The sequence below is a fragment of the Ovis aries genome, chromosome X, assembly GCF_016772045.2.
Source record: "Ovis aries strain OAR_USU_Benz2616 breed Rambouillet chromosome X, ARS-UI_Ramb_v3.0, whole genome shotgun sequence".
Lineage (NCBI taxonomy): Eukaryota > Metazoa > Chordata > Mammalia > Artiodactyla > Bovidae > Ovis > Ovis aries.
The window spans coordinates 80,868,982-80,940,871 of record NC_056080.1 but is presented as its reverse complement, the minus strand read 5'-3'; the positions used below and the strand labels follow the sequence as shown (position 1 = coordinate 80,940,871).

Below are 71,890 nucleotides of genomic sequence, written 5' to 3'. Positions count from 1 at the left end.
AGAGTGCTGGGCTCCACTCTAGAAGTATTGAAGAGGAAACTTTAAAACTTACACCCAGCTAGACATAACTAAATACTCCTTCTGCTCCTGTAACTCAGCTTGCTCTTTGCAACTCAGCTTGCTCCTTGCAAAGTCATGTAAGTTACGACTGTTTGGGAAAATGGAAACTTAAAACAATGCCAGGAGCTGCCTGCTTAACCATGTTTGTTTGCATAAAAGTCAGGCACCCCCCTCCCCCACCGTGTCCTAACAGCTGTTCCCACTTGCACGAAACCCCTGCTTTAAACTAGCCTAGTAACAGTCAGCACTGCCACTATAGTCTGATGTCATGCACTGTCTATGAAACCTTTGTAATGTTTTTGTTCAGTGCTCAGAGCTGTAAGTGTTAACTCCTCTGGACCCATCGGTGTAATAAACGTTAGTTCTCCAACTCTCTTGAGTGTGGTGCTTGGTTTCTCGACCATCAGACTTCTTCAACAGTATGGGGCCTGAGGATTTGCATTTCTGAAACTTTCCAAGGATGCTGATGTTTTGCTTCCTAGCCCTCTACCGCCTCTCACAGCGCCCCCCTCAGCACTGGAGCAGCAGTGCTCTCAATACTGGAGACCTAGTCCCGCCTCCATGCTTTCAGACACTCCCTTCGCCCCATCTAGAATGTTTCCTTCCAGGGTCACCTTAGAAAAATTCTCCAGGTCCACCCATAGAAGACTGCTTTCTCTGATCTGTTCTCTATCTGCAACAGTCCACTCCACTCCCACGTTCTGTTGCTACTCCTTGTAACAATGACCTCATGGTTTTGTGTGTTATACGTAAGTTTGTCTTTATCTGTCCCCCATGCTGAGTTCTTAATTTTCCAAGGGAATGGCCTTGTCCTGTTTATCTTTTTATGCCCAGCTGCAAGTAGAAGCTTACAGAAATGCTTGTTCACAAACCCATGCCTCCACACTGCTAACTTTCAGGTCCCTCCATAGCCCTGGCCTAACCATTGTTTCATTCTGATCTTTTGCCGTTCCTTTGACTCCCCAGTGCTGCTCCAGATTGCTTTCCACCCAGTAACAGCATCAGATAGGACAGGGGGAATGACTGCATCCACAAATGTAAAGTATGATTAATTATAACAATGACCAGCTTCAGTGTAATTAATAAATACGTTTTCAGGACCCAAGAAGTACGAAGTAACACTGGAGTTCTCAAAGCAGAGTCCAGGGAACCCTGGGAGTCCTTGAGACCCTATCAGCTGGAATCTACAGGATCAAATCTCTCTTCATCATGCTGCTAAGATGTTTTTGCTTTTTGCACTTTTTCCCAAGGGTAAGGTGGAATTTTCCAGAGGCAACCAAAGTGTGATATTGTGGCAGGCTAAAGTCAGAAACAGACATGATTTCCCAGCTCTCTCACATTAAGCCATACATCGAAGAGGGTTACAAAAATGTAAAGCAATGCCATTCTTTCCACTAACTTTCATCTGTTTTGTATAGATTTTTTCATAGAATATGTTATTCATGTTAACATGCAGTAGTTTTATCACTGTCATCTTTAAATGAATAAATAATATTTTTAATTTCTTATTTTCAATTTTAATACAGTAAATATTGATATTTATAACCCACATAAACAATAACTCTTTGAGGTTCTCGATAAATTTTAGGAATGCAAAGGGTCCTGAGAACAAAAAGTTTAAAGACTGATTTAATTTGATGCTCCACAATGGAATGGAGTAAAACATTTCTCAATGTATCTTAGGTTATTGGGGTGGCAGTCTTCACTCTTTTAACAATGATTTTATGTTTTTTTCCTCTTAATGATAGGACAGGTACCACAGAATTCAAATTTAGGCAGGCAAGCACAGAAGATTTTTGTAATCCATGCAAAACATCAGAGGTTTGCACTGTTTCTATGATGTAACTTTAAAATTTTTCTTTGTTTTCTCTTTATGTGGGAAAGGTATACATTAATAAATAAAATATGTGTGTGTGTGTCAGTCCCTCAGACATGTCCAACTCTTTGCAACCCCATGGACTGTAGCCCACCAGGCTCCTCTGTCTATGGGATTTCCCAGGCAAGAATACTGGAGTGAGTTGCCATTGCCTCCTCCAGGGGATCTTCCCCACCCAGAGGTCAAACCCAGATCTCCCGTATTGGCAAGCTGGTTCTTTACCACTGAGCCACCAAGGATGATACCAACATATCCTTCAGGGGAGCTCAAGTCAACCTAGCACAATAGACAATGGCACATGTTAGAGAAATTATACAGAAAAGAAGTATGACTTAAAATCATGAAGCTCAAATCAAAGAAGCTAATTCTGTATTTCAGTCTATGATAAGAAAGAGCTGAGGAGGTTATCAGCCCAAAATCTTAACTTCCTTTATTGTATTGTTGCTCTTTGTCACCATGTACTTGGAAATATGACTTAAGAAACTGGGTCTTCTGCTCTTAAGTTTCTTGTTCGACCTCACAGAGGCCAGGAGTGCCCGCTCGGCTGGGGGAGCCAGTTCACATTCTTTAAGTCAGTCCATTCTTGCTTAGATGATGCAGGTGGGGAACATGATGTGGACCTACAAGTTTTCGAACCAATCCTGATACTGTTGTGCCAAAACTCTTGGATAGGAGGAGGGATACAGAGGGAAAGAAAGAAGAAAAGTGGAGTCTTCTGAAATTCTAAGCCCTTCTAACCTTGGGACGTCGAGGCCATTTAATGATGCAGCTTGCAGTGATGACAAGCGTTGCTAAGAATGAAATGAGTTTGGTCAGTGAACTTAAGGAAGGAGATCTTGTAAAGAAAAGACAAACAAGGGCAAAACCACTGCCAAATTGTTGTGGTGAGTTGAGCCAGGAAAACTGTTGGAAGTTGACCAAAGAGAGCCCAAAGACTGAGGATGGCTGAGCCCAGCATCCACCACTGCAAGCGGCTTCACTGATAAGAAAGCCACACCCATGGGCCAGAGCTGCACTTTCTTCATCCAGCCTCATGTACCCTATAGGTACATAGAACTTTCACTGTGGCTCAGCTGGTAAAGAATCCGCCTACAAGGGGGGAAGCCTGAGTTCGATTCTTGTGTTGGGAAGATCCCCTAGAGAAGGGAACAGCTACCCACTCCACTATTCTGGCCTGAAGAATTCCATGGACTGTATAGCCCATGGTGTCGCAAAGAGTCAGACACAGCAGAGTGACTTTCACTTTCATCCCATAGATACACATTTAGAAGCTTAAAATAGTGCCCTTTTATTATGCACAGCTGTCCAGACCTGGCCTAGCTTCCAAGGCTGCACGGAGAGTGTCGACTGGCTGGGGTCTTCCAAATTGCTTTGTTGCCAGTCTTGACATGTAATCTCAGCAGTTCCCTTTGCAAACAGTGCAGTTAGCTGCCTCCCTCTTGGTGCAGATCACCTTATGCATTTTTCACGGAACACACCTCCATAGCAGATATCAAAAGAGCTGTCTTCCAATTAAGTAAGACTTCATTGCCAGTCCCTGTTTGCCTCTCCAGCCTCTTTTGGTGTGCCAGGAACTCCCAGCACATGTGCAGCATGGCCCACATGGATCTCCTCTCTGACAGACTGGCAACACTTTCTCCCCTGGTGTCCCACCCTTTAACCCTGACTGGGCCTTGAAGACCAAGCTCAGAACACTTCTTGTCCAGAGAGTCCCCGTGGATTTTCCCCAGACTGAGTCCCATGTCATCAAAGTTGATCTTCCTCAGGCCTACGCACACACTCCATGGCAAGCACCCTCAGGCCCAAATGCTCTGTGCTGTTTGAACACAGGACACCAATGCCTGAGAGTCCTAAGGAGGTGCCCAGCCCTTAGTGTTCAACAAGGGCAGTTGTGTCCCTGCCACAACCATGTATATCAGAATGCCTCTCCTCCAGCACTGACCCTTTCTCTCTGTGTGCCCAGATGGTAGCTCTGGTGCTGGCCCTGCCAAACAGAGCAGGTACCCCAAGCTGTGAGTAAACAGGCCAGCAACAAACAGCCCCCATCTTTTAGAAGGAATGCACTGAATATGAAGCCCCTTGCTGGTAAACAAGGAAAGAAAAGTACCCCCATTGTGTGTGGCTCAGTTGTTTCCCCACCTGCTCCCAGGCATGCCTCCTTCCAGGATCTCCCGGAATCCACTTGGGCCACTCTACCTGTCAGCCATCAATCACCCTCTGGTCCCTCTAAATCAACGGATTGGCCTGGCATGGTTTGCAGAGAGACAACCAAGGTAGGGGGAGGGAGAGTAATGCACACCTCCCACCCCTCTCAGGGACCCTTTCCCACATGGCCAGGCTAATTCCTCATCGATTCCCAGAGCAACTCCTCTGGGAGGAGTCAGGACTCAACCCTGGGCCAACTCCTTGTCAATCAGACAGCAGGGGTGCAGAAACACAAATGGATACACACATGTTCCAGCTTGTGTCCACCACGGCAGGGGTCTGGTGAGAGAATGGAGTGACTGGACAATCCTGCCCTTCCTCCAGTGCCATCTCAACTCCAGGGCAACTCTCCATCTGAGAACATGCCTGCCGAATTGCCCAGAACATTTGCACAATGGTCCTCAGAGTGGGGTGGTGGATGGCAAAAGCAGGAGGGCTGAACAAGACCAGGCAACAGGGGACTTCTGGGAGTTTGCTCCAGCTGCTACTGTCATATGGTAACATGCAATGATTAGGTGAGAAAGCGGTCCAGAGTGACCTCACTGTGCTCTTGTCTTTGTTAGTAGAGGGAACTCAGGGTGCTGCATGCGGCCTTTCCCCTGTGACCTCGAGTACTGGCCCTGAGTGGTGCCCCCAAACCCTGCACAGATGTGACGAGAGGATGCGCACAAGGAAGGGCTCTTTGGCACATGTGAAGGGTGAGTAGGGAGAAGCGGTGACCACCAATGCAGCTCACAACCGCTTCTGTGTACACCGTTGCATGCTGACTCAGGAGCTGTGGTGGCCTCCAGCATAAAGAAATCACCTGTTTTTAAATCTCATTCCATGCATGTCACTCTTTTGAAGTGGACACCTCAGTGGCATTTAGCACATTCCCAGTGTTGTGTAGCCTCCCTCTGTCCAGCTACAGGATATTCTCCTCCCCTCAAACAAGACCTCATCAGCATTAGGCAATTCCCCTACAATTCCTGCCAGGCCCTGCCAACCACTACTCTTTCATGCTCTGTAGATTTATTTGTTCTGAACATTTCACATTAATGGAATCAAACAACATGCTGCATATTTCACCTGGCGTCTTTCATAATGTTTTCAAGGTTCATCCATTTTGTAGCATGTATTGGTACTTTTTAAATTCTTTCTGGTTGAATAAAATTCTGTTGTGTGGATAAACTATATTTTATTTATCCTTTCAGCAGTTACTGAATATTTGGACTGTTTACAGGTTTCATCTCTTGTGCATAATGTTGCTATGAATGCCTTTCTGCAAGTCTTTGTGTCAACATATATTTTCATATATATGTCATATATATATGTGTGTTGACATATATATTTGTGTCAATATATATTTTTGTAAGTACCCTTGCGTAAGTACCTAGGAGTGGAATTGCTGGGTCCTACTAAACTCTATGTTTAACTTTTTGAAGAGCTACCAGACTGTTTTCCAAAATGGCTGACCATTTTATGCTCCTACCAGACGTGTATGAAGGGTCCAACTTCATTGCATACTCAACAGTACATTTATTTTTCATCTTTTTATTCTGGACATCCTGGAGGGCTATCTCACTGTGGTTTTAATTTTTGTCTCCCTAAAAACAAAGGATGTTGAGCCACTTTAATCTTTAATCCATTCAGTCAGACACAACATAGCAACTGAACAGCAACATTTAATGTAATTCCTGATAGCACAGGATTATATCTGCCTTTCTTTTATGTCTTACTTAAAGTTGCTCAATCGTGTCCAAATCGTTGCGACCACATAGACTATACAGTCCTTGGGATTCTCCAGGCCAAAATACTGGAGTGGATAGCCTTTCTCTTCTCCAGGGGATCTTCCCAACCCAGGGGTTGAACCCAGGTCTCCCGCATTGCAGGCAGATTCTTTACCAGCTGAGATACAAGGGAAGCCGTTCTCTACATCTTATGTCATTTTTATTCCACTGTTCCTTCATTATGCCTTCTTTTGTGTTAAATATATCATTTCTATTGTACTATATTAAACTTTCTCATTTTTTGGTTTTGTTTTTTGTAAATATTTTATTTATTTTAATTGGAGGCTAATTACTTTACAATATTGTAGTGATTTTTGCCATACATTGACATGAATCAGCCATGAGTGTTCACGTGTTCCACCCTGATCCCCCCTCCCACCTCCCTCCCCATCCCACCCCTCTGGGTCATCCAAGTGCACCAGCCCTGAGCACTCTGTCTCATGCATCAAACCTGGACTGGCAATCTATTTCACATATGGTAATATACCTGTTTCAATGTTATTCTATCAAATCATCCCACCCTCTGCTTCTCCCGCAGAGTCCAAAAGTCTGTTCTTTACATCTGTGTCTCTTTTGCTGTCTCGCATATAGGGTCATTGTTACCATCTTTCTAAATTCCATCTATATGTGTTATTATCCTGTATTGGTATTATACTTTCTGACTTATTTCATTCTGTATAATAGGCTCCAGTTTCATCCACCTCATTGGAACTGATTCAAATGCATTCTTTTTAATAGCTGAATAATATTCAATTGTGTATATGTACTACAGCTTTCTTATCCATTTGTCTGCCAATGGACATCTAGGTTGCTTCCATGTCCTAGCTATTGTGAACATGCTGTGATGAACATTGGGGTACACGTGTCTCTTTCAATTTTGGTTTCTTTGGAGTGTATGCCCAGCAGTGGGATTTCTGGGTTATATGGCACTTCTATTTCCAATTTTTAAGGAATTTTCACCCTGTTCTCCATAGTGGTTGTACTAGTTTGCATTCCCACCAACAGTGTAAGAGTGTTCCCTTTCTCCACACCCTCTCCAGCATTTACTGTTTGTAGACTTTTGGATAGTTCTATGAAGACCTGCAAGACCTTCCAGAACTAACACCCAAAAAAGATGTCCTTTTCATTATAAGGGACTGGAATACAAAAGTAGGAAGTCAAGAAACACCTGGAGTAACAGGAAAATTTGGCCTTGGAATACGGAATGAAGCAGGGCAAAGACTAATAGAGTTTTGCCAACAGAATGCACTGGTCGTGGCAAACACCCTCTTCCAAAACACAAGAGAAGACTCTACACATGGACATCACCAGATGGTCAACACCAAAATCAGATTGATTATATTCATTGCAACCAAAGATGGAGAAGCTCTATACAGTCAGCAAAAATAAGACCAGGAGTTGACTGTGGCTCAGATCATGAACTCCTTATTGCCAAATTCAGACTTAAATTGAAGAAAGTAGGAAAACCACTAGACCATTCAGGTATGACCTAAATCAAATCCCTTATGATTCTACAGTGGAAGTGACAAATAGACTTAAGGGACTAGATCTGATAGATAGAGTGCCTGATGAACTATGAACGGAGGTTCGTGACATTGTACAGGAGACAGGGATCAAGATCATCCCCATGGAAAAGAAATGAAAAAGGCAAAATGGTTGTCTGGAGAGGCCTTACAAAGAGCTCTGAAAAGAAGAGAAGTGAAAAGCAAAGGAGAAAAGGAAAGATTTACCCATTTGAGTGCAGAGTTCCAAAGAATAGCAAGAAGAGATAAGAAAGCCTTCCTCAGCGATCAATGCAAATAAATAGAGGAAAACAACAGAATGAGAAAGACTAGAGATCTCTTCAAGAAAATTAGAGATACTAGGGAACATTTCATGCAAAGGTGGGCTCAAGAAAGGACAGAAATGGTATGGACCTAACAGAAGCAGAAGATATTAAGAAGAGGTGGCAAGAATACACAGAAGAACAGTACAAAAAGGATCCTCACGACCAAGATAATCAGGATGGTGTGATCACTCACCTAGAACCAGACATCCTGGAATGTGAAGTCAAGTGGGCCTTAGAAAGCATCACAATGAACAAAGCTAGTGGAGGTGATGGAATTCCAGTTGAGCTATTTCAAGTCCTGAAAGATGATGCTGTGAAAGTGCTGCACTCAATATGCCAGCAAATTTGGAAAACTCAGCAGTGGCCACAGGACTGGAAAGGTCAGTTTTCATTCCAATCCCAAAGAAATACAATGTCAAAGAATGCTCAAACTACTGCATAATTGCACTCATCTCACACACTAGTAAAGTAATGCTCCAAATTCTCCAAGCCAGGCTTCAGCAATATGTGAACCGTGAACTCCCTGACATTCAAGCTGGTTTTAGAAAAGGCAGAGGAACCAGAGATCAAATTGCCAACATCTGCTGGACCATTGAAAAAGCAAGAGAGTTCCAGAAAAAACATCTATTTCTGCTTTATTGACTGTGCCAAAGCCTTTGACTGTGTGGGTCACAATAAACTGTGGAAAATTCTGAAAGAGATGGGAATACCAGACCACCTGACCTGCCTCTTGAGAAACCTATATGCAACTGTTAGAACTGGACATGGAACAACAGACTGGTTCCAAATCGGGAAAGGAGTGTGTCAAGGCTGTATATTGTCACCCTGCTTATTTAACTCATATGCAGAGTACATCATGAGAAACCCTGGGCTGGATGAAGCACAAGCTGGAATCAAGATTTCTGTGAGAAATATCAATAACCTCAGATATGCAAATGTCACCACCCTTGTGGCAGAAAGTGAAGAGGAACTAAAAAGCCTCTTGATGAAAGTGAAAGAGGAGAGTGAAAAAGTTAGCTTAAGGCTCAACATTCAGAAAACTAAGATCATGGCATCCGGTCCCATCACTTCATGGGAAACAGATGGGGAAACAATGGAAACAGTGTCAGACTTTATTTTTCTGGGCTCCAAGATCACTGCAGATGGTGATTGCAGCCGTGAAATTAAAAGATGCTTATTCCTTGGAAGGAGGGTTATGACCAACCTAGATAGCATATTCAAAAGCAGAGACACTATTTTGCCAACAAAGGTCCATCTAGTCAAGGCTATGGTTTTTCTTTTTTTCTTTCTCTCTCTCTTTTTAATTTATGTATTCTTTTATTTTACTTTACAATACTGTATTGGTTTTGCCATACATTGACATGAATTCGCCACAGGTGTACATGAGTTCCCAATCCTGAACCCCACCCCCTTACCTCTCTCCCCATATCATCTCTCTGGGTTATCCCAGTGCACCAGCCCAAGGCATCCTGTATCCTGTATCGAACCTAGACTGGCGATACATTTCTTACATGATAGTATAAATGTTTCAATGCCATTCTCCCAAATCATCCCACCCTCTCCCTCTTCACAGAGTCCAAAAGTCTCTTCTATACATCTGTGTCTCTTTTGCTGTCTCGCATACAGGGTTATCATTACCATCTTTCTAAATTCCATATATATGTGTTAGTATACTGTATTGGTGTTTTTCTTTCTGGCTTACTTCACTCTGTATAATCGGCTCCAGTTTCATCCAACTCATTAGAACGGATTCAAATGTATTCTTTTTAATGGCTGCGTAATACTCCATTGTGTATATGTACCACAGCTTTCTTATCCATTCATCTGCTGATGGATATCTAGGTTGCTTCCATGTCCTGGCTATTATAAACAGTGCTGTGATGAACATTGGGGTACATGTGTCTCTTTCAATTCTTGTTTCCTTGGTGTGTATGCCAAGCAGTGGGATTGCTGGGTCATAAGGCAGCTCTATTTCCAGTTTTTTAAGGAATCTCCACACTGTTCTCCATAGTGGCTGTACTAGTTTGCATTCCCACCAACAGTGTAAGAGGGTTCCCTTTCTCCACACCCTCTCCAGCATTTCTTGCTTGTAAACTTTTTTTTTTTTAATTTTAGTTTTTATTTTTAAATTTTAAAATCTTTAATTCTTACATGCATTCCCAAACATGAACCCCCCTCCCACCTCACTCCCCATAACAACTTTCTGGGTCATCCCCATGCACCAGCCCCAAGCATGCTGCATCCTGCGTCAGACATAGACTGGCGATTCAATTCACATGATAGTATACATGTTAGAATGTCATTCTCCCAAACCATCCCACCCTCTCCCTCTCCCTCTGAGTCCAAAAGTCCGTTATACACATCTGTGTCTCTTTCCCTGTCTTGCATACAGGGTCGTCATTGCCATCTTCCTAAATTCCATATATATGTGTTAGTATACTGTATTGGTGTTTTTCTTTCTGGCTTGTAAACTTTTGGATCGCAGCCATTCTGACTGGCGTGAAATGGTATCTCATTGTGGTCTTGATTTGCATTTCTCTGATAATGAGTGATGTTGAGCATCTTTTCGTGTGTTTGTTAGCCATCTGTATGTCTTCTTTGGAGAAATGTCTATTTAGTTCTTTGGCCCATTTTTTGATTGGGCCATTTATTTTTCTGGAACTGAGCTGCAGGAGTTGCTTGTATATTTTTGAGATTAGTTGTTTGTCAGTTGCTTCATTTGCTATAACTTTCTCCCATTCTGAAGGTTGTCTTTTCACTTTGCTTATAGTTTCCTTTGTTGTGCAGAAGTTTTTAATTTTAATTAGATCCCATTTGTTTATTTTTGCTTTTATTTCTAATATCCTGGGAGGTGGATCATAGAGGATCCTGCTGTGATTTATGTCGGAGAGTGTTTTGCCTATGTTCTCCTCTAGGAGTTTTATAGTCTCTGGTCTTACATTTAGATCTTTAATCCATTTTGAGTTTATTTTTCTGTATGGTGTTAGAAAGTGTTCTAGTTTCATTCTTTTACAAGTGGTTGACCAGATTTCCCAGCACCACTTGTTAAAGAGATTTTCTTTTCTCCATTGTATATTCTTGCCTCGTTGGTTAAAGATAAGGTGTCCATAGGTGTGTGGGTTTATCTCTGGGCTTTCTATTTTGTTCCACTGATCTATATTTCTGTCTTTGTGCCAGTACCATACTGTCTTGATGACTGTGGCTTTGTAGTAGAGCCTGAAGTCAGGCAGGTTGATTCCTCCAGTTCCATTCTTCTTTCTCAAGATTGCTTTGGCTATTCGAGGTTTTTTGTATTTCCATACAAATTGTGAAATTATTTGTTCTAGCTCTGTGAAAAATACCACTGGTAGCTTGATAGGGATTGCATTGAAACTATAGATGCTCTGGGTAGTATACTCATTCTCACTATATTAATTCTTCCGATCCATGAACATGGTATATTTCTCCACCTATTAGTGTCCTCTGATTTCTTTCACCAGTGTTTTATAGTTTTCTATATATAAGTATGTAGTTTCTTTAGGTAGATATATTCCTAAGTATTTTATTCTTTTCGTTGCAATGGTGAATGGAGTTGTTTCCTTAACTTCTTTTTCCTTAACTACTTTCTCATTATTAGTGTATAGGAATGCAAGCGATTTCTGGGTGTTGATTTTATATCCTGAAACTTTACTATATTCATTGATTAGTTCTAGTAGTTTTCTGGTGGAGTCTTTAGGGTTTTCTATGTAGAGGATCATGTCATCGGCAAGCAGTGAGAGTTTTACTTCTTCTTTTCCAATTTTGATTCCTTTTATTTCTTTTTCTGCTCTGATTGCTGTGGCCAAAACTTCCAGAACTATGTTGAATAGTAGCGGTGAAAGTGGGCACCCTTGTCTTGTTCCTGACTTTAGGTGAAATGCTTTTGATTTTTCTCCATTGAGGATAATGTTTGCTGTGGGGTTGTCATATATAGCTTTTATTATGTTGAGGTATGTTCCTTCTATTCCTGCTTTCTGGAGAGTTTTTATCATAAATGGATGTTGAATTTTGTCAAAGGCTTTCTCTGCATCTATTGAGATAATCATATGGCTTTTATTTTTTAATTTGTTAATGTAGTGTGATACATTGATTAATTTGTGGATGTTGAAGAATCCTTGCATCCCTGGGATAAAGCCCACTTGGTCATGGTGTATGATCTTTTTAATGTGTTTTGAATTCTGATTGCTAGAATTTTGTTAAGGATTTTTGCATCTACGTTCATCAGTGATATTGGCCTGTAATTTTCTTTTGTGTGTGTGTGTGTGTGTGTGTGACATCTTTGTCAGGTTTTGGTATTAGGGTGATGGTGGCCTCATAGAATGAGTTTGGAAGTTTACCTTCCTCTTCAATTTTCTGGAAGAGTTTGAGTACGATAGGTGTTAGCTCTTCTCTAAATTTTTGGTAGAATTCAGCTGTGAAGCTGTCTGGACCTGGGCTTTTGTTTGCTGGAAGATTTCTGATTACAGTTTCAATTTCCGTGCTAGTGATGGGTCTGTTAAGATTTTCTATTTCTTCCTGGTTCAGTTTTGCAAATTGTACTTGTCTAAGAATTTGTCCATTTCTTCCACGTTGTCCATTTTATTGGCATATAGTTGCTGATAGTAGTCTCTTAGGATCCTTTGTATTTCTGTGTTGTCTGTTGTGATCTCTCCATTTTCATTTCTAATTTTATTGATTTGATTTTTCTCCCTTTGTTTCTTGATGAGTCTGGGTAATGGTTTGTCAATTTTATTTAGCCTTTCAAAGAACCAGCTTTTGGCTTTGTTGATTTTTGCTATGGTCACTTTTGTTTCTTTTGCATTTATTTCTGCCCTAATTTTTAGGATTTCTTTCCCTCTGCTAACCCTGGGGTTCTCCATTTCTTCCTTTTCTAGTTGCTTTAGGTGTAGAGTTAGGTTATTTATTTGACTTTTTTCTTGTTTCTTGAGGTATGCCTGTATTGCTATGAATTTTCCCCTTAGCACTGCTTTTATAGTATCCCACAGGTTTTGGGTTGTTGTGTTTTCATTTTTATTTGTTTCTATGCATATTTTGATTTCTTTTTTGATTTCTCCTGTGATTTGTTGGTTATTCAGAAGTGTGTTGCTCAGCCTCCATATGTTGGAGCTTTTAATAGTTTTTCTCCTGTAATTGAGATCTAATCTTAATGCATTATGGTCAGAAAAGATGCTTGGAATGATTTCAGTTTTTTGAATTTATCAAGGCTATATTTATGGCCCAGGATATGATCTATCCTGGAGTAGGTTCCGTGAGCACTTGAGAAAAAAGTGAAATTCATTGTTTTGGGTTGAAATGTCCTATAGATATCAATTAGGTCTAACTGGTCTATTGTATCATTTAAAGTTTGTGTTTCTTTGTTAATTTTCTGTTTAGTTGATCTGTCCATAGGTGTGAGTGGGGTATTAAAGTCTCCCACTGTTACTGTGTTATTGTTAATTTCCCCTTTCATACTTGTTAGCATTTGTCTTACATATTCCGGTGCTCCTATGTTGGGTGCATATATATTTATAATTGTTATATCTTCTTCTTGGATTGATCCTTTGATCATTATGTAGTGGCCTTCTTTGTCTCTTTTCACAGCCTTAAGCTGTGGTACATATACACAATGGAGTATTACTCAGCTGTTAAAAAGAATTCATTTGAATCAGTTCTGATGAGATGGATGAATCTGGAGCCGATTATACAGAGTGAAGTAAGCCAGAAAGAAAAACACCAGTACAGTATACTAACACATATATATGGAATTTAGGAAGATGGCAATGACGACCCTGTATGCAAGACAGGGAAAGAGACACAGATGTGTATAACGGACTTTTGGACTCAGAGGGAGAGGGAGAGGGTGGGATGATTTGGGAGAATGACATTCTAACATGTATACTATCATGTGAATTGAATCGCCAGTCTATGTCTGACGCAGGATGCAGCATGCTTGGGGCTGGTGCATGGGGATGACCCAGAAAGATGTTATGGGGAGGGAGGTGGGAGGGGGGGTTCATGTTTGGGAATGCATGTAAGAATTAAAGATTTTAAAATTTAAAAAATAAAAAACTAAAAATTAAAAAAAAAAAACATTCCACAAACGTAATTTACTAAAATATATATTAGACATAAATGGAACATAAATTGCTTGGCTACAAGTGAAACTAAAACAAATAAGCATTCCATTGTCATGTAAACCTAATTAATATAAAGCAAATTTACATTTCTCTCAAAAAAAAAATAAAGTCTATTTTATCTGATATGAGTATTGCTACTCCTGCTTTCTTTTGGTCTCTATTTGCAGGGAATATCTTTTTCCAGCCCTTCACTTTCAGTCTGTATGTGTCCCTTGTTTTGAGGTGGGTCTCTTGTAGACAACATATAGGGGTCTTGTTTTTGTACCCATTCAGCCAGTCTTTATCTTTTGGTAGGGCCATTCAACCCATTTACATTTAAGGGAATTATTGATAAGTATGATCCCATTGCCATTTACTTTATTGTTTTGGGTTCGGGTTTATACACCGTTTTTGTGTTTCCTGTCTAGAGAATATTCTTTAGCGTTTGTTGGAGAGTTGGTTTGGTGGTGCTGAATTCTCTCAGCTTTTGCTTGTCTGTAAAGCTTTTTATTTCTCCTTCATATTTGAATGAGATCCTTGCTGGGTACAGTAATCTGGGCTGTAGGTCATTTTCTTTCATCACTTTAAGTATGTCTTGCCATTTCCTCCTGGCCTGAAGAGTTTCTATTGAAAGATCAGCTGTTATCCTTATGGGAATCCCCTTGTGTGTTATTTGTTGTTTTTCCCTTGCTGCTTTTAATATTTGTTCTTTGTGTTTGGTCTTTGTTAATTTGATTACTATGTGTTTTGGGGTGTTTTGCCTTGGGTTTATCCTGTTTGGGACTCTCTAGGTTTCTTGGGCTTGGGTGGCTATTTCCTTCCCCATTTTAGGGAAGTTTTCAACTATTATCTCCTCAAGTATTTTCTCATGGTCTTTCTTTCTGTCTTCTTCTTCTGGGACTCCTATAATTCGAATGTTGGAGCATTTCATATTGTCCTGGAGGTCTCTGAGATTGTCCTCATTTCTTTTAATTCTTTCTTTTTCTTTTTTCCTCTCTGATTCATTTGTTTCTACCATTCTATCTTCTATTTCACTAATCCTATCTTCTGCCTCCAATATTCTACTATTTGTTGCCTCCAGAGTGTTTCTGATCTCATTTATTGCACTATTCATTATATATTGACTCTTTTTTATTTCTTCTAGGTCCTTGTTAAACCTTTCTTGCATCTTCTCAATCTTTGTCTCCAGGCTATTTATCTGTGATTCCATTTTGATTTCAAGATTTTGGATCATTTTCACTATCAATATTCAGAATTCTTTATCAGGTAGTTTCCCTATCTCTTCCCCTTTTGTTTTGTTTGGTGGGCATTTCTCCTGTTCCTTTACCTGCTGGGTATTCCTCTGTCTCTTCATCTTGGTTATATTGCTGCGTTTGGGGTGGCCTTTCTGTATTCTGGTAATTTGTGGAGTTCTCTTTATTATGGAGTTTCCTCGCTGTGGGTGGGGTTGTATCAGTGGCTTGTCAAGGTTTCTTGGTTAGGGAAGCTTGTGTCGGAGTTCTGGTGGGTGGAGCTGGATTTCTTCTCTCTGGAGTGCAATGAAGTGACCAGTAATGAGTTATGAGATGTCAATGGTTTTGGAGTAACTTGACCTGCCTGTATATTGAAGCTCAGGGGTGTGTTTCTGTGTTGCTGAAGAATTTGCATGATATGACTTGCTCTGGAACTTTTTGACCTTTGGGTGGTGCTTGGTTTCAGTGTAGGTATGGAGGCGTTTGATGAGCTCCTATCAATTAATGTTACCTGGAGTCAGGAGTTCTCTGATGTTCTCAGGATTTGGACTTAAGCCTCCTGCTTCTGGTTTTCAGTCTTATTTTTACAGTAGCCTCAAGACTTCTCCATCTATGCAGCACCAATGATAAAACATCTAGGTTAAAGATGAAAAGTTTCTCCACAGTGAGGGACACCCAGAGAGGTTCACAGAGTTGGGTGGAGAAGAGAAGAGGGAGGGGGTAGTTGGAGGTGACTGGAATGAGATGAGGTTGGATCAAAAGAGGAGAGAGCAAGCTAGCCAGTAACCACTTCCTTAAGTGCACTCCACAGTCTGAACCGCTCAGAGATGTTCACGGAGTTATACAAAGAAGAGGAGAGGGAGGAAGGAGACAGAGGTAGCCAGGAGGATAAAAGAGGGAAATGAAAAGGAGAGAAACAGATCCAGTCAGTAACCAGTTCCCTAAGTGTTCTCCACTGTCTGGAACACAGAGATTCACAGAGTTGGGTAGAGAAGAGAAGGGGGAGGGAGAAGACAGAGGCAACCTGGTGGAGAAAAAGAGTCCAAAGGAGGAGAGAGTAGTCAAGCCAGTAATCTTGCTCTCAAGTAAAAATGGGTACTGAAGAATGGGTTTTTAAAGGTACAAAATTGACAACAAATACCAAAAAGCAAAGATTAAAAATCTAGAGAAGAGGTTGGATTTTTTAAAATAAAATGTTAAAGAAAAAAAGAAGAAGAAAAACAAAGTCACAAGAATTATTAAAAACAACAACAACCACAAAAATATATACATGGTGTTTGCTTTAAAAATAGGGTCTTTTTTTTTAAAGTAATAGGTTATAAAAATAAAAATTAAAGGAGAAATAGAGGACTTAAAAATTAAAAAATGTTAAAAAAAAAGAAGGAAAAAAAGAAGAATGATCGTAAAAATAGTAAAGATTTATCTGGGACTTTCTCTGGTTTTGTTGTGGGCAGTGTGGGGTCAGTTCATTTTCGGATAGTTCCTTGGTCCCGCTTATATTTCTCAAGATCTATAGGCCCCTTCCTATGTAGTCGGTACTAACGACAGGGTTTTAATCTATTGCACCTGTCACTTCCAAGGCAGTTCCCTCTGTTTTAGCTTCTTCTGTTTGCTGGTCTCTTCGGTGTCTGATTTTCGCCCTGACACCAGGGGGCGGTGGTGGACACTTTTTTTAGTCTCATTTGTTCAGTCACACTGTGGGGAGGGAGGGACGCTGCAAACAAATAACAATGGCATGTGCTCGCAGTATCTCAGCCACGTTGGACCTGCCCCTGCTCATGGCGCACACCGCTCAGGCTCTAGGTTGCTCTGCCGGGAACCGTCTGAGGCCAGCCCTGGGCTGCATGCACCTCCCCGGTCTAAGCCGCTCAGGCTCAGGCACTCAGGTAGTCCTCAGAGGCACAGACTCGGTTGGGCCTGAGTTTTGTGCCCTTCCCAGGTCCGAGTAGCTCAGGTGTTTGGCGAGTACAGTCACTGCGACTTATCACCTTTCCCATCCCTGCTGCTCAGTTTTCTGGGAGTACAACTGGCACCCCTTCTCCGGCGGATGGTGACTGTCCAGAACCCCAAGAAGTCTTAGTTAGCAAAGAAGCCTGTTTGCAGTTTGGTACTTAATGTCTCTCTGGGGCTGTGATTACCCCCTTCCAGCCCTTCTGGCTCTGGCTGCCTGTCACCGGAGGGAGATGGTCTGCGGCTGGCTAATTCTGTTCCGTCCTTTCTTCTGTGTGTGGACCTGGCGGTGTCTCATGTTAGAGCTTTTCGCGTGGTAGCTATTCCACAGTCTGGTTTGCTAGCCCAAGTTAGTTCGCTCTGGTTACGCTTGGGGCATTCTGGCCTGGTTCTTAAAAAGCATTGCAGCCCGCGCCTCCCTGCCCAGCCCCCGCTTGCTAGTGGTGGATGCAGGTGTCTGCGCTGCTTCTCCACTGGAGGAGCTACCATTGGGCTCGTAATCTGTTGATTTTAATTATTGATTTATTTTTCCTCCTTGTTATGTCGCCCTCTGTGCTTCCAAGGCTCGCCACAGACGCGGCAGTGAGAGTGTTTCCTGGTGTTTGGAAACCTCTCTTTTTAAGACTCCCTTCATGGGACGGAGATCCCTCCCTACCTCTTTTGTCTCTTTTTTCATCTTTTATATTTTTTCCTGCTTGTTTGTGAAGACAATGATCTGCTTTTCTGGGTGCCTGATGTCCTCTGCCAGCATTCAGAAGTTGTTTTGTTAAATTTACTCAGCACTGAAATGTTCTTTTGATGAATTTGTGAGGGAAAAAGTGGTCTCCCCATCCTATTCCTCCACCATCTTAGGACCGTCCCCAAGGCTATGGTTTTTCCACTAGTCATGTATGGATGTGAGAGTTGGACTGTGAAGAAAGCTGAGTGCCGAAGAAGTGATGCTTTTGAACTGTGATGTTGGAGAAGACCCATGAGAGTTCCTTGGACTGCAAGGAGATCCAACCAGTCCATTTAAAAGGAGACCAGTCCTAGGTGTTCTTTGGAAGGAATGATGTTAAACCTTAAACTCCAGTACTTTAGCCACCTCATGCGAAGAGTTGACTCATTGGAAAAGACTCTGATGCTGGGAGGGATTGGGGCAGGAGGAGAAGGGGACAACAGAGGATGAGATGGCTGGATGGCATCACCGACTCGATGGACGTGAGTTTGAGTGAACTCTGGGAGTTGGTGATGGACAAGGAGGCCTGGCGTGCTGCAATTCATGGGGTCGCAAAGAGTCGGACACGACTAAACAACTGAACTGAATTGAACTGAGACTTTTGGATAGCAGCCATTCTGACTGGTGTGAAATGCTCCTCATTATGGTTTTGATTTGCATTTCTCTGATAATGAGTGATGTTGAGCATCTTTTCATGTATTTGTTAGCCATCTGTATGTCTTCTTTGGAGAAATGTCTGTTTAGTTCTTTGGCCCATTTTTTGATTGGGTCTTTTGTTTTTCTGGAATTGAGCTGCAGGAGTTGCTTGTATTTTTTTGAGACTAATTCTTTGTCAGTTGCTTCATTTGCTATTATTTTCTCCCATTCTGAAGGCTGTCTCTTCACCTTGCTTATAGTTTCCTTTGTTGTGCAAAAGCTTTTAAGTTTAATTAGGTCCCATTTGTTTATTTTTGCTTTTATTTCCATTACTCCGGGAGGTGGGTCATAGAGGATCCTGCTGTGATTTATGTCAGAGAGTGTTTTGCTTATGTTTTCCTCTAGGAGTTTTATAGGTTCTGGTCTCACACTTAGATCTTTAATCCATTTTGAGTTTATTTTTGTGTATGGTGTTAGAAAGTGTTCGAGTTTCGTTCTGTTACAAGTGGTTGACCAAGTTTTCCCAACACCACTTGTTAAAGAGATTGTCTTTTCTCCATTGTATATTCTTGCCTCCTTTGTCAAAGATAAGGTGTCCATAGGTGCATGGATTTATCTCTGGGCTTTCTAATTTGTTCCATTGATCTACATTTCTGTCTTTGTGCCAGTACCATACTGTCTTGATGCTGTAGCTTTGTAGTATAGTCTGAAGTCAGGCAGGTTGATTCCTCCAGTTCCATTCTTCTTTCTCAAGATTGCTTTGGCTATTCAAGGTTTTTTTTTTTTTTAAATTTCCATACAAATTGTAAAATTATTTGCTCTAGTTCTGTGAAAAATACCATTGGTAGCTTGATAGGGATTGCATAGAATCTATAGATTGCTTTAGGTTGTCTACTCATTTTCACTATATTCTTCTAATCCATGGCCATGGTATATTTCTCCATCTATTTGTGTCATTTTTTCTTTCTTTCATCAGTGTTTTATAGTTTTCTATGTATAGGTCTCTTGTTTCTTTAGGTAGATTTATTCTTAAGTATTTTATTCTTTTCGTTGCAATAGTGAATGGAATTGTTTCCTTAATTTCTCTTTCCAGAGTGGTGATTAAGACGCACTGCTCACATGGGGCAGTACACTCACCAAGCACCTGGTCACCTGAGCTTCTCGTCTCTTTCACTATATTTTTGAGTTATTTTCTTAGTGATTGTGCTGGGAAATACAGTTCAAGCCCTCTGCCTTCCCTCTGTAGTATCTCCTTCCTTGCCCCACCCCAGCCCCAGGTCATGAGTCGTGGGTGGGAGTCACTGCATCTGAGGCTACAGCAAAGGCAGAGAGTGTGGGTGAAGGGACAGGATTGGGTCCTGCTTGCAGAGCAAGGATCCTGGAGGAAGGGGTGTGTCCCACAGGGTGGAGAGAAAGAAGTAGAGAAAGAGGAATGTGGTCTATATGGGGAAGGATGGAGGGCCCTTCCAAGGAGTGACAAGGGCTGCCTGGAGGATGCCCCTGGGCCTAGCTCTCTTCTCTGTGACCTTAGGGATAGACCCTGCCCTCCTGCACCCCTGAGCCCTGTACCCAGCTTAGAGATGCACCCCTTGGAGACCTAGGAGATGGAAGAATTGTCATGAGCCACGGAGATGCACATGAGAAGCTTGAGTGGTGGGGGCGGGAAGTGCCCCGGAGGCTGTGCCCAACAATGCTGAGGGCCTCCAGGGACAGGGTATGTGCTTGGCTCTGGGTCCAGGAGGCACAGTTCTAGGAACATCAAGTACCGCTGAGGGGGACAGGAGCAACTTATTTCAAACCACATGGGTGCTGCAGCTGAGGGCAGCCACCCATAGCATGGCAGGGTCATGGGGTCTGGAAGGCACGTGTGGGCAGTGTTTAGGCCCTGTTCACCCTGAGGCCCTGCTGTCAGTCGGAGCCTTCCCCAGGCCTCCCCCCAGGACCAGTCCTGCCCTGGGAAGGGCCCCACAGGACCCAGGATGTTGTGGTCAGAAGCATCCCCTCAGTCAAGCTCAGCCCAGCAGGGGGAACTCTCACCCCCTCCCCCACCTCCACTGCCTTCTTGCAGAGCTTCACCCTACCCCATCCCCACTGGTCCCAGGCCCCCTCCAACTACAAGACTATGCCAGGCCCCTTCTTGGCCCCTTCGTTGGCCTCTACTGTGGAGCCTGACTCCCGAGATGGGTGGGGTGCAGGTGGGGTCTCAAGTCTTCCCTGCCTGCTGTGCAGGGCATACCTGCATCACCTCACCCTGGGCCCCCACAGAGCCCAGGCACTGGTCACTACATCCTGCGGCCTGAGGGCAGCTTCAGCCTGAGATAGCAAGCCAGGGAGGCCACAGGACCCTCAAGGTCAGGATCGGGGTCGCAGCCCATATCTAGAGGCCCCCAGCTGACATGCACTGTGCTGTCCAGAGCAGGGGCTCAGGTAGGTGAACTGAATGCCTGTCTCAGCTCCACCTGAGCCCTCTGCTGCTCTTTTTCCTTCCCATTTTCCATATTCTGCAGCACCTGGCCTTCCTTGCTTGTCCTCACAGTTGCATGGGGCATTCTTGTGTGAAACAAGCTCAGCCTGCCTGAGATCCATCCAAGCCATGTGCACAGAGCACAGGGAGACAAACAACAGGGTTCTGAGGATGGGAGGGTGAGAGCCCAGGGGATTCTGGAGAGACACGTCAACACCTGCCCCAGAAGAGGCAGCAGCAAGACTGGCTGGAGGCATGTGGCTGGCCACAACAGGGCCTTGCCTGGGAGCAGGCAGGAGCAGAAGGCCAGGGACACCACCCTCTTATCACCACTAACAATGTGCCTCACAGCCCTCAACTGCATTTCTGGATTGTTACTTCGAGCCACATGCCTCCAGCCAGTCCTGTGGCTGTGTTTCCAGGGCCTGGGCCATGCGATATGTGGCCCTGGCCTGGAATCCTTGTGCCTCCGAGGAGAAGCTGGGGCACTTTGGACAAGTCTCTAAACCCTCCTGTCCTCAACAGGAGCAGAATGGTCCTAACAGTGCCCACCTTCCCCAGGGCTCCTCTGAGGACTCAAACAGTGAGTGTGGGCCCAAGGGTCAGCCCATGGCCTGTCAGTCAGTGCTCAGAGATGCAAGCTCTTGGGTGTGGGGCTGACTCTTCTCCCAGGCTCTAAATCCTTCAGCACTTAAGTAGTGGTGCAGGGCCATTAGTACCGGGTTTCTGCCATCCCTTATTTGACCAAATGGGATCATGGCTCTCAGGCTGCCTTGTGGGAATGCCAAGGAAGGCACTGTGATGAGCAATGCACAGAAGCACAGTGTGGTGGGCATACAGAGAGGGGATCACCCTATTAAAAGGCCCAGGTGGGCTTGCAGTAGGACACTTGGATCTGGCCTCAGGGACAGGGTCAGTATCCAGTCCTCAGCAGCACAATGTGTCCTGGGACAGAGCCCCAGGTCACAGGGTTCTCAGTGGTAATCTGGGCTGGCTTGCAGCTGTGATGAGAGAAATTGGTCCCAGTCATACACACTCTGGCATAGGGAAGCAACCTAAGGGCTAATCTTCCATCTTTGTGATAGGGACCAGGTGCTGGGGGATAGGGAGATATGGCTTTCTATTGTGAGAATGGGAGCCGTGAGTTTGAGCCCAGGTGGGTAGCTGGGGAAGAAACAGGGCACCTGAGGTATTACCGGGCCAAGTACTCATGGGAAGGACTCCCAACCAAGCCCAGGGGTAGCAGGCTCAGAATCTGGAGACAGGCCCTGCCCCAGCTCAAGGAGGAGGAGATAGGCTCTGGAGCAGAATGGTATCCTTGAGAAGAGATGCACCCCCAAATGGGGAAAATCTGATAGCAGAGCCAGCTCCCGGTGCAGGGCCACGTCCTGCCCAGGGGGGAATGTCAGGTGCACAACTCTGGGGGCCCCATCAGCCAGGAGGTGTGGGTCCCTCTGCCAGGCCTGGGGAAGTGTTTCTAGATTATCTGCTTTTGAACCTTGCCTACCGGCCCTAGGCAAAGGAGCCAGTGGGTACAGGGGGTGGGGGTGGGGGGGTGCGGAGGATGGGCCCTGGGGTAGGGAAGGGGTGGTCCCACTGAACAGGCAAAGGAAAAAGAAGAGCCAGTGGAGGGAAAGTGCACGTTCCTCTTTTCAAATTCTCCCCCAACCAGGAAAAGGCTGGGAGGGAGTGGTCCCCACGGAGCTGCCAGTGATCCCAGAGCCTGGTGTCCTACCTGCTGACCCTGCCCTCCCCCCACATCTAACCCACTTATTCCTGGGGGCTCCCCAAGGTTTCTGGGGACCCAACCAGCCACAGTCCCTGCCCTCAAGTCTCTGTCACTCAGCTCTCATCCATCCCCTCCTTCCCACTGGTTCCTGGGAGTGGGTTGGGGTGTCTCTGCACCACGGTGGAGGGGGGGGCGCTGCTCAGAGAAGAACACACACACATCTCCAGGAGACTAAGCAGAACTTGGCCTAAATCTTCACTGAGGAAGCACATGCTGAGCTGAGGACCCAGGACCACAGCGGGGGAACTCAGACCTGCTGAGCCCATTGACCCGACAAGAACCCTGGCGGGGGGGGGGGTCATCTCCACAGCCCCATCCTCATTTCCAGGCTCTTATGAAATGGACTTGAGCCCCTCCTTGGGGGCTGGTCTCTCCCCCTCTTCACCCTGCTGGTCTCCTGCCTCGGGGAGACCCTCTGGCTCCCAGCCAGGACTTCCTGGGACCACCGGGGAAGCCCTTCGTGTCCAGGCAGTGGCAGGACCCAAGGGACTCTGTACCCCCTGCCTCACCTGTACCTCCTGCCTCACCTGTGGGCCCTTTCTCTGCAGCTTCTACTTCATGTGCACCTTCTTCCTCACCTGGGGCTCCAGCTCACCTGACCCCTCAGCCACTGCTCCTCTCTGGGTCTGTGCAGGGAATTTGGGCCTATCCTGTGACCCAGCATCAGGGGTCTGGTGCAGGCAGACAACATCCCAGCCCCGCACCTTGCCTTCTTTCTCACCTGGGGCTCCTGTGACTTATTTCACCTTCAGCCCCCACTGCCTGTTGAGGAAGAGATCCAGCCCCTGCCCAGGTTGCCTGTGGTAATTCTGGGGTCAGGTCGCCTGCCCACTTTTTCAAATTCTGGGGTCACTGCCTGTGGGATGTGGAGCACACTCCAGAGGCTACCTTGGAGCCCTGGTTGGAGCCTCAGGGATGCACAGTCCAGGGATGTCCCAGGTCCTCTGTGCTAAGGCCACCGTGTACTTCCCAGTGCCCCAGGAGAGCCCAGGCGAATGAGGACAAAGGCCTTGGGGTCTCTGTGCAGGGCCAATAGCTGGATCGGGAGAGCATTTGAGGTGTCAGTCAGTGTTGCTGCCAGGGGACCTGCTTAGGAGAGCTTGAGGTGGCAAGGCTTGGAGCCTCCAAAAGCAACAGGTACACCCACTGGCCCTCCAGAGCAAAGTGGCCTCCATCGGTAACTGTCCCAATTGTAAGGGGTGGGGTGCTGGAAAGAGGACCCTAATAACAGGCCCCACCCTACACTCATATTCTGCCCTCAAGAAGCCTGGAGTCTCTTAACCAGACACAAGTTGGCTGTTTCCAAGCCAAGAGCCCCATTACACCTCCTTACACTTGAAAGCCTGACCCAAGGCAGTCGCTGCATTAGAAATGTGTAGGCTTTGGGTTCAGTTCAGTTCAGTTCAGTCGCTCAGTCATGTCCAACTCTTTGCGACCCCATGGACTGCAGCTTGCCAGGCCTTCCTGTCCATTACCAACTCCAAGAGTTTACTCAAACTCATGTCCATTGACTCAGTGATGCCATCCAACCATCTCATCCTCTGTCATCCCCTACTCCTCTCGCCTTCAATCTATCCCAGCATCAGGGTCTTTTCAAATGAGTCAGCTCTTTGCATCAGGTGGCCAAAGTATTGGAGTTTCAGCTTCAATGTCAGTCCCTCCGATGAACACTCAGGACTGATTTCCTTTAGGATGGACTGGTTGGATCTCCTTGCAGTCCAAGGGACTCCCAAGAGTCTTTTCCAACATCGCAGTTCAAAAGCATCAATTCTGTGCTCAGCTTTCTTTGTAGTCCAACTCTCACATCCATACGTGACCACTGGAAAAACCATAGCATTGACTAGACGGACCTTTGATAGCAAAGTAATGTCTCTGCTTTTTAATATGCTATCTAGGTTGGTCATAACTTTCCTTCCAAGGAATAAGTGTCCTTTAATTTCATGGCTGCAATCACCATCTGCAGTGATCTTGGAGCCCAGAAAAATAAAGTCAGCCACTGCTTCCACTATTTTCCCATCCATTTGCCATGAAGTGATGGGACTGGATGCCATGATCTTCGTTTTCTGAATGTTGAGCTATAAGCTAACTTTTTCACTCTCCTCTTTCACTTTCATCAAGAGGCCCTTTAGTTCTTCTTCACTTTCTGCCATAAGGGTGGTGTCATCTGCATATCTGAGGTTATTGATATTTCTCCTGGCAATCTTGATTCCAGCTTGTGCTTCTTCCAGTCCAGTGTTTCTCATGATGTACTCCGCACATAAGTTAAATAAGCAGGGTGACAATATACAGCCTTGACATACTCCTTTTCCTATTTGGAACCAGTCTGTTGTTCCATGTCCAGTTCTAACTGTTGCTTCCTGACCTGCAAACAGGTTTCTCAAGAGGCAGATCAGGTGGACTGGTATTCCCATCTCTTTCAGAATTTTCCACAGTTTATTGTGATCCACACAGTCAAAGGCTTTGGCATAGTCAATAAAGCAGAAATAGATGTTTTTCTGGAACTCTCTTGCTTTTTCAATGGTCCAGCAGATATTGGCAATTTGATCTCTTGTTCCCTGCTTTTTCTAAAACCAGCGTGAACATCTGGAATTTCACAGTTCACATATTGCTGAAGCCTGGCTTGGAGAATTTTAAGCATCACTTTAGTAGCATGTGAGATGAGTGCAACTGTGCAGTAGTTTGAGCATCCTTTGGAATTACCTTTCTTTGGGATTGGAATGAAAACTGACCTTTTCCAGTCCTGTGGCCACTGCTGAGTTTTCCAAATTTGCTGGCATATTGAGTGCAGCACTTTCACAGCATCATCTTTCAGGATTTGAAATAGTTCAACTGGAATTCCATCACCTCCACTAGCTTTGTTCGTTGTGATGCTTCCTATGGCCAACTTGACTTCACATTCCAGGATGTCTGGCTCTAGGTGAGTAATCACACCATCATGATTATCTGGGTCATGAAGATCTTTTTTGTACCCAAAATCACTGCAGATGGTGATTGCAGCCATGAAATTAAAAGACACTTACTCCTTGGAAGAAAAGTTATGACCAACCTAGACAGCATATTCGAAAGCAGAGACATTACTTTGCCGACTAAGGTCCGTCTAGTCAAGGCTATGGTTTTTCCTGTGGTCATGTATGGATGTGAGAGTTGGATTGTGAAGAAGGCTTAGTGCTGAAGAATTGATGCTTTTGAACTGTGGTGTTGGAGAAGACTCTTGGGAGTCCCTTGGACTGCAAAGAGATCCAATCAGTCCATTCTGAAGATCAGTCCTGGGATTTCTTTGGAAGGAATGATGCTAAAGCTGAAACTCTAGTACTTTGGCCACCTCATGTGGAGAATTGACTCATTGGAAAAGACTCTGATGCTGGGAGGGATTGGGGCAGGAGGAGAAGGGGATGACAGAGGATGAGATGGCTGGATGGCATCACTGACTCGATGGACGTGAGTCTGAGTGAACTCCGGGAGTTGGTGATGGACAGGGAGGCTTTGCATGCCGAGATTCATGGGGTCGCCAAGAGTCGGACACGACTGAACGACTGAACTGAACTGAACTCTGTGTATTCTTGCCTCCTCTTCTTAATATCTTCTGCTTCTTTTATGTCCCTACCATTTCTCTCCTTTATTGAGCCCATCTTTGCATGAAACATTCCCTTGGTATCTCTAATTTTCTTGAAGAGATCTCTAGTCTTTCCCATTCTGTTCTTTTCCTCTATTTCTTTGCACTGATTGAGGAGGAAGGCTTTCTTATTCTCCTTGCTATTCTTTGGAACTCTGCATTCAAATGGGTATATCTTTCTTTTCTCCTTTGCTTTTGCTTCTCTTCTTTTCACAGCTGTTTGTAAGGCCTCCCCAAACAGCCGTTTTGCTTTTTGCATTTCTTTTCCATGGGTATGGTCTTGATCCCTGTCTCCTGTACAATGTCACGAACCTCCATCCATAGTTCATCAGGCACTCTGTTTATCAGATCTAGTCCCGTAAATCTATTTCTCACTTCCACTGTATAGTCATAAGTGATTTGATTTAGGTCATACCTGCATAGTCTAGTGGTTTTCTCCACTTTCTTCAATTTCAATCTGAATTTTGCAATAAGGAGTTCACGATCTGAGCCACAGTCAGCTCCCAGTCTTGTTTTTGCTGACTGTATAGATCTTCTCCATCTTTGGCTGCAAAGAGTATCATCAATCTGATTTCGGTGTTGACCATCTGGTGATGTCCATGCGTAGAGTATTCCCTTGTGTTGTTGGAAACCGGTGTTTGCTATGACCAGTGCGTTCTCTTGACAGAACTCTATTAGCCTTTACCCTGCTTCATTCTGCATTCCAAGCCCAAATTTGCCTGTTACTCCAGGTGTTTCTTGACTTCCTACTTTTGCATTCCAGTCCCCTATAATGAAAAGGACATCTTTTTGGGTGTTAGTTCTGGAAGGTCTTGTAGGTCTTCAGAGAACTATTCAACTTCAGCTTCTTCAGCATTACTGGTTGGAGCATAGACTTGGATTACTGTGACACTGAATGGTTTGCCTTGGAAAGGAACAGAGATCATTCTGTCGTTTTTGAGATTGCATCCAAGTACTGCATTTCGGACTCTTTTGTTGACTGATGGCTACTCCATTTCTTCCAAGGGATTCCTGCTCACAGTAGTAGATATAATGCTCATCTGAGTTAAATTCACCCATTCCAGTCCATTTTAGTTTGCTGATTCCTAGAATGTCGATGTTCACTCTTGCCATCTCCTGTTTGACCACTTCCAATTTGCCTTGATTCATGGACCTAACATTCCAGGTTCCTATGCAATATTGCTCTTTACCACATCAAACCTTGTTTCTATCACCAGTCCCATCCACAACTGGGTGTTGTTTTTACTTTGGCTCCATCCCTTCATTCTTTTTGGAGTTATTTCTCCACTGATCTCCAGTAGCATATTGGGCACCTACCGACCTGGGGAGTTCATCTTTCAGTGTCCTATCTTTTGCCTTTTCATACTGTTCATGGGGTTCTCAAGGCAAGAACACTTCAGTGGTTTGCCATTCCCTTCTCCACTGGACCACATTCTATCAGACCTCTCCACCATGACCCACCCATCTTGGGTGGCCCCACAGGGCATGGCTTAGTTTCATTGAGTTAGACAAGGCTGTGGTCCATGTGATCAGATTGGCTAGCTGTCTGATTGTGGTTTCAGTCTGTCTGTCCTCTGATGCCCTCTCTCAGTGCCTACCGTCTTACTTGGGTTTCTCTTACCTTGGATGCAGGGTATCTCTTCACGGCTGCTCCAGCAAAGCACAGCTGCTGCTCCTTACCTTGGACATGGGTACCATTTATTATACAATTCCATTTACATAAAACTCTAGAAAATGCAAACTACCTTACAGTGACAGAAAGCAGATCAGTGGTTGCTTAGGACAAGTGAAGCAAGAAGAGAAAGACAAAAAGGACTACAAAGGGACGTGAGGAATCTTTGAGAGTAATAGATATCTTTATTACCTTGATTGTAGAGATGGTTTCATGAATACATATATATATATATATATATATATATATATATATATATATATGTCAAACCTTATCAGATAGTGCAGTTTGAACATTTCCAGGTTATTATTTGCCAAATATACCTCAAAGGGGCTTTAAAAAAAACCTACAAGTAAGTAATAAAGAGACAAACTACCCATAAATGTGAGCAAGTTATTGAACCAACACTTTACAAAGTAAGATACAGAAGTGGCCAGTAAGCACATAAAGACATCACACGCAACATAATTAGTCATCAAGGAGATCATAATTAAAATCACAATGAATTACCACTTCATACCCACTTAAATGGCTAAAAATAAAGGCTGACAACCCCAAATGCAGAGGAGGATTGAAAAGGAATTCTCATACACATCTGGTGGGAACATAAATTGTACAACCACTTCAGAGAATATTCTGGCAGTTTCTTATAAAACAATTCTCCTTTGTGGCAGTTCCCTTTCTAGGTAGTTATCCAACTAAATGAAAGCATATGTCTACACAAGGTTGTACACAAGTGTTCATGGTAGTTTTATTTATAACACTCCAAAATGGAAACAGCTCAGATCATAAACTGGTGAATGAATAAAAATCAACTCAAATATATTCAGACAATGGGATACTGCTGTTGTTCAGTCACTAAGTCATGTCTGACTCTTAGTGACCCCATGGACTGCAGCACGCCAGGCTCCCCTGAACTTCACTATCTCCTGGAATTTGCTCAGATTCATGTTCACTGAGTCAGTGATGCAATCCAACCATCTCATCCTGTCATCCCCTTCTCCTCTGCCCTCAGTCATTCCCAGGATCAATGCCTTTTCCAATGAATCGGCTCTTTGCATCAGGTGGCCGAAGGATTGGAGCTTCAGCATCAGCCCTTCCAATAAATATTCAAGGTTGATTTCCTTTAAGATTGACTGGCTTGTGTTCCTTGCTGCCAAGGGACTCTCAAGAGTCTTCTCTGGCACCACAATTCAAAGACATCAATTCATCAGTGTTCAGCATTCTTTATGGTCTGACTCTCATATCTGTACATGACTACTGGAAAAACCATAGCTTTGACTATGTGGACCTTTGTCTGCAAAGTGATATCTCTGCTTTTTAATAAGCCATCTAGGTTTATCATAGCTTTCCTTCCAAGGAGCAAGCATCTTTTCATTTCATGGCTTCAGTCAAAGTCCACAATGATTTTGGAGCCTAAGAAAATAAAATATGCCCCTGTTGCCACTTTTCCCCCTTTTATTTGCCATGAAGTGATGGGACTGGATGCCATGATCTTAGGTTTTTGAATGATGAGTTTCAAGTCAGCTTTTTCACTCTCCTCTTTCACCATCATCAAGAGGCTCTTTAGTTCCTCTCCACTCTCTGCCATTAGAGTGGTATCATCTGCATACCTGAGGTTGTTGATATTTCTCAGTCTTGATTCCAGCTTGTGATTCATCCAGCCTGGCATTTCACAAGATGGAATACTACTCAATAATTAAAGGAAAGAAGCAACACTTTAAACAACATAAATAAATCATCATACTGAATGAAGGAAACCAGACACTGTTGGCTCAGATGGTAAAGAATCTGCCTGCAATGCAAGAGAACTGAGTTCAATTCCTGGGTTGGGAAGATCCCCTGGAGAAGGGAATGGCTACCACTCCAGTATTCTTGCCTGGAAAATTCCATGAACAGAGGGGCTTCGTGGGCTACAGTCCATGGGGTCACAAAGAGGCAAACATGACAGACACAAAATAGTACATACCATGTGATTCCATTTATATGAAGTTCTCAAATTGGTGAAAGTAATCTAAGATGGAAAAACTTTAGAACACCAGTTGCCCCTATGTTGAATTGTGGTGGGAACTGACGGTGAATGAAGTGCTTCCCAGGTGGCTCAGTGGTAAAGAATCGGCCTGCCAATGCAGAAGACACAGATGTGGATTTGATCCGTGGGTCAAGAAGATCCGCTGGAGGAAGAAATGGCAATCCACTCCAGTATTCTTGCCTGGAAAATCCAATGGGCAAAGCAACCTGGTGGGTTACAGTCCATGGCATCCCACAGAGTCAGACATGACTTAGCAACTGATGACACACACATGCTGACTGGGAATGGGCACAGGGAAATTTCTAGGATGTTGATAATGTTCAGTATCCTGACAAGAGTTTAGAGTATGTTTATCAAAACTCACTGCATGGGGCACTTAAAATTTGGGCATTTCGCTGTATGTAAAATTTACCTCAAAAAAACAGAAAATAACAGTAAACAGGTATGCTAGGTAATGCTAGGTAGAGCCTCTTGATGAAAGTAAAAGAGGAGAGTGAAAAAGTTGGCTTAAAGCTTAATATTTAGAAAACTAAGATCATGGCATCCGGTCCCATCACTTCATGGGAAATAGATGGAGGAACAGTGGAAACAGTGGCTGAATTTATTTTTAGAGGCTCCAAGATCACTGCAGATGGTGATTGCAGCCATGAAATTAAAGGACACTTATTCCTTGGAAGGAAAGTTATGACCAACCTAGATAGCATATTAAAAAGCAGAGACATCACTTTGTCAACAAAAGTCGGTCTAGTCAAGGCTATGGTTTTTCCAATAGTCATGTATGGATGTGAGAGTTGGACTATAAAGAAAGCTGAGCACAGAATTGATGCTTTTGAACTGTGATGTTGGAGAAGACTCTTGGGAGTCCCTTGGACTGCAAGGAGATACAACCAGTCCATCCTATGGGAGATCAGTCCTGGGTGTTCATTGGAAGGACTGATGTTGGAGCTGAAACTCCAGTGCTTTGGCCACCTGATACGTAAAGCTGACTCATTTGAAAAGACCTTGATGCTGGGAAAGTTTGAGGTTAGGAGGAGAAGGGGACAACAGAGGATGAGATGGTTGGATGGCATCACTGACTCAATGGACATGGGTTTGGGTAGATTCTGGCAGTTGGTGATGGACAGGGAGGCCTGGTATGCTGCAGTTTGTGGGGTCGAAACGAGTCGGACATGACTGAGTGACTGAACTGAGGTAATGCTATGCAGTAAACAGGTATGCTAGGTAATGCTATGCAGCTCTAGGTAATGCTATGCAGGCTGGAGTGTTAAGGTGTGAAATGTGCTTGTATGTCTGCAACTTACTTTGAAATGGATTGGTAATATAAGGATGACTATGCAATTATGCCAGCAATTATGGCATAATGCTAATTGTACAATATTGGTGGTTGGTACATGGGTACACATCTTTCAGTTGATCTGTATGTTGCAAAGCTTTCATAATAAAATGCGGTAGGTAAATAAGAAAGGCAGCATGTAGTTAATAAAATTGCTACAAGAATATTTAAGAAGTTGTTTATAATTATCACTAATAAAATAAATGTATATTAATAAAAATGAAAAGTTAGACTGTGTCCTTCAAACTCAGTTTCAGTGCCCAGCTTCATCCTTTCAGTGTGGCTCTTTTCCCTTGGCTTACTCCAACATTTTTCTTTTGATACTAGAATATGCCTAATTGGTTCCTATCACAGGGAATTTGCACTTGCTGTTCCTTTGACGCTCTTCCTATCAACAACCTTCACGCTGAGTTCTTCTTGTAATTCAAGTCTCATATCAGCCATAGCCTCACTGAAGTTTCCCTCCCACCACTCCCAAACACCACCCTAAATGATGTTCTTCACAGTTCTTATTCTTATGCATTGTTGACCCTTGTTTATTATTGTTTTATGACCTTTATGAAACAGGAATCTTCAAGAAAGCATGGATGGGCTTAGAACACTGCAGAGCACTGCAGCTTCTTAGATCTTTGTTGACTGGCAGATATTCATCTGGAAGCAGCTGTCAATACTTGCAGCACCCCTGATCCAAGAATCCTGTTCTTTTCATAGTATGACCTGCTATTTTGAAATTTACTCAAATGTGTTTCCCTTCCATCTTTACTCAAGCACGTGAGCATGCACGTATACACACACACACACACACACACACACACACACATTCACAGGAGCCCTTGGGAGCCGAATGCACGCCCCCCCTGATAGCAAGGATGTAGCCTGGTTTTGCTCACAGTTGCATTCTCAGTATCTGGCACTGCTAGGGCTCACAAAACCTTGCATGAATGAGTGAGGCACTTTGATCCCTCCAGTGAAGGCTGGCTTTGCTCTGCCTCGCCTCCTTTCTCATCCCCCCCCACCCATATTCCCGTTCTAAAGGCGCCCAAGAGGGAGGGGCCCTGTCCATTTCTTCGTTCCCTCCTTCGTAGGCTTGTCAGTTCATTCGCTAGTTCACTCATTCATTCACTCATTAGTACTCTCATTCCACGCCTCCGGCCTCCACCGAAGCTCCTGGCCTGCGCTCGCTGCTCCCCCAGGGTCTGACCTGACCCTCCCAAAACCCGGGCTTAGCCACGCCCCCTTCCCGTCCCGCCCCCTCTCTGGGCCAATCGGGACCGGCGGGCCGGGCAGGGCCGGAGTCGGGGCGGGGCCTCGCCCTCCCACTACCCACGGCGGCGCCCGCGGCTCCGGAAACGCGCCGCTGGGCTGCTGGGCTCAGCAGTACGCTAGCTGCTCCGTGGCGCTTCCTGCCACGCGAGGCCTGGGCCTCGCCAGCGCTGCTCCATCAAGGGCTGTGCGTCGGCCGCCGCCAGGCTAGGGTGAGCGTGCGGGCCATAAGAGGATGTGCGCGGGGCCCGGGAGGGTGCGCGAGGCCAAGATGAGCGTGCGGGCCGCAAGAGGATGTGCTGGGGACCGCGGATGAATGTGCGGGGCCCGGGTGATCGTTTGGGCCGCGGGAGGATGTGCAGGGGGCGGCCCAGGAGAGTGTGCAGAACTGGGGTGAGTGTTCCAGAAAGTGTGCGGGGGAGGGAGGGCAGAAGGCGGCCAAGCTTTGTTGGGGAGGAGCGTTTGTGTTCCAGCGGGAAGCTACTCTGCCCTGGGGCCAGCTGGAGAGGGGCACGGGTCCGAGATGGCGGGTATGGGGAGGCCGAAGGCCTTCCCGCGGCGGGCAAGGGGCGATGGTTAGGGGCGGGAATCGCTGGACGTGCCGAGGCCTACGCTGCTTTGGGGGTGACACTAAGGGATGGGAACCGGCCACTATGAAAAGAGGGAGATCTCCCGCCCCAAGCGCGGAGAAGGCCGACTGGAAGAGGGCGTTGTGTCGGGGAGTGTGTGTTAAAGGGCTTTTCCCCCCATCTGGGGGAGGGGCTGAGACGCTGTGCTGGGGACAGTTACTGCTGTACTGGGGATGGTTCTTGCAGGCGGAGTCCCTCTTTTCCTTTTAGGAAGGGGTCGAGCCTCGGCTTGGCAGGGAGGAATGAGGGGGTAGCCTAGAGCCCAAGGGCTGTGAGGGAGGGGGAGGGGCAGCCCTTGCTGGGTGAAAAAACGAGCCCAAGGCCCGGGATCTGAACAGAGGTTTTTCTGTCGCCCTTCTCGGGCTACATCTCCCTCTCCAGTGCCCACCACCAAACTCCTTTGCTGCCTGATGCTGGGAGGGATTGGGGGCAGGAGGAGAAGGAGACGACAGAGGATGAGATGGCTGGATGGACGTGAGTTTGAGTGAACTCCGGGAGTTGGTGATGGACAAGGAGGCCTGGCGTGCTGTGATTCATGGGGTTGCAAAGAGTCGGGCACGACTGAGCGACTGAACTGAACTGAACTGAACTAGTCTATATTTGGTTGATTAATTACATGTCTTTTTTCATCCTCCCCCACAACACAGTCGCCTGCGGCAGAAAGCCCGTGGTACCTTTCACCACCCCCCCCCCCCCCCCCCGCCCCCCCGCCCCCCCGCCCCCCCCCCCGCCACTGGCCCTCTTCCCAGAGGTCCCACTCTGTTCCAACTGACACCCGCCAACCAGCGTTGGCCCAGCTGGGGGCCATCAGCCCCCTCTAGACTCCTTGGTCAGTGAAATATTTCCTCTTCAACCTCAGACGTGACATTTTTCTTTTACCAAAGGATTTCAGATGGGCTTGCTAGAATAGCACCCCCTCTAGGTACTAATGCTGCCTCACTCCATCCCCCATCCTCCCTCCCCCTCTGGGCCTTTAAGTCGAAGCAGCTTGCACAGTACCTGGCACAGTCCCATCCATTCTCTCAAAATGTCTTAGGATCTGCATTTAGAATTCTATTGAACACTGATTTTCAGCCTTCTTTGGGTCAGAGACCCCTTAGCAAATCACTGCTGCTGCTGCTAAGTCGCTTCAGTCATGTCTGACTCTGCGACCCCATAGACGGCAGCCCACCAGGCTCCCCTATCCCTGGGATTCTCCACGCAAGAACACTGGAGTGGGTTGCCATTTCCTTATCCAATGCATGAAAGTGAAAAGTGAAAGTGAAGTTGCTCAGTTGTTTCTGACTCTTAGCGACCCCATGGTCTGCAGCCTACCAGGCTCCTGCGTCCATGGAATTTTCCAGGAAAGAGTACTGGAGTGGAGTGCCATTGCCTTCTCCTAGAAAATCACTAGAAAGTGTGAATTCCCTGCCCAGAAATCTGACAGTCAGCAGAGAGTGGCATCCCATTCAAGAGGCTCATGGGCCAGAAACCTGTCTGCTGAGCGCTGGAGGTGAGGAAGCCTCCAGATTCTAGATGGGCCCAGTGTTAACAAGGCACAACTCTGCATCCCAGTCTCCTGAGTGCTGGTTGAAAATGCAGATTTCTCATCCCCACCTACACCTGCTACTCTGCCCCTTAAGTCGTTAGCACACCCCAAGCCAGGGGTCTAATGCACCCGTCTAGCTCTGGCCCTAATTTGCCTGGGCTCCACAACTGGCCCAGGGCCCCTTGGTATTTGCACAGCATCCCCCATTCCCATTTAGAGTCATTCATATCCAGGACAGTGTAACTTAAATGAAGCTATACATACAATTTATTTTCATTTTCAGTAAGATAGCATGCATCTTCTTGGGGAAATGGGAACATAAACCTTCTCTCAATTAAGTACAACAAACACCACAAAATCCCCTTCTGGTCTACCTTCTGGCTTTTTATAGAAGGCAAAGAAAATGGAAACGTAAACAGAGAGGGGCAGGTGCCCAGGCAGAGTAAGAGAGGAAAACTAGGGAAGACAGAGACAGATGCCTCCCACCCACGCACACAGAAAAAGGCACACACAGACACAAACATCCCAAGAGAAACAGACTTTCCTGGTGAGACACCCTCTCTGTTGGCCCTTTAGGATTCATTTCTAGTAGCAGTGCATGTGCACATTACAGGGTGAGCCCAAATGGGTGTTGTGGCCACATCCTGGCCGGACGGGTTGAGAGCTCAGGCCCTTGGCATCCCAGAATTGCCTGACTTGGGTAGATTGGTGTCTCAACAGTGTATTCAGTCTCACAGCCTGTCCTTTGAACACTTGTGACCCAAAAAGACATGTTCCCGGAAGGTGTGCCCAAGTTCTGTCTTCCCAAATTATTTTAGTCCAACAGGTAGGACTTTACCTGCCTGAGCAATCACTCAGAATTGTTCTGAGATATGATGCCATCTCTGTATGTCTCTTTTGGGTAAGTCTGGATGTTTATAGACCAGGTCTGCTGGCCTTAAAGCTGGCCATGCTGTTAGAAGACCCCATGGGGATGCAAGGTGGTGAGAAGTATTATTGTGATTCTGGAAGCATATTTTTATATATGCCAGTGCTGTTGGACCATCTTTGTCCAGATATAGTTCTATTGATCTGAGAGCACAACTCAAGGGAGAACAGACATCCAATAAGAAGAATTGGGAATGCAAGTGATTAATAGGATGATTTAGGGTTAGGGTTAGTGATGGGAGAGGGAGCTGAAGGCACCTATCTGAATTAGATGATAGAAAGTGCAGTCTCTCGTGTGATCTATAAAGATTCCCTCCAGGGCATTTTTGCTGTGGCCCAGAACTGAATTGAATACCGTGAGCCACCTGTTATCTTCTAGGGTCTGGGGACATTCTGCTTCAGTCCTTATCTAGATGTTCCAAGGAGACCAGGTGCTTCTGGCACCCCTTCGAAGTTTCTGGAAGCTGCCAGTTCTAGTTTGTGTGGCTTTGCTCCCTCTCCCCTGCGCCCATTGCCCAGGGAAGGCTGGCACCTGCTGAGGAGGTAGCCTGGCCACTTGTGCCATGAAATCAGTCTACTGCTGATCTCTTAGGCTCAGAAGTGACCTTTCCTAGTAACGAGACACCCTCAATAGGGGTCCCGAGCTCCAAAGTGACCAGAAGACACTGAAGTGTTCCCTGCTTTTGTGACAAATGTTGGCTTTTGGCTCTATTAAATTCAGCTGTTAATTTCTGTTCTTTCAAATCAGGGTGAAATGATTGTTTTGGTTTTCAGTGTTTCTGATTGGATACAGAAAATTGGATTTAAATAAGTTGGTTAAAATTTACATTGCCATCTAAAGCACATATCAGGAACCTTTATTCACTGACATGAACTCTCAGGTTTTAGGAAGCATGATGTTTCAGAAATGTGTCTGTGAAGCAGCTGCAGAGTCTGTGGCACTTGGCTAGCTCCAGGGTGGAATCCACAGTCAACCTGATAGAGTCTTTATTCTCTGGGAGCATAGAGTTGTTAGACTACACTAAAGATCCTGCTTAAAGAAGAAAGATAATATTGTTTATATTAAGAGGCCAAGATTTGTTTTCCCAAAGTCTTTCTGCCGACTTCTCTTTCCTGGTTGGGCAAAGGAGTGCACTTACAAGATTTGGGTATGCTTGTCCATGGTGAGTGAAAGTGCCTCATGTTCAAGGTCAGGATCTCCCTGTGTATCCATCAAGTACACGACAATGGTTTTCATATTGTACCTAGAATCGATTTGATCTTGATTTCATAAGGTTCACCTTTAGAAGGCAGTAGACAGACATCTGTATGTGTCACTTTTGTCATGGAGTCCAGCTTCTTTTCCAGATTAGTTCCACCATTTTAAAGTGGAGTGGTTGGATGACATAGCTTCTGAATTACCAGATTGTTTTCAGGATTGATGATGATTTTATTTTTAACTGCTATGGATCATTTTTAAATGATCTTCCTTTGTGTCTCATAAAGGTTTTCCCCAATATACCTGATTCATTATGCAGAGTTTAGCTTCCTTTTGTGGATTCAGGGCTCACTTTTCCCCTCCCATTTTTATGGACACCTTTGAAATGGCCTCTGTCTATCATGGTCTCCATGTGTCCACAGTCTCTTGTCACTGTGGGTGGTGATCTGAAGTGCAGTTGGGTTAAGTCCCCTGGGCAAGCCTGGCACAGGAAGGGCCAGTCCTGTTGCTACACTGGAGAAGATAATTAACAATTCACTTGGGGGTTGTGTCTCCAAGACTTCATGCCAATTAAGTGAATACACTTTGGTAGGATCTGCTCAATTAAATGGGAACTTTTCAGGAGGACATGTTCAATTAAGCATCGGTGGCTTGGAAAATCATGAATGAAAGAATGACGTGTGTATCTGTTGTGCATGGGACTGAAAGCAAGTCCCCTAAACCTATACATACCATTAGGCTTCGATGACACAGTAGCCTGGCCTTTCAGTAAGGCCCAGTGTTGGGTATTACTTTGTGGCATATTACTTCTCTCTCTTCTCTGGTATGGCTCAAAATGCCTCAAATCTTGGGAGCTAGACCTTAGGCAATTTAGTTCACCCCTCAGATGTTTCTTCCTTCTCGGTAAAATGGAGGCAGTCACTCAGTTGTGTCCGACTCTTTGCACATTTAAAGGAAAAGTATCTACATGCTCAGTCACTTCAGTCATGTCCAATTCTTTGTGACCCCACGGACTGTAGCCCGCCAGGCTCCTCTGTCCATGGGATTCTCCAGGCAAGAATACTGGAGTGGGTTGCCCTTTCCTCCTCCAGGGGAATCTTCCCAACCCAGGGATTGAACCTGCGTCTCATGCATTGACAGGTGCATTCTTTACCAGTGTACCACTAGGGAAGCCTGTGAAGGGAGAAGCACAGTGCCAAATGCATAGTAGGTGCTCTGTTAATGAAAGTTATGTAATTCACCCCTCCCTCACAGGGTGTCACATGTCCACTGAGTGCTAAGAGCTACTGCCCCCGAATGCTGGGGATTCAGGGGTGGCCAAGAAAGAGAAGGGCCCTATCCTGTGAGAGGTGACATTTTCCCCAGGGAGAATCAGGTAAAAACAAGCAATTTCAGAGGGTAAGTTTTAGGTAGTGAAAAGTGTTATAAGTATGTGATGGAGCTGGAGAGTGAAGACATTTGGAGGAGGTGGCACTTGAGTGAGGCCCAAATTCTTCGAAGGAGCCACCTGAGGCAGGTTCAGAGGCTCTCGGGATTATTCCCTTGGTATATTTAGGACGGGATGAAAGCTGAGTGTCTGGAAGGACTGACTGAGACATATGGGTCTGGTGGGCTCAGCCAGGGCCTTGGAGTGGGTTAAAGCCTTAGGTCTCTGGCCTGAGGGTAGTGAGGCGAGGCTTGTAACAGACCATGTTGCTCAGAAGGTGAAGGTGAGATGTTCTCCTCTTCATTCCATTTGGCAACAAAACCTCAATGTCAATCAGAAGTGAATTTTTTAGAATGAACTATGTAAATAATCGATGACCAGTTCATTTTGTATTGGAAGCCAAGGTCAAACCAAATACCAAATGTATGCCAGAAAGAAGGAAGCCCTGCCCAGGGAACAGTGGGTTACAGAAGGCTTGGCTGCTGGGCACCTAGGGCTTCCCTCACACACTGGGGAGTCCCTTAAAGATGGAAGTAAAGTTTCTGTGGACTTTGGGGCCAAATGAAGCCTTCCCTCACAGCTGTCATATTGCTTATATCTTGGGGGGATGATCCCAGGAATTCACAATCCCATGGACCTGCCTCTAAGCTTTCTGGGACTGCCCACGCATTCCTGCCAGCCCTGCTCTGTTGTGGCTTGCCTGTGTGGGCACCTCAGGACATTGCCCAGCTTCAAGGACTATTCCCTCTTGTCTTCTTGGCTTCGGCCCTGTCTTCTCGCATGCTGAGCATCTTTCTTATCCAAAGTCTATTGAAATCTTTTAAAAATGTTATTCCTTTCCAGTTACTAAAGAAATGCAGCTTGGTTACTAAACATTCATGACAGAAACAGAAAGCTGAAGACCTTTCTAGACCTGGACTCTACCCCAGGGTGGTGCACATTGCAGTCTCAATGTGCTCATTAGCTGTGAGTCACTCTGTTTATTCCTTTTTTTCTTTAAAACTCAAATATATACTGTTCTTTCCCCTTCCTCTACAATCTGTGATTTTTTAATAAACAGTTACTGTCTGTCTATAATCTTGTTTGACGGAGGATTCAAAGTTTTGTAATCTGTGTATCATGCTGTATTGGCCACCTGTTGATTTTTTTTTCCTTTTCATTTACTTATTTATCTTTTGTCCTATGTTTTTTTTTTTCTTGTCCCTTACAACCTATTGATTTTGTGCTTGAGCTCTCCAGTTTTCTTCATGCTCTGAGTTCTAGGATTCTTCAGGAAGGTCTCCCTCTTGTTTTTATAACATTAGGATTACTGACACTCTTCATGTTGGTTATACTGTATTGTTTTCCATCCTTTTGCTTTTTTTTTAATTTTTATTTTTACTTTATTTTACTTTACAATACTGTATTGGTTTTGCCATACATTGACATGAATCCACCACAGGTGTACATGTGTTCCCAAACGTGAACCCCCCTCCCACCTCCCTCCCCATAACATCTCTCTGGGTCATCCCTGTGCACCATTACAGGATGATTTTTTATAAAACCTCAGAGCTGAAATTTATCTTTATAGATACTGTAAAAATTCCAAAATATCTTCTAGACTTCCCTTTTCTTAGTCTTACATATGTATTTATGAGTTTCAACTTTTATTTGACATATATTTTACTTGATTATTATACTGATACCTAATAAAGGAGTTTGTATTTTTATTTAATTTTAGTAATATTTTTTTAAAAAAATTAAAGAACAGGTTACTTTTAACCTATCTCTCTCTTTACATTTAAAGTCTTTAACTTTAAAATTGCTTGTAGACGTCTAGCACATACTTGAGTTTCTTTTTAAAAAAAAATACAATCTGATAATCTCTGCAAATTAATTGGTGTGTTTAGTCCATTTATATTTAACTTAACTATCCATATGGTTGTGTTTACATTTGCCTCTTGCTATTTGTTTCTGCTTGTCTTAACTGTTCTGTTTTCATTTGTTTTTTTAACCTACTTGAATTATTTTTTTAGAATTGTATTTTATCTCCACTACTGCCAGGCATCAGAGGCTTGGAGGGCTTCCTAAAGCACAGTCTTACATTTTATTTCTATATATGTTATAAACCCCAATTGTTGGTTTTGTTTAGTTGCTGAGTTGTGTCCCAACTCTTTTGCAACCCCATAGATTGTAGCCCGCCAGGCTCCTCTGTCCATGGGATTTCCCAGGCAAGAATACTAGGGTGGATTACCATTTCCTTCCCCAGGGGAATCCTCCCAACCCAGGGATCCTCCCAACCCAAGGATCGAACCTGCGTCTCCTGCTTTAGCAGGTGGATTGTTTACGACTGAGCCACCAGGGAAGCCCTATAAACCCCATACTACCTTACTATTTTTTTCTCTAAATGTTCAGCTTTCTCTTAAAGATGTAAAAGTGTTCTATATTTCAGCACATATTTACATTCCTGGTGTTCTTCATTCCTTTGTGATCCAAGTTTCCATCTGGTACCATTTCCCTTCACCTGAAGAATTTTCTTAAATATGTCTTACTGTGTGGATCTGCTGGTGACAGATTCTTTCAACTTTTCTTTGTCTAAAAAGTTTGTTTTTTGCCTTCACTTTTGAAGGCTACTTTCTCTAAATATCAAATTCTTGGTTGACATGTGTTTTTTTTTTTTCCCTTTAGCACTTTAAAAATGTCATGAAGTTTTTTTCTGACTTGCACATTTTCTGATAAGATGTCAGCAGTTATTATCTTTGCTCCTTTGTATACAACATCTTTTATTCTCTGGCTTCTTTAAGATTTTTTTCTTTATCACTAGTTTTCAGCGATATGATTATGATGTGTCTTAGTGTACATGTGTGGGGTTTTTTCTGGTTTTGTTTTTTGGGTGTTTGTTTAGTCTTGCTAGGGGATGATTAGGCTTCTTGGATCTAGGTTTTATCCAATTTAGAAAATAATAAATTTTAACCATTATTTCTTCAATTATACTTTTATCACCCCCTGCTTTTCCTCATCTTGTCAGATTCCAATTATATGTGTGTTAGACCACTTTTTGCTATCCCCAAGTCGGTGAAACACTGTTGAATTTTTTTCTTTCTGATCTTCATTTGGGATAATTTTTATTGCTAGGTCTTCAGATTTTCTAATCTTTGGGGGCAGGGGGGAGAAGGCTGTATCTAATCTGCTGTTAAGCACATCCAGTGAAATTTTCATTTTAAATGTTACAATTTTCACCTCAGTAAGTCCCATTCAGTTTTTGTTTTTATCATCCATTTCTTTCATTATGTTCCTGTTTTTCTTTAAATAGTTATACATTGTTAAACTAGCTGTTTTCCTTGTCTGTCAGCAATCATTTCTGGGTGTTTCTATTTTCCTTTCCATGAGTCACATTTTTTCCCTGCTTCTTGGCATTTACTTAATTATTTATTGGATGTTGAACATTGTAGAGATTATGTTGTTGAATGTCTGAATTTTGTTGTTTCACTGTGAAAAGTTAGACTTTGTTTTTGGAGGCAGTTGCTTGTGGAATAGTTTCATCCCTTCAAGCCCTATTTTTATGTTTTTCTAGAGCAGATCCAAGGTCACTCTGGCTCCAGGGATAAATCAGTCCTACTACTAAAGCATGGCCTCTCTGATTCTCCACTGAATACCCCAGATGATCACTGAGAACTCTATACTCTGGTTGGCTGGACCCTGAATATCTCCCTACCTTTGTGTGTCTTAGGAATTATTCAACTTACAACTTCCTGGTCATTGTTTTCCTAGTCTTTGTGAGTTTAATTGTATGCATGCATGGCTTAGTGGTTAAGAAAGACTCAAGGGGAATCTTGTGCAGATTTTTTTGAGCTCTTTTTTTCTGCATAGCTCCTTCCTTTCTGGAACTATGCTTTGCCTCAGCTTCCCTGAATGCTGGTCTGTGTTGATAATAAAGCCACCAAGCTCTCTTTGGTCCCCCTTTCCCTGTAATCTAAATCTGGAAATTGCCTCCAGAAGATATCTGGGACACTGATAAAGCTTATATTATTTGTTTCTCTTCTCTCAAGGATCATCATCCTGTGCTGCCTGCTGTCCAATACTTAAAACTGTTGATTCACATCTATTTTGTCCAGTTTTGTATTTATTTATGATAAGACATTAAATCTGTTCTTTGTTATTCCATCATGGCCAAAAGTGGAAGTCTCTGTCCATCCGTTTTAATATAACATCTAATTTTATGAAAAACTATTTCTGGAGTGCCTGGATTCTGTAGTCCTTGAGCTAGTGTAAAAATGCTTTCTTTTCATTTACCTATGAACCAAATTGACTTGATAGCAGAACAGAAACTGGGTTCCTGTTTCTGTGAACTCACTGAAGTGGGCGGTCTGTGATGCAGACATACCTGTGGTGGGCTCTGAAAGAAAAAGGCAACTTGCACATGTGGTTCAGATGTTTTATTTAGCAACTTAGTCTTTGAAGATCTTTTTTTTTTTTTTTGAGGTGTCTTTTTCCAGCTATTGTTCAGCTTTTCATTTTGTCAAATATATCACAGAAACGTTCTTCTCTGCAAGCTGTCACCTGATGAATTGTTTCGGTGTGGTAGAGTATGGACTTTTGAGGGCCTTACTGCTAGTCAGGAAGCCCTTGCTCCTGTTCCCTTCCCTTTAGTAGCCCAGTCTGTTTTTTTGTTGCCCCTACAAAGTTGAAAAAGATCTCTCACTTCCCACTTATTTTTTCTGATGTTCTTTTGGGGAACACTGCCTTCCTGTGCAGTGTGAGCATGAAACTCTCCAAGGCCTACTGCTAGGAGGCCTATGGCCTACCTGTCTCTGAGAGCCAGTATTCCTGCCACTGGCTTTCAGTCTGAGTTTGTCTTCTCTCTGTGCCTGGGCTAACATTCATTTGTCTTGTCTGGATTCTCTCTGGGCTGCCTGTATCAGTTCTCTGCCAGCCCAGTTTCCCCACTGTTTGGGATATGTTTTCTTAGGTATGTCCATGTTCTAGTTTGTCAGTCAACCTCTGTGCAAGAGAAGACTCAAGAAGATTTAAAACAAGTGAAAAGGAAATCACCAGTCTCATCCCACGGGACCCAGAGGCAGGGCTGCTGTCACTCGTGGCTCTTTCCACTTTCATTAGCTCCCCCTGATCCCCAGGGTCTGGCCCTTACCCAAGAAGTCAAGTCCTGTCCAAGTCCTTACCATTCCTGGGAAACCAAGTCCTGGCAGTGCCCCCTTGGAGTGCTTGAGGCTCAGATGAGCTGTGCCTCCCTCAGCCTAGCTTGGGAATCTGTCACTGCTTCCTGATTCTAGTATTGGTCTCTGCCTCTTGCCCCAGCATAACACACAACAGGGCCTGAACCCCAGCTGCTATCTTTCCTCCCTCTTTCTGCTTCTCTCCCCAGAGTCTGCCAAGGAATTGATTACCTACTGGGTTTATAATTTCCATCATCCCAATTGGGGAGCTGAGTTTCAGTACAGGAAAGTGATTGAGCTAACGTCCCTTGGGAAGACAGTGGGAGCCAGGGCCACAGCCCAGGTCTCCTGGCACATGGTCAGGCTCTCTTTCTAGGACTTCTTGAGGCTTATACTTAGATTTCCATGTTCGCATGTATACTTATTCTAGACTCTCACCTCTCATCCCTGGGAATTCTTTCAGGATTCGGTGACGTTTGGTAACATGGCACAATACCTCATCAAAGGGAGTGATTGAGGCTGGACCCTGAGCAGAGGACCTCAGCATATTGAAGAAACGTGGTATCTGGGTGAGTATGACCCCAGCCCTTCCACAAGATTTGCCACCAGCTTCATGGTCCTATGGAGCTGGGAGTGGGATAAGGAGGCACCTAACATAGTCCCACACAAGCCCAACTTCCAGCTTATGCTCCCTGGGAATGGGCTGTAAGGAAATACAGAGGGTCTGCTACACATGACCTGTCAAAGTAGCAGGTGTCCCTCCCAACTCATAATGGCTTAGAAATAAGTTAGAACAAACTGGCCACCATAATGAAATACTTTTTTAACCCACAAATTATGTAAGTTGTATGGGAACTTTATTGTAGTTTACTGTTGAGAGAGGCTTACATGGCAAGCTCCTTTGCACCACAAGGGGCTGCATGTGTGAGGTGGGGAGGCTCCTTAAGAGGAGAGACTGCCAGGGGTCAGCTTTGATAGTTATGGAAGGACCCCAAGTTCAGTGTGCAGACCTTAAGGAGAGTGGACAGGGGAAAGGGAGGATCCACTCCTCAGGAAGACGACCTGGTGCTCTATGTAGATAGACCCAGAGCTTGCTTCATCCAGCCCCTGGAAGGAGCTGACCATTGGGAAAGGCATTTGATATTAATGGATGACTTGCCTAAGGGAACAGCCACTCCAGCCTTTGAGGATTGAAAGCTTCCCCTTCAAAGGCCCCAACCTGATGTCATCTCTGGCTGCTGCTACTGCCTGTTTCTTTTTCCACAAGAAGGAGTTCCTGTTTTGACCCTCACCTTGGTCTCTCACCTGGAGCAAGTCAGAGCCATCCCCTAACGTGGATTGAGCTAAACATTCAGGTGAGTAAAAAATAAATTTGAAGAAATGTCAGGGCATCATGAGGGAGGCCCAGCTGAACCTTTGGAGAGGAAGCCACATGTTTTGGGTGTTGGTTGATCCTCAGTCACCTTGAGAGGGAGCTTCCAGCAACCAGGCCCTTATGCCCTTTATGTCTACTATCCTTATTTCTGGTTGGTAACCTCCTGCCAAGTGGTCAGCAGCTGTCTTAGGAGCAAAGTGATTGTTGACACACTCATTTTGCTGTGATTGTTCCTTCCTCCTCTTGAGACTGCAGTGTCTTGTGGTTTTCATTTCAGAAAGCATCTGGGCAACCCAACAGCCAATGATGGATGAAAATGCACAGTCACAGGAGATGGCTTCCACAAGCTCCCCGAGGGCCAGTGAGCCCAGCCCTGAGGTCAAACAGAACAGGGACTCAGTGGGGGAGGGAGGAAGCCCCCAGAATTTGCCTGTAGAGCATCACTTTGCATGTAAAGAGTGTGGGGATACCTTTCGGCTTAAGGTCCTCCTGGTGCAGCACCAGCGAATTCACAGTGAGAAGAAGGGCTGGGAGTGCGGCGATTGCGGGCAGGTCTTTCGCGGGGTGGCTGAGTTAAATGAGCACAGGAAGAGCCATGTGGCTGCGGAGCCCCAGCCGGGCCCCAGCTGGGTCCTCAACGGGGCCGTGGAGAAGAGGGAGCAAATGGAAAAGGAGGCGAAACCCTTCGAGTGTGAAGAATGCGGGAAAAGGTTCAAGAAGAACGCGGGCCTCAGTCAGCATCTGCGCGTCCACAGCCGAGAGAAGCCCTTTGACTGTGAGGAATGCGGCCGCTCCTTCAAGGTCAATACCCACCTCTTCCGCCATCAGAAGCTGCACACTTCGGAGAAGCCCTTCGCCTGTAAGACGTGTAGCAGGGATTTCCTGGATCGCCAGGAACTTCTCAAGCACCAGCGGATACACACCGGCCACCTGCCCTTCGACTGCGACGACTGCGGCAAGTCCTTCCGAGGAGTCAATGGCCTGGCAGAGCACCAGCGCATCCACAGTGGAGCGAAGCCATACGTCTGCCCCCACTGTGGCAAGCTCTTCCGGAGGAGCTCAGAGCTGACCAAGCATCGGCGGATCCACACTGGCGAGAAGCCATACGAGTGCAGCCAGTGCGGCAAGGCCTTCAGGCAGAGCTCCAGCCTCCTAGAGCACCAGCGCATCCACACCGGGGAGCGGCCCTATGCCTGCGGCGACTGCGGCAAGGCCTTCCGGGGGCCTTCCGACCTGATCAAACACCGGCGCATCCACAGCGGACTGAAACCCTATGAATGCGACAAATGCGGGAAGGCCTTCCGCCGGAGCTCCGGCTTGAGTCGCCATCGGAGGACCCACAGTGGAGCAAGACGCTGCGAGTGCAGCGAGTGTGGCCGCGTGTTCAAGAGGCGGTCGGCGCTGCAGAAGCATCAGCCAACCCACCACGAGTAGGCGAGGCTCGCGGCCCCATGGCTGGCAGCGGATTCCCGCCAGGGCCAGGTCCCTAGAGGGGGAGGGCAGAGTCAAAGGAAATGAACAGTTTTGTAATGCTTATATATTTTCTCTTCAGAAAGGTTGAAATCAATTTATACTACCACCAGCAATTTATAAAGTATCTGTGTTTCCCATTTTGCCTATCGAGAGTAGCTTTTACCATTTTGATTGATTTTGGCTGGTTTGGCCTCGAGTACCTTCAAGGTATTTAAACCCACAGGCCTTGAATCGGAGAATGAGAGAAGAGAAATCTGGATGTGGGAGGTGGAGCTGGATGGAGATGCTTGTTTTCCTCCAAGCTCCCCCTTCAGGGAAAGGGAGACCCAGAGCTATTCAACGACAGCATCTGTAGATTGTGAATCCCGACTTTCCCTAACAGAGCGATCACCCCAAAGTTTTTGGCCTACTTGAATTTATAAATTTTTAGGGTTGTAAATAGAATAATCAAATGTCTTATAATATTTAATTTATTAATTTAGTTATGCATACCTATTATAAATCACATGTTATATATAATAATATATTAATTTAGAAAGTATTCCTTTTTTGCCTGACTCTGCTCCATGAGATTATTTTATTCTAATTCTTCCTATGCATTTCTAACCACACTGTCTTCACCAACCTCAGAGCCCCTTTGGAGTCATCATTTTCAAAGCCCATCCAGTGGCTTCCATCTATATGAGCTGTGTGCCACGTAGCACTGTGACAATCCCTGCACAAGGCTCTCACTAGAAATCACCTCCCACAAGCCATAAGTACCTGTTCATGTAACATTAGAATGATGGTTGTCCTTTTTTAATTTGTCCTATAGCTCTACAATGCATCCACTTAAGGTGTTCCTTTTTTAAATGACCTCTAAAAGGCTTTTTTAAAAGCATTAAAAACTTGTCATCGTGAGCTCATACTCTTAAGAAGAAGCACTGAATATGAGTTACATTTCTTTTGTGTCCTTTTTTCTTAAACCAATTCAACCTGGTGACTTCCATGCATATCCAAAACTAGCATCGACTGGAATTTATTTCAGGCTAATGGGTCTCATCCTCAAGCAGGACTATTCAAAATCAAGTATTTGAGAGAAGATCAACATGGTAACAATAACGTCCCAAGGACTTAAGCATAAGGTGATGCCTCCTTTTGGGGAACAATAGCCTCTTTTGATATGGGGCCTAGATGGTACTTCTCTAATCCTCCATTTCCACCTCTGTAAAACGAGGATGATCACAGGACTACCTCCTAAGGTTATAGCAAGGACCGTGATGCCTCACCTGGCACAGAGGTACACACTCAGTAAAGTCATCTGCCATCACCTCCATGGTTATTGCTGTTGTTCTGTGACTCACTGGTATCTGAACTGGGAATGGACCCAGGGCTCCTGACTCCTAGTCTCATCTTCTTTCTCTCACATGATGGCTTAAAATACTGTTTCTGTTTGCTCGCATGCAGATCGTACGTGCATCTCCTTTGACCAGTTATCAAGTTACCTTTGAATATATTGACTTTATACAGCAGTTTTTTCTATATCAATTGTGATACTCTCTTTGCCAGTTTTATTGCTTTGCTCTTTGTAGCAGTTTTATTACATTTTTGTTGTGCAAGCTTTTGATTTTTACATATCCAAGCGTTCATTGTTGTCAGTTAAATCATGACTTCCATTGCTTCAGTAGTTAGAGATGATGACATTTTCTTCTAGATATTGAATTACAAATGAAAAGTTGAAAGTCCTGCCCCACCAGAAGGTGGATGTCCAGGTGGGCAGGCTGGATGGAAATGGGCCGGAGATGCAGGCTCACTCCTCATCCAAGATGAAGACTCTGCACAGCTGTGGGCAGTACTTGACTATCCAGCCTGGCCACCCAGGCACTCAAGAGGAATTTCCATCTTGGATTGGCCAGAACACTCTTGACTGTTCCTCAGCACAGCCCTGGCCTTCAGCAGTGGGGCGGGACCTCACTTATGGGTCAGGATCAATGGGACAGTCCAAAGTTGGTCTTGGCAGCAGCTGGCCAACCTTCCAACTCCTGGGAGCCTTGGCCATGGCTCAGCATGGATTCAGTGCCTGAGCAGCAGATCCACCCAACAGACATCTCAAACACGAAGACTCAACTGACTGATGGCTGTCACGTGGATGGTATCCTCTTCCTAGAGAGTGATTCTGGAACTAGAAAGAGGTCAGCAGTTTGGTGGCTTCCACTTTTGGTGACTAGGAGGAAATTCAACTGTGTGTTCTGCTGTCACCTCCTGCATCCACATCTGTGAGGGGGTGACAGAACAAAGGCTTGGAGACAACCCTGCCCCTCTGATGGCCACACCAGGCCTGGGCTGTGACTTGCCACAGCCTTGCCCAAGAAGGGCAGTTAAAACAAGGGTTCAGAGGGCAATGATGCCCTTCTGACAACAGCCCGTGTGGCATAGAAATAGAAATTGGTCATCCTGGAACTGAGCTCTCACTTTCAGCAGCCTCCCCCAGGAGGAACAGCAGCAAGGGCTAGCCAAGAACCTGGCCCCTGTAGCGTGACTTCTCAGCAGCTGTGCCTGAGATAGAGGGGGAGCTTGAGAGCCTGCCAAGGAAGGACACCCTTCTGACAGGCCCACTGGGGCTGGGAAGCAGGGTCCCACAGTGACCTTGTGACCTTAGCCAGAGGTACTCTGGAATGGCCCCCCCAGGTCACACCAGTGGCTCTCTGTGACATCTCCATCCTGACCCCCAGGCTGGAGAGAAGCTGACAGCTCTTGTTACATAGCAATTCTTTCTGCTAGGGGGCCTCAGTTCTTGCAGTAGGTGTAAATCTGTCTGAAATCACTACTTCCTGTCTCATCAGTTTTCTCTTTTCAAGCTGTTTATGACGTATTTGCTGCAACTGTCATTTGGTAACGAATGTTGGCGTCCATGGGGGCAAGTCTGGCATCGCAACCTGGAAGTAGCCTGCCATGTGTTGCCTAGGTTTTAGGAAGGATCTAGATGCAGTATTAACTCAGAACTTAGCATCGTCGACACCACTCCACTTGTCCCCAGCCAGGACCCAGCACCTTGGCACCTTGTCATGCCCTCCTTTCCTTTGTTCCACTCTCAGTTCTATGATTTTTCTGTCGAACAGACCGTCCGCCAGAGTGAACACATCTTTTCTGTCACTGTGTTTGCAGGTGAAGTCCATGCTCTTATCTGTGGCTTTAACGTGTGTCCTGTAGTTGCACCGAGTTCAGTGTTTGCCTCGGGTCCCTGGGGGAGGGGGTGGATTTCCTTGGACTCTCTAGGTCTACTGCTACATCAGATGCAAAATGTGATCAGACTTGCTGTCGTGTGTGCTTGTCTATGCATTTATGTATCTACCTCATTTCATTTTTCTTTCTAATCACATGTATTCCTTTTGCAAGGCAAATGGAGAGCAGGTTGGTTATGTAGAATGCCAGCTGTCCTTCAAAATGGGTCCTTTTCTTATATTCTGAAAAAAAAACCTTCCATCATTTTTATTAAAGTTTTGAATACTTGCTGAAATTTTCAGAAGAAAGTAACTGTTTACCACTTCTGTTGCTTAATAAGATGAACTGTGTGGATTAGTTGTGTCATACCCACTCTCCAGTTTCCAAAATGAGCCCCACCCTGTCCTGGTGGGCATCTCTGTTGCCTGGGGTTGCATTGCGCATGCCCAGGGCTGTGCCCTGTTGTCTGCTATGTGACCCCCACCTCATCAAGATCATGTTCATTCAACCAGAACTGAACACTTGACTCACGGGCAGTAACTGGTCAACAGAGCTGGAGACATGGACCAGATCTTTAGGGTTCTCTGTGAAGTGTAAATAAGAAAACAGAGAAGTTTCTAGTTTGTGCTGGAAGGAAGAGGGAGCCACCTGGGATTTAGTGGAGTTGCCCTGGTGGGCAGCACCAGCTTGAAGATCTATGGACTCCTGCTGGGCACCCTCAGAGAGGCCTTGACCCCAGCACTGCAAGGGAGACTGGCAGTTCCCTTCTGGGATCTCTGGCGACTGCCCTGGTCCACTTGTGTCCCTGCCGTAGACCCGCTTGACCTGAGCAGCTTGAGTAGGCCTCTGCTTTTACAGTCTGTCAAGAGCAATTGCATTTCCCTATTTGTCCACTTCCTGAGAAGAATCACATGGTTGGCTTTCCTCATGTCCTACCCAGCCCTTGTCCCCAGACCAAGCCCCACCTGACTGTTCTAAACACCTCTTTTCAATGTGGTATTCTGTTTGCTAACATGGATATAAATCTATGCCTCCCAGTCTCAGTGAGTTTGACCAATGATTTTTCTGTCTGGGCATTGTTCCTTTCCTGACCCCATGTTTGCCCCAGGAAATGAGTTAAGTCACTGCTCACCCTATTCTTGATTTTGGAAGTGGCTAGTTACTTCCCGCTACTTCCCAACTGTCATATCGGGAAACTGATAACTTCTGGGTAACTAGTATACTTACAATGTATAGTTCTCATTGCATCTATTCAGGTGGTTATTTTCTAAAGTAGAAATGGTCTCTTTAAACAAACATGGCCTTCAGTGTCACTTGCAGATCTGAGAACAGTTATGCCCTGCCCCAGTTCATGTTTTGGTTGTTGGCTCTCTTTGCTCATTCCTCCCCAGTCTCCTTAACTTGTCTGTTTTATGGCAGTTACTATAATCAGCCTTGCACTAGCGCTTTGCTCTCCCCACCCTCCCCAACCTGTTAGATTGTGAGCTCTTAGAAGACAGGGGTGGCCCTTCTTGTCTGATTCCCCTTCCAGATCTAGCACAGTGCCTTGCATCAAGTAGATTTCAATAAATATATGTTAAATGGCATTGGTTGTCCTTGACTTATTTCGTCAAAGCTTGGCTTATCAGTTCTTCCGTTTTTTCTCCACATTCTGGACTTCCAGCCCCTGTCTTGCCTCCCCCCATGCCCTGCAACTGCCTGCTGGATGCCTAGAGGAGAAGGGGGGATCCCTGGAGACAGAGAGTTGGTCTTCCTGGAAGTTCGAGCTGTCCCTTGGCAGAAGGGGCCTGTCATTTAGCCAGGTGCCTCCTTTCACCACAGCTGAGGCTCTCCCCTAGGTCTAAATTCCAGGTGGAAGCAGAAGACCAGCTTTCCCCTTATCTTCTCCCTCTAGGAATCAGAAGTGAGGCGACAGAAGGGGCTTTTGAGACTTAAGAATTATCCAGCCTCTGTGACCTGCATAGGAACAGGAGGGGGGAGGTCAGTCTTCTTGGTGCTCAGTGACTGGCCCCCTCTATAGTGTCCATTGCCTCAGAAAAGGCAGGCGACAAGGACAGGCTGCTGGTTCCCTGACCGTCTGAAATGCAAACAGAGCTTGGCCTTGGAGTCAGCTGCCCCATTCTGGAAGGCCAAGTGAAAAATGGGCTCCAGGAAGTGCGTGGGTTGGCCCCTTCTGGGCCACAATATGCCCCAATAGGAGAGAGCTGCATTTTGGAAAGGAGCATGACTCCACCTACCAACCTGGTCTCCCTGGAGGTGCACAGGCAAGGCCTATGTCTTCTTTCCCCCAGGTCCTCTCAATTACTCTACCCAAATGCAACTTCCAGGCAGGTGGTGTGATACTGCCTCACCCAACTGAGAGCCCAGCCATCTCTGCTTAAACCACTCATTTGCTTTGCTGGTATCATGATGTGCTTGCCACCAAGAATTTTACCTCTTTTTCCTTCAAACATGTGCAAGCTCTGTTCGGGCAAGCTGCCTTGTGCAAAAGTCAAGGTCACAGGTCCACTTGTTAAAAATGGGTCCAGGGAGAGGGGACAGGCTGGGGCTTTTATCTTGGTGTCTTGTGGGCCTCCAGTAGGAGATGGGGAGTGTTCATCTCTGCTCCTCTCTTAGTGCCTCTGCCTTCCCGAGCCCTGGAGCTTCTCTCAACACCACCCTCCTCTGAGTCCTCCCAGAAGTCTTACCTGAGAGTTCACTGACCCCAGACCCCCACCTCATGGGCCAGCATCCGAGCCTCCCTCATTGCTAAGGAGGCTCCCACCCACGGCCCTCTGTCTCAGTTCACTTCTGCCCAGCTCACATACCACCTGAGAGGGGCCACTGGCATTGTCTTAGTCCATTCAGGCTGCTGTAATAAAAATACCGTGAACTAGGTGGCTTCTCAACAGACGTTGATTGCTCACAGTTCCGGAGCATGGGAAGTCCAAATCATGGCTGGCAGAGCTAGTATCCAGTGAGGACCTGCTTCCTCGTGCATATGTGGCTGTGTCCTCCTGTGTTGGAAACAGTGGGGGAGCTTTCTGGGGTCTCTTTTATAAGGTCACTAATTCCATTCATGGGGACTCCACCTTCCTGGCCTAGAAGCCCTTTAAAGGTCCCACCTATTGAACCCATCTCATTGAGGGTTAGGATTTCAGTGTATGAATTTGGAGGAGACACAGACCTTCAGTCAATAGCAAGTGTGTAAGTAGAAAGGGAGTGCTTGGAGGAGACACAGACCTTCAGGCCATAGCAAGTGTATAAGTAGAAAGGGAGTGCTTCTGCTAAAATGCAGACTAGTCCCAAGAGTCTCCTAGCCCACTAGCCTGATGCTTCCAGAGCTGTTTCAAGATCCACCCTCCCCAGTTCTTCCAAGAGAGGCTGAGCATCTGCTGGGTACCAGCCCTGCTGGCCCAGGTCGTGATCAGAGCTCTGTGCTAAAAATGCATTTCATTCAAAAGAGACAACTGGGCTGCCACTAGCCTCACACTGAAGGGCATCATTGATATGAGTCTGAAGTGGCCTAGCAGGACTGGACAGAAGCCATCACACTGGTGATGGGAGAAAGGAGAGATGCACATGGGGAAGAGTGTCCTGCCCACCATTAATAGATGTGAAGGGACTTGGGCTTTGCTTGGGTTTGTACATTTGTGAGTTTGATTTACCCATTGGTGAGCTGTTTGACCTTGTAACCACTGAGCACATATTATTGCTTTAATTCAGATATTTTAAAATATGTAATAAAAAATGGCCCCCAAAGTTTTCAGACAGGACAGTGGAGAAAAACCCTGTATACTCCCTCACCCCTCACCCCTTTTCTGAGCTTCATTCAACAAGCACTTATTGAGCACCTGTTTGCCAAGCTCCAAACGAGATGATGCAATTCCTGCCCCCAGGGGCAGAGCACCAGAGAAAGCCAGACGTATAACCAAAATGTCACCACAAGTGGGACCTGTGTTCACCAAGCTGGGCTCCTGGGATGTGGGCAGTTAAATGGAATCTGGTTACACTTCACTTAAAAAAAAAAAAAAAAAACTCCAGAGCCAGACTCTGTGTATAAGATTAGCAAACGAATCGCCCTCCCTCCATCCTCCGGTCCTGTTGATTTTACATCCCAAAGACCACCCTGGCTCAGCCTAGCCTGGGAGTCAATGGCGGTGCCCATGACGCTGCTCAACCTGGTGGAGCAGCTCCGGGAGGTGGACAAGGAGCTGGTGGGTATCTCCGTGGAGCTGGGGGACTGGTGTGCTCAGAGGATTCTGTGGCATGTGCAGGTAGGGGCAGGAGGCTGACGCTGGCTGCCAGACCAGTCCTGTGGGGCTGGGGCACAGGGCAACCCTCATTCCCCATCCCTGGGCCCACACCCACCTTCTGAGCTGGGGGCTGATTTTACAGACTGGGAGACACAAGGAGGTGTAGCCCAGAACTCTCCAAAAGGGGTGGGGGTGGCGGGGAGGACCCCAGCAAGCCAGGTAGGGGTGAGGCCAGGAGGGTGGGGTCCAGACCCCAGCCACGTCAGGGGCCACAAAACCTGCTCAGGCTCGGCTTTATCCCAGGCCTCTGAATGTTCCAGAACAGCCACTTCAAAGTCCAGTGGGAAATGGCAGGTGAGTGGCAGGGCCTGGGGGATGGGAATGCAGGCAGCCTTGGCCTTGACTCAGAAACCTCCACCCTCCCAACACAGACCAGGAGCCACCTGCATTCAGGAAAGCTGAATGGGATACGCTGAATTGTGTGGGGTGGAGACTCTCGACCTTGAACCTCAAAAAGTCTCACAACACCAAGCCTGACAGAAGGGCACAGAAGATGGCCAAGGCCAAACCCCATATCTCACTGTCAGAGAATGAACTTCTGAGATTCAGTCATTCTGAAATTTTCTCCAAGTGTAACTATTATTACAATTTTGTGATCCACTTTCATCCTCCGACTTTCAGGAACCATGCTTCTCAGTTGCCTGTGACTGATCCATTTGGTTCCTGTGCTGCACATTTGCCTGGTTTACGCTGGCCTCAGCATGACCTCTAATGCTTTGCAAGAATTTGAGAAGAAAGATTTCAGTAGCATGTTCTCCAAAAGGAAATTTGTATTTAGGATTAACAGTTTGGTCAAATCTCAAAAACCCGTTGTCTTTAGTCACTGAGAAACTTCGGCCTCTATAGCACTTCATGTGACAAGATTTCCTTTAAATTTTCTTTAGCAGTTTAAGCATTTTTTTAGTCTGGTTTGTCTTGAGAGTATCGTTTTTCTCTAAAACTTGATTCTTTATTTCATACATTCACATTCTTTATTATTTCAGAGTCAGAGATGATTTATCAAATCCAGTTGTACACAACTTTGGAGATTTTCCTTCTGGAAAATTTAACAAAATGAAAATTCCCCATAGGAATTTTTCTGAAAACATGTATGACCTAAATGGAATCAAACAACTGAATACTAAATTTCATTCTTAAAGTTCTTTTACTCAATGCAATGAATGCTGTACTGGTATACCAAACCACTGGATGACATTAGTATTCTGTTTTACCATAATTTTTTAATGTACAAGCATTCTCTGCTTGACATTCTGTTAAATTTATTTTTAATGACACAATCAAAAGATGGATATAATCTCATTTTAAAATATTAAGTAGGGATAAAACAGACATACTTTTAGCCCCTCTCTAGGCCCCAAAGTATTCTTCCTGACATTTTCTGCACATCTGCATGCATAAAGGTACATATATATGTATGGGAGAGTTTCTCATACTATATGATTACTCTGCAACTTGCTCTCTTCGTATAACTAAGCATCTCTGGGAAAGGTTTTAACAACAGCTGAGCATTGCACAGCATGGATATAGCACAGTTAAATGGTAAAGAATCTGCCTGCAACATGGGAGACCTGGGTTCAGTCCCTGGGTCTGGAAGATCCCCTGCAGAAGGAAATGGCAACCCACTCCAAAATTCTTGCCTGGAAAATTCCATGGACAGAGGAGCCTGGTGGGCTACAGTCCGTGGGGTCTCAAAGAATCGGACACGACTGAGTGACTACCACTTTTTTTTTCCTGGTCCTTAGTGCACATTCAGGTGCCTTGCAGGGGTTTGGAAACTAATGCTGCATGGGCAGACTTGCCCCATCACCCAGGACGGATGCTGTCATGTAGGGCAGCTCTAGACACCTTCAACAAAGAGACCAGCAATAATGTGGTGGTTTATAGAAGAGCGAAGATTTTTCTTTGTTCACCGAAGTCTGAGCTGAGGGGTCCAGACCGATGGCCAGCTCTGCCCCACACAGTCTCTCAGGGACCTTGCTGCTCCTAAGTTGCTTCAGTCATGTCCGACTCTGTGTGACCCCATAGACGGCAGCCTGCCAGGCTCCCCCATCCCTGGGATTCTCCAGGCAAGAATACTGGAGTGGGTTGCCATTTCCTTCTCCAATGCATGAAAGTGAAAAGTGAAAGTGAAGTCGCTCAGTCGTGTCTGACTCTTAGTGACCCCATGGACTGCAGCCCACCAGGCTCCTCCATCCATGGGATTTTCCAGGCAAGAGTACTGGAGTGGGGTGCCATCGCCTTCTCTGCTCAGGAATCTTAGGTCCTTGAATCTTGTTTATTCTCTTTCCTCCAGACCAGGTTACGTCCCCACTGCAATCCATAACCCTGTCAATATTCATTTATCTTTGCATTTCTTGGGGAAAACCCTATTTGGGCATGATAAAGGATATGGCTTAGTATCTCTCTGTTTGTGTTCATAAGACATATTGGTCTCTTTCTCCCAACCTGGAACACATGTTTGATGGCTGGAGCTTCAGCTGCAATCTTGGCACAGTAACGAAAATGCCAAGAAAGTAATAAAAACCTCTCTTGGTATCCTTCAGCAACTAACAAAAGCTAGCAACTTCCCACTTCCAAACATCTTAATACATGAGAAAAATAAACTCGGTGTGTTTAACCACCTGTTTTTTGTATCTGTTACTCCATCAAACACAGTTCCTATGTTCCATTGCCTATGGAGTTAACCAGTGTTATTAGTTTCTTGTGTATCCTTCTAGAGATATTCATTTTATTCCATTATTCTAGGTATATATTTTTTACTTTTATTATAGAAATTTTCAGACATACACAAAACAGCAAATAGTATGGCATGTACCCATCATCCAGCTTCAACAGTTATCCATCAATATTCTATGAATGTACATGTGCACACATACGTACATATTCTTGTTTTACACCAGTGCAGCACACTAGCCACACTCTCCTTTGCCTTCCTTTTTAAAGTTAACCATATATGCTGGAGATGGTTCCATATGAGTACCTAGTGTCTTCATTTTCTTCATGTCTTTTTAATGTCTAGTATTCCTTTCTCATTTCACACATATGCAAATGTATGTGTAAAATGAATGCCTAGATGTGGAATTGCTTGGGCAAATGGTATATGAATTGGCAATTTTGAGAAATGTCACCAGGGTACCTGCATAGAAGTTGTGCCAGCCCCAACTCCAATCAGCCATGCAAGAGAAAGCCAACGCAGTATGCTGGCAATTTTCTACTGCTGCCAAACTGGTAAGTGGAGAAAGGTAGCTCACTGTCATTTTAATTTTTCTTATTTAGAAGTCATTTGCATTTCTTTCATATAAGCTGTATTCATAGTTTTTGCCCATTTTTCTATTGAGTTATTGCCATTTTCCTCTCTATTTTGTATGCATTGTTTAATGCAAAAGCTAGTCTCTTATCTCTTATCTTCTTTTCTTTTCTGGCTTCTCAGGTCTAAGTCATACCTTAACAGTTCTTTCCTCCTCTAACATTATATTTTAAGTCTACCATGGTTTCTTCTAGTAGTTTCATGGTTTTGCTTTTTTAATCTTTAAATCTGATCCATCTGAAATTTAGTTTGCTGTATATTATATATGCCTGTATGCAGGACAAGAAGCATGGGACAACAGATTGGTTCAAAATTGGGAAGGGAGTACTTCAAGGCTGTGTATTGTCACCCTGATTATTTAACTTCTATGCAGAGTACATCATGAGAAACACTGGAATGGATGAAGCACAAGCTGGAATCAAGATTGCCAGGAGAAATACCAATAACTTCAGTTATGCAGATACCACCACCCTTATGGCAGAAAGTGAAGAGGAACTAGAGAGCCTCTTGAGGAGAGTGAAAAAGCTGGCTTAAAACTCAGCATTCAAGAAACGAAGATGATGGCATACGGTCCCATAACATCAGGGCAAATAGAAGGGGAGAAAGTGAAAGCAGTAACAGATTTTCTTATTTTGGGTTCCAAAATCACTGTGGACGGTGACTGCAGTCATGAAATTAAAAGACGCTTGCTCCTTGGAAGGAAAGCTATGACAAACCTAAACAGCATATTAAATAACAGAGACATTGCTTTACCGAGAAAGGTCCTTATAGTCAAAGTTATGGTTTTTCCAGTATTCATATACAGATGTGAGAGTTGGACTATAAAGAAGGCTGAGTGCTAAAGAATTGATGCTTTCAAACTGTGGCGCTGGAGAAGACTCTTGAGAGTCCCTTAGACAGAAAGGAGATTAAACCAGTAAATCCTAAAAGAAACCAACTCTGAATATTCATTGGAAAAACTGATGCTGAAGCTGAAGCTCCAATACTTTGGCCACCTGATGCAAAGAGCTGACGTATTGGAAAAGACCGTGATGCTGGGAAATATTGAAGGCAGGAGGAGAGGGGGACAACTGAGGATGAGACAGTTGGATGGCATCACTGACTCAATGGAGATGAGTTTGAGCAAACTCCCAGAGATAGTGAAGGACAGAGGAACCTGGCTTCCTGCAGTCCATGGGGTCACAAAGAGCTGCACATGACTTAGCAACTGAACAGCAACAACAAATATTGTGAAGTAGGGATTCACCTTTATATTTTTTTCCAGATGGCCACCTAGGTGTCCCAACACCATTTATTGAGTAACTCATCTTCCCCTGAACTATTTTTAGCATATACTAAATTCTTGTTTCTATTTTGGTATATTTTAGACTTTCTTTTATTTCTATTCTGTCACTCTGTCATACACCATTACCATACTTCTAAAAATTACTGTACATTTCTTATGTTTTAAAATCTGATGCAACTAGTACTCCTCTCATTTGTGTGTGCTCAGATGCTCAGTTGTGTCCACTCTTTGCGACCCCATGGACTGTAGCTCGCCAGGCTCCTCTGTCCATGAGATTCTGGACAAGAATACTGGAGTGGGTTGCCATGCCATCCTCCAGGGGATCTTACCGACCGAGGAATCAGAATCGCGTCTCTTACATCTCCTGCATTGGCAGGTGGATTCTTTACCGCTAGTGTCACCTGGGAAGCCTTCCTCTCATTAGTCTTCCTTTAAGAATATTTATGACTATTTTCACTTTTTTAGTTTTCCATAATAATATATGAAAATCACCTTGTCAAGTTCCAACAAATTCTATCATTTCTATCATTGTATTTTCAGATGATATTTAACTTATAGATTGATGTAGTGAGATTTTGTATCTTTATGAAGTTAAACTTTCTTGTCTGAGAACATGGTAGACCTTTACATTTATTCAGATTGTTTTGTGTCCCAAAGCAACATTTTTAAGTTTCTTTACAGAGGTCTTGCATATTTCTTGCTTAGTTTATTTCTAGATATTTTATCTTTTTGGTTGAATGGAATTTTTTTCTTTCATTATGTCTTCTAGTTTGTCACTTGTCTAAATAATTTTGTACCCAGCCAACTTGCTGCATTCTCCTTAACTCTCTGTAACATTTTTAAAGTAGATTCTCTTGGATTTTCCATATATTGAGGCATCAGTTCAGTTCAGTTCAGTCACTCAGTCATGTCCAACTCTTTGCAACTCCATGAATTGCAGCACACCAGGCCTCCCTGTCCATCACCAACTCCCGGAGTTCACTCAGACTCACATCCATCGAGTCAGTGATGCCATCCAGCCATCTCATCCTCTGTCGTCCCCTTCTCCTCCTACCCCCAATCTCTCCCAGCATCAGAGTCTTTTCCAATGAGTCAACTCTTCACATGAGGTGGCCAAAGTACTGGAGTTTCAGCTTTAGCATCATTCCTTCCAAAGAACACCCAGGGCTGATCTCATTTAGCATGGACTGGTTGGATCTCCTTGCAGTCCAAGGGATTCTCAAGAGTCTTCTCCAACACCACAGTTCAAAAGCATCAATTCTTCGGCGCTCAGCTTTCTTCACAGTCCAACTCTCACATTCATGTCCTCTGCAAACAGTCTTCCCATGTGGCGCTAGTGCTAAAAAACCCATCTGCTAATGCAGGAGACCTAAGAGACGTAGGTTCAATCCCTGGGTTGGGAAGATCCCCTGGAGAAGGAAATGGCAACTCACTCCAGTATTCTTGCCTGGAGAATCCCACGGACAGAGGAGTCTAGCTGGCTATGCTCCATTGGGTCTCAAAGAGTCAGACACAACTGAGCAGTTGAGCATGCACACACGCATGTGCATCCTCTGCAAATAGTCATCATTCCAATTCTGCTTTGTAATGTCTTACCCTTTCAAACTGTGATGTACAACATCAATGGCAGAGAAGGGTGTAAATCATATGTTTTACATGCCTTTCCTGCCCTTTAAATGAAGTGGACATACTTTCAGGGACTTCCTTGGTGGTCCAGGGGTTAAAACTCCATGCTTCCACTGCAGGGGGCAGTGGTTGCAGAACTAAGATCCACATGCTGTGTGGCATACTGAGAAAAAAAAGTGAACATACTTTTTATTTAAAGCGAAAAGAAAGAAAGTGAAGTCTCTCAGTCGTGTCTGACTCTTTGCGACACCATGGACTGTAGCCTACCAGGCTCCTCTGTCCATGGGATTTTCCAGGCAAGGGTACTGGAGTGGGTTGCCATTTCCTTCTCCAGGGTACCTTCCCAATCCAGGGATCAAACCAGGGTCTCTCGCATGGCAGGCAGACACTTTACCATCTGAGCCAACAAACTTTTTACTTAACTCTCCACAAAGTACTTAGCTTGCATGTGCCATCTGTTTCCTGTTGAGCCACTGACTTGATTCAAATGTGTGGTATTTTTTAACCATTCAATGAAACATTATGTAATGTCCATCATGTTTTTGTCATGGAACCCTGGGTATTTAAATGTGTGTTTCTTCATTTCTAAACACATGGGGGTTTTCCTAGTGATCTTTTTGTTATGAGTGTCAACACACCCAAGAACACATCTGTAGGTGAGCAAGATGAGCCTATTACTCTTGGCAGTGAGGAAAGTGCATGCCATGGGGAACTGTGTGGGGTCTGAAAATAAGAGTGTTAGAAAGAACTTAGGACTTCCCTCATGGTCCAGTGGTTAAGAATTCGCCCACCAATGCAGATGACATGGGTTTGATCCCTGGTCCAGGAAGATTCCACGTGCCACGGGCACCTAAGCCCATAAACCACAACTTCCAAATCTGGTGTGCTGAGAACCTGTGCTCCACAAGAGTAGCCACTGCAATGACAAGCCTGTGCATTGCAACTAGGGAGTGGCCCCCACTCACCACAACCAGCGGAAGCCTGCCCGTGGTAACAAAGACCCAGCACAAAGAAAAATAAATAAATAAAATTTAAAAGAAAGAAAGAACTTATTGTAACATTTGGGATTTTGTGGAGAATCCAAGGAATCGAAGGTTTGCTTTAGATGCAATCAGAAAGCAAGGACAATTCTATGACTGAAGATGTCAATAAATCTTCTCTATAGGAAGATCAATATAGCAAGGTGAAAGTTTTGATTGGGAAAGTCAAGTAAAAGGGGATGTTTGGTATCTGCAGGTTGCATCTTGACCTCAATTTTATCTGGGCTTAGGAAAAAATCATGAAATGGCTTTGCTTCATCTCATTTGATCATGGTCTCAGATTAACCTTGTCTGAGATTGGTATTCTGTGAGAGAGTTTACATCCAGTAAAAGGAGAGCCAGGCCAGCTTGCAAATGTCAGGAGTTGCTTGCAAATGTCAGGAGTTTTGTTCTTTTTTGCTCATAGGCTTCTGGCTTAGTTTTCATAGATCATGCTATGAATAATTTTGATCTTCTGAAACATGTTAAGACTTGCTTTAGTTCCCGTATGTGGTCAGATTTTGTAAAGTTCCCTTATGTGTGCAAAAGAATGTGCAGTATGATGTTGGGTGCAGTGTTCTATACATGTTCACTAGACAAAGCTGTCATGGTTTCAAATCCATATCCTTACTGATAATTTTGTCTGCTTGATCTGTCAATTACTGGGAGAGGGCTGTTAAAGTCTCCCAGCTCCACGTATGAATTGCTCTTGCTAAAAAAATATTTGAATCCAAATTTGGTCAGCCCTCTAGATTCAACTCATAATTTACAGGAAGTAATAAGCTCAGAGGAACTTGTTAAACTGCCCCAAAGGGATGCAATCATCAACATACAGACTGTGGGAACTCTACAGTACAAACAAGACAATTTTCTCAGCAAATAAATTGCAAGATTAAAAAAAGATACAGGAAGAACCTATAGATTTAAAGACACTTGAAACTATATCATTCCACTATGGACCTCAATTGGTTCCTAATTTAAACAAACTACCTATAAAGAAAAAAATGTGAAAATGGAGAATTTGAACACAGACCTGGATATTTGATAGTAGTAAACAATTGCTGTTGATTTGTAGTGTGATAATGGTATTGTAGTTATTAAAGAGTCCATCTTTTAAAAGTACATAGTTAAAATTGCATGTGACAATCCATCACCTTTACTACATCAAAATATTTTATAATCTTGATGCTATTATAAATTAAATGTTTTCTATTTTTATTTGGAAATCATTTCCAACTTACTGAAAAATATCCAGATTAGAATAAAAACAACCCATACACATTTTAACCAGATTCACCTACTCTTAATATTTTGCCCCATTTACTTTATCATTGTCATCCTCTCTCTTTTTTCTACTAAAATCAAGAGTTGTATCTTCTCCCCAATTTGTTTATTCATCTATTTATCTCTGTATTATGGGTTTGGACTCACAGGTTTCCATCTTGCAGTGGCTTATGATTTATTACCCTCCTTACTTATTTGAGCACTTCTTTACTTCCTACCCCAATTCTGATATCAACTATTTCTTCAAGGAGCCCTAGTTTCTTTTAGTGAGGAACGGTATTACGGACCAAGATCTGAGTGTTAAGTATGTTAGTTCCTACTGGGCTTTTTTCACTGAAAGTAGCTAAGAAATATATGTGTGTACCTATTAGTATACACACATATTTAATACACATACACATTTACAAGTGAAAAAGCTGGCCTAAAATTCAATGTTCAAAGAACAGATCATGGTAACCAGTCTCATCACTTCATGGCAAATAGAAGGGGAGAAAGTGGTTCCAGTGACAGATTTTATTTTCTTGGGCTCCAAGAAAACAAATTTTGTGACTGCAGCCACAAAATTTAAAGACACTGGCTCCTTGGAAGCAAAGCTATGACACACCTAGAAAGCGTATTAAAAAACAGAGATATCACTTTGCCAACAAAAGTCTGTATAGTCAAAGCTATGATTTTTCCACTAGTCATATATGAATGTGAGAGTTGTTGGACTATAAAGAAGGCTGAGTGCCAAACAATTGATGCATTTGAATTGTGCTAGAGAAGATTCCTTTTTAAAAAATTTATTTATTTTTGATTGAAGGATAATTGCTTTACAATGTCAGGTTGGTTTCTGCCAAACATCAACATGAATCAGCCATAGGTATACATATGCCCCCTCCCTCTTGAACTTCCCTCCCACCTCCCTGCCCATCCCACCCCTCTAGGTTGTTACAGAGCCCCAGTTTGAGTTCCCTGAGTCATACAGAAAATTCCCATTGGCTATCTATTTTACATATGGTAATGTAAGTTTCCATGTTACTCCCTCCATGCATCCCACCCTCTCTTTCCTCCCCCTCCCCCCTCACCACACCCCTATGTCCATAAGTCTGTTCTCTATGTTTGTGTCTCCATTGCTGCCCTGCAAATAATTTCATCAGTACCATCGTTCTAGACTCCATGTATATGCATTAGTATATGATATTTGTTTTTCTCTTTCTTTCTTACTTCACTCTATATAAGAGGCTCTAGGTTCATCCTCTTCATTAAAACTGCCTCAGTGCATTCCTTTTCGTGGCCAAATAATATTCCATTGTATATATGTACCACATCTTCTTTATCCATTCATCTGTTGATGGACACCTAGGTTGCTTTCATGTTCTAGGTATTGTAACTAGTGCTGCAATGAACAATGGGGTACATGTGTCTTTTGCAATTTCGGTTTCCTTAGGATAAATGCCTGGAAGTGGGATTGGTGGGTCATATGATGCTTCTATTCCTAGTCTTTTAAGGAATCTCCATGCCGTCTTCCATAGTGGCCGTATCAATTTACATTCCCACCAAAAGTGCATGAGGGTTCCTTTTTCTCCACACCATCATCAGCATTTATTGTTGTAGACATATTGATGATGGCCATTCTGACTGGTGTGAGGTGATATCTCATTGTAGTTTTGATTTGCATTTCTCCAATAATGAGCTATGTTGAGCATTTTCTCATGTGTTTATTAGTCATCTGTATGTCTTCTTTGGAGAAATGTCTGTTTTTGTCTTTTGCCCACTTTTTGACTGGGTTGTTTGTTTTTCTGGTATTAATTTGTATGAGCTGCTTGTATATTTTGGAAATTAATCCTTTGTCAGTTGTTTCATTTGGTATTATTCTCTCCCATTCTGAGGGTTGTCTTTTCACCTTGTTTATAGTTTCTTTGGCTATGTAAAAGCTTTTAAGTTTAATTAGGTCCCACTTGTTTACTTTTGTTTTTATTTCCATTACTCTTAAGAGGTAGGTGGAGAAGACTTTTGAGAGTCCCTTGGACAGCAAGGAGATCAAACCAGTCAATCCTAAAGAAAATAAGTCCTGAATATCCATTGGAAGGACTGATGCCAAAGCTGAAGCTCCAATACTTCGGCCACCTGATGCAAAGAGCTGACTCACTGGAAAAGACCGTGATGCTCGAAAGATTGAGGGCAAGAGAAGAAGGGGACAACAGAGGATGAGATGGTTGACTGGCATCATCGACTCAATAGACATGAGTTTGAGCAAAACTCTGGGAGACAGTGAAGGACAGGGAAGCCTGGCTTCCTGCAGTCCATGCGGTCACAAAGAGTCGGACACAACTGAGCTACTGAACAACAACAACATACAGATACATGTGCACGTGTGCATGCGTACACATCTATACCTTCATTCTACATTCATCCCCCTCCCCGGCTTCTTATTTTTCTTCCTCTATTCCTTATCTGTACTTCTCTTCTTTTTTTTAATATAAATTGATTTATTTTAATTGGAGGCTAATTACTTTACAATATTGTATTGGTTTTGCCATACATTGACATGAATCTGCCATGGGTGTACATGTGTTCCCCATCATGAACCCCCCTCCCACCTCCCTCCCCATCCATGCATATTATCATATGTGAAACGAATTGCCAGTCCAGGTTCAATGCATGATACAAGATGCTCGGGGCTGGTGCACTGGGATGTACCTCTCTTCTTTCACAGTGAGAACCATGACTCCCAACAACGACACATTCAGTCGTTTGCCCCAGCCTATAATATAGCATACTTCCTTCATACTTCCCAGCACCATAAACAAACCTGTAGGAGCATGGGCCTCTAGGCAGCCCCTTTGGTTCTCCAACCTTTCCCAAGAGTGAAGGTAAATAGTCAAATAAGCTTAAAATAATTTTTAAAAATAGTGTTTATGAGTTACTTAGTGTTTTATTTCCTCCTCATTGTGATTATGGTATTCAGCTGACATCCAATCAGGTTCATTTGTTTTCAGTTCTAGGGTTTTTCCCCCTTTCTTATCCTTATTGATTTTGTTTTCTGAATATGAAGAACATTCAGTTCAGTTCAGTTCAGTCGCTCAGTCGTGTCCGACTCTTGGCGACCCCATGAATTGCAGCACGCCAGGCCTCCCTGTCCATCACCAACTCCCGGAGTTCACTCAGACTCACGTCCATCAAGTCAGTGATGCCATCCAACCATCTCATCCTCTGTCGCCCCCTTCTCCTCCTGCCCCCAATCCCTCCCAGCATCAGAGTCTTTTCCAATGAGTCAACTCTTCGCATGAGGTTGCCAAAGTACTGGAGTTTCAACTTTAGCATCATTCCTTCCAAAGAAATCCCAGGGCTGATCTCCTTCAGAATGGATTGGTTGGATCTCCTTGCAGTCCAAGGGACTCCCAAGAGTCTTCTCCAACACCACAGTTCAAAAGCATCAGTTCTTTGGCACTCAGCCTTCTTCACAGTCCAACTCTCACGTCCATAGATGACCACAGGAAAAACCATAGCCTTGACTAGATGGACCTTAGTCGGCAAAGTAATGTCTCTGCTTTTGAATATGCTATCTAGGTTGGTCATAACTTTTCTTCCAAGGAGTAAGTGTCTTTTAATTTCACGGCTGCAATCACCATCTGCAGTGATTTTGGAGCCCAAAAAAATAGTCAGCCACTGTTTCCCCATCTATTTCCTATGAAGTGATGGGACTGGATGCCATGATCTTCGTTTTCTGAATGTTGAGCTTTAAGCCAACTTTTTCGCTCTCCTCTTTCACTTTCCTCAAGAGGCTTTTTAGTTCCTCTTCACTTTCTTCCATAAGGGTGGTGTCATCTGCATATCTGAGGTTATTGATATTTCTCCCTGCAATCTTGATTCCAGATTCCAGCTTGTGTTTCTTCCAGTCCAGCGTTTCTCATGCATATAAGTTAAATAAGCAGGGTGACAATAAACAGCCCTGATGTACTCCTTTTCCTATTTGAAACCAGTCTGTTGTTCCATGTCCAGTTCTAACCATTGCTTCCTGATCTGCATGATCATAAAAGTGAAAAGTGATCAAAAAGGCATATTTAGAAAAATATATCTACACCTTCCTCACACACCTCTTCTGCCCCATTACCTCACTCCTTACAGATAACCAACTTCTTTGTTTTCTGTATTATCCTTTCCTTGTTTCTTTTTGTAATGATTAGCAGATGTATATATATTTCCTTATTTCCCCTTCCTTATTATACAAAAGGCACCATACTCTATATTCTCTTTGCACTTTCCTTTTTCCACTTAAGCACAACTCTTGTCTTTTCTCTTGAGTGAATTTTAGGATTTTATCTTTACCTTTGATGGTCTACACTGTCACCACAGTGTAGAGTGGTTTAGGATGTGTTTTCTTTTTTCTTAAACTTTGCTTGGTAAGCTGTTGAAATTTGAGGACTTGTATCTTGATTCAAATCTGGAAAAATTTTAACCATTGACTCCTAGAATATTTGATCTCTCATATTCACTGGTCTTTCTAATTGGATATCCTATTTAATTTTGGAGGGCCTTGACTGATTATCATCCATGCCTCATTGTCTCTCTGTGCTATGCTTTAGGGCAAGAAGTTTCTTTTTATATCAATATTTCTCTGTTAGGGACTGAAGTGGCCCCTGCCTCAAAATTCCTATGTTGAAGTCCTAGTGCTCAATATCTCAGAAGGTAACTCTATTTGGAGACAGGGTCTTTACGAGGTAATCCAGTTAAAATAAGGTCCTTGGGATAGCCCTAATATGACAGGCACATTTATAAAAGGGGACACTTGGAGATGCAAACACTTATGGAGGAAAGACAACACGAAGACACAGGGCAGAGAGCCTCTCCAATCCCAGAAGAGAGGCCTGTAACAAACCTTCCGTCATGGCCATCAAGGAGGAACCGACCCTGCTCACACCTGGATCATGGACTTCCGGCCTCCACGACTGGGAGACAATATGTTTCTGTGGCTTAAAACTACCCAGTTTGTGGTACTCTGTTCCAGCAGCCCCTGCAAACTTACCCCAAAACAACAGTTCTCTTCAACTCTGTCTGCTCTACTACTTGACTTGACAAATGAGATTTTCTTCCAGTAGCCATTTTAAATTTCTAAGCTCTTACCTTAGTCTTTCTTCTATGTCTTCCTACCTTTGTTTTATGACATCCTGATCTTGTCCTAAGGGTGCTATTTCTTCCTTTATCTCTTTGACAGGATGGAGGACTCTCTGGCAGGGCTTTGAACTTCTTGGTGTGGTTTATGGTTTCAGTCTGGGAGTTCATCCTTAGAGGGAGTTCTGAGCATGGCTGATGCTTGCCTGGTCTGGCAGTTGCTTTGTTAGTCTCTTGGCTCAGGAGGATACCTCCCCGCTTGCAGGTGATGCTTATCCCGGCTGTCCGTCACAGATGATGCTGGCTGGGCGTTCGGTACTCCCTTTCTAAACTATTCTCTTTTGGCTTCCGCCCCCAACTCTTGTCCAGGTCATCAGTGGCCTCCAAGGAATTAAATCCAATAGGCACATTTATGTCCTCATTTCAGTCATTCTCTCAGCAGAATTCAACACCGGTAGAAACTTTCCCTCCTGGAAGCACTATTCTCTTGGCTTCTGTGACACCACACACTCCCAGTTGTACTTTCAGCTTTATCTTCCTACCATTCTCCCCCATGTTCACTCCATTCTGGCCTTACCAGACTCCTTTCTATTCTCGCCACATGGCCTTTGCACTGTTTCCTCTGCCTGGAACACTCTTCTCCCACACAGCCACATAGCTCATATCTTAGACTGGATTTCCCAGAGCAGACCCTAAAATGAGGATTTAAGTGAAAGTGGTTTATTTGGGAAGTCATCCTAGGAAGGCCACTGGGAGAATGGGGAAGTGAGGCAGGGAAGGAAGGATGTCAGCACTGTAAGCAAGGGGATCGCAAGCCTGAGATGCAAGACAGCTGAGGTATTTATCCTCCAGCTCCCATCTGTCATCACCTGAGGGCTGCTTTCAGGACCATTGACCCTCGCACCTCCAGCCAGCCCCTTGATCACAGCCTGGCAGGATCCTGAGCAGAGGACCAGCCAAGTCCAAATACCTAAACTAGGGACTGAGTAAAGTCACTCAGTCGTGTCTGACTCTTTGCAATCCCATAGACTGCAACATGCCAGGCTCCTCTTTCCATGGGATTTTCCAGGCGAGAATACTGGATTGGATTGCCATTCCCTTCCAGGGGATCTTCCTGACCCAGGGATTGAACCCAGGTCTCCTGCACTGCAGGCAGACTCTTTACCATCTGAGCCACCAGGGGAACCCAGTGACTGGGAGATAACAAACATATGCTGTTTTAAGCTGTGGAGTTTTTAGTCATCTGTTATGGGGCAATGGAAAACAGATACCTGGGGACTTTCCTGGCCATCCAGTTGTTAAGACTTCACGTTTCCAATGCAAGGGGTGTGGATTGGATCCCTGGTTGAGGAACTAACATCCCACATGCCTTGGGGCCAAAAAAGCATAAAACAGAAACAAGATTATAACCAATTCAATAAAGACTTTAAAAAAAGGAAAAGAGGGCTTCCTTAGTGGCTCAGTGGTAAAGAATCTGGCAGCCAATGCAGGCGACAGGGGTTCCATCCTTGATCCGGGAAGATCCTGCATACTGCAGAGCAGCTAAGCCCATGAACCACAATAATAAGCCATGCTGAGTCTGTGCTCTAGAGCCCAGGAGCCACAACTACTGAGGCCACATGACACAGTGACTGAAGCCCCTGTGCCCTAGAGCCTGCACTCTGCAACAAGAGAAGCCATCACAATGAGAAGCCTGCATCAGCCCAACTAGACAGTAGCCCATAGTCTTCACAGCAACAAAGACCCAGCACAGCCAAAAATAAATGTAAAAAAATAAATTTTTTGAGAACAAAAACACACACCTGTTGTAGAGAGCTGATTGGTGGCCCTCCCCCCAAAAAAGGACATATGCACATGGAACCTGGGAACATGAGCTTATTTGGATGAAAGAGCCTTTACAAGGGAGATGACACGAATGATCATTCCAGATGAAGGCAGACCCTAAGTCCAATGACTGAGTTCACAGAAGAGAAGACAGACACAAACGAGAAGCCACATGGAGGGATTGAAGTGACACGGCCACAAGCTGGCATATTGGCCTGAGACAGATTCTCCCTCAAGGCCTCTGGAGGGAATGAAGTCTGCCCACACCTGATCTCAAACTTCTCCCTCCAGAACAGGGAGAGAATGCATTTCCATTGCTGTAAGCCCGCCCCCCGCCCCGGTTCATGGCCCTTTGTTATGGCAGCCCCATGAAAGCCATACCCTTGTAAGTATGCCAAGCAGCAGTGCCCAGGGAAGAAAGTGATGGAGTTCCAGAGTCCAGTAGGGATGGGAGTGGAATCAGGCTTGATCCTAAGGAAAAGGAAGGCTTTGAACACGGAGGAGATGCGTGAGAGAATACAGAAGATGGGCTGTGTCCATCTGAGGGGCAGTGTTGGCTCTGGTGACTTTTGTGTGCAGAAGACTGAGGGGACATTGAAGAGCTGAGACTGATTCTGCTGCTGGTGTGGGCCTCTCTGATGAAGGCTGCAGGGAGGCCGCCCAGTGGCTTTAAGCAGCTGAGGGCAAGCTGCGAGTGGCATGTGCCAAGGATCCCTCTGCTGCTGGGTAGAGGAGGGTTTGGAGGAAACCAACCTGGAGGCCAGGAAAGCCAGAGGGGACAGTCCCCATTGTTCAGAGGACAGAGCAAAAAGGAAAGAGATGGGAAAGAGGACCCTCGAGGATGGAGCCAGTGAGACTGAGAGAAGGTAAAGCTGGCAGGAGAGACAAAATAGGAGTGAACACAGAGCCTCTTTGAGACCAAAGAAGGGTCTCAGTTTCACAGTGAGGTAGACTTTGCTCCATGCTCAATAACCCAAAGAAAGTAGGAAGTGCAACCACAGCAGAAAACCAGGTGCTTATGGAAGTGCCCCCGGTCCCCCAACTGTTTGAATCATTGGGCGGTCCTCAATGGACTGATCAATCCATCAACTTGTCCCTCTTAGGTGACTGCAGTGGCCCTTCCCTCTGTAGGCTGATTCTGAGCTCATTAGACCCCTAGCTGGGCCAGGGCCTTTTCAGTCCTTCTCACTTTCTGAGTAAGCATATTGGAATTCTAGGTACAAGGGAATCAGCTGTTACAGGAGTTGAGTCTTCTAGGCCAGCTTCCCATGTCTTACATTCCTTTTGGATTGTGCTGAAAATCCCCAGCAGACTGTAAAATTTTCCAGAGAAGGCAGGCTCTGCCCCGGTGTGTTCCCAAGGCTTCTGCACCTCTTATAACTGCTCAGGCCCCTGTAGCCAAGGCCAGTGAACCTGTGGTGGCCCCTGGGAGATGTCCGCATTCTAACCCCTGGAGCCTGTGGATGGAGCACTTTGCAGACATGCTTGAGCTCAGGACCTTAAGATGGGGAGAAGACTCTGGGTGATCTGGGTGCACCTTAACTGCAATCTTCTGTATCCTTATAAAAAGGATGTGAACAACAGAAGTGAGAAGGCAATTTGATGGCAGCAGAGAGAGAGTTGAAACTGTTCTCCTGCTGGCGTTGATGATGGTAGGAGCCACAAGCCGAGGAGTCCAGGTGTTTCTCTAGAGGCTGGAAAAGATCATGAAGTGGATTTTCCCCTAGAGCCTCCAGAGGGAGCACAGCCTTGCTGACACCTTGATTTTGACCCAATGAGACTGAGTTTGTTTTTCTGATGCCCACCCCCACCCCTCAGCCGACTGTATAAACTCCTTGGGCACAGGCTCCTCCTCAAGTCCTGAGAGGGGCACTAGCAATATTGTAGCTGTAATTTTATGTTCTTTCCCTTGTAGCTCAGCTGGTAAAGAATCTGCCTGCAATGCAGGAGACCTGCGTTCAATCCCTGGGTTGGGAAGATCCCCTCGACAAGGGAAAGGCTACCCAATCCAGTATTCTGGCCTGGAGAATTCCATAGACTGTATATAGTCCATGGGGTCACAAAGAGTCAGACACAACTGAGCAACTTTCATGTTTCACGTTTCTTAAAGACAACAGCCCTCCAAATTGCATCAGCTTTAAGCTCTGCAAACATTGGATCCACTTGTGGCCAAGCACCCACTGGGACTTGGAATGAAACCCTCATAAATGGCTCACTGTGGTTGGCAGAATTCCTCCTCTGAGCCCCCTTCTGCATGAGGCCTCAATCTTGGCTGAGAAAGACTTGAACAAAACACTGACATAGTTTTGAACAGCTTGAATCTGCCTCCCTGGGATGACTCTAGCCTCCTTAAAGTGCCTGCCTGAGAAAACTCAAGGCTGGCCAAAGAACTTGCAGTTTGCTCCAGCCTGCACCTAAAGATGGATCCTTATTTCCCAGCCTGTGTGGGAGGGCAGGAGCCTAACCTTGAGAAGCACCAGTTAGAGAACCCATGCAGGTTTCATGTGGACCAGCCTCTCCTTAAAATGCCCAGTCCACTCTGTATGGATTGGAGTTGCATTGAGTTCATGCTAGGCTCTTTTCCCCACTGCAGTAGTAGATGACTAATTAGCATCTGTTCTTTTGCTGCTTCGACTAGGGTTAGGCTTTGATTTTCTCTGACCAACCCCAAGTCCCAGCCCCTGGGGTATCCT

At 44.7% G+C, this 71,890-nt stretch overlaps 1 protein-coding gene across 8 annotated transcripts; it reads left to right on the top strand.

The window, feature by feature from the left end:
• The first annotated feature begins 32,637 nt into the window (after positions 1–32,637).
• On the top strand, positions 32,638–51,049 carry ZNF275 (zinc finger protein 275). 8 transcript variants are annotated; one of them, XM_060407823.1, is made up of 5 exons: positions 32,638–32,765; positions 39,105–39,227; positions 43,878–43,983; positions 44,685–44,769; positions 45,067–51,049. In XM_060407823.1, exon 5 carries the CDS (start codon positions 45,093–45,095, stop codon positions 46,221–46,223), a length of 1,131 nt encoding a protein of 376 aa, XP_060263806.1. In that variant the 5' UTR covers positions 32,638–32,765; positions 39,105–39,227; positions 43,878–43,983; positions 44,685–44,769; positions 45,067–45,092; the 3' UTR covers positions 46,224–51,049. The 8 variants fall into 8 exon arrangements, with proteins under 8 accessions (XP_060263806.1, XP_042098490.1, XP_027818745.1 ...); XM_042242556.2 differs by having other exon boundaries at positions 44,682–44,769; XM_042242558.2 differs by lacking the exon at positions 32,638–32,765 and adding an exon at positions 32,786–32,946 and having other exon boundaries at positions 44,682–44,769.
• Positions 51,050–71,890: the final 20,841 nt, after the last annotated feature.

Excerpts from the sequence above, each read along its gene's own strand:
- ZNF275 (XM_027962944.3), top strand. The coding sequence starts at position 45,093 with ATGATGGATGAAAATGCACAGTCACAGGAGATGGCTTCCACAAGCTCC.